The sequence below is a fragment of the Enhydra lutris genome, unplaced genomic scaffold (assembly GCF_002288905.1).
Source record: "Enhydra lutris kenyoni isolate GAN:26980312 unplaced genomic scaffold, ASM228890v2 scaffoldscaffold97, whole genome shotgun sequence".
NCBI classification, from domain to species: domain Eukaryota; kingdom Metazoa; phylum Chordata; class Mammalia; order Carnivora; family Mustelidae; genus Enhydra; species Enhydra lutris.
The window spans coordinates 753,839-825,927 of record NW_019154181.1 but is presented as its reverse complement, the minus strand read 5'-3'; the positions used below and the strand labels follow the sequence as shown (position 1 = coordinate 825,927).

The window sequence follows — 72,089 nt, the reverse complement described above, 5'->3', positions numbered from 1 at the left end:
CATCACTAAAGTGGCTCCTGGATCCACTGCAGCACCTCACACAGGGTTGTGTGACTGGCCAAATCCAGATCACATGTAGATGCCTGTTTGCAAGGAACTCTGAGAAACGCATTTCTCTCTTACCACATGGGATATTCTCCCAACCTAAGAAGGATGTCAAAAGTGCTGGTCAGCCAAAAAGTATGACCAGTGTTGACCAGACACAGGCAGATGCGAGTTCTGTTTGGGTCATGTGAGACACATAGTGGAGGTCTCAGTAATTCTGGCTACAAACTCTGGCTGGAGCTCATGGGGAGGTCTGGGCCATGTCATTTAAACCACTTTCCCCTCAGAGATGTTAAGCAAACTTGAAGTGTTATTTACAAATTGCATGATGAGTTTTAACCCTTGCTCAAGTTATGGTTTAAAAATGTTGCTGATACTCAGGATCTATGGATTTAAGAAATCGTGTTTTCAGTTGTAGCCTAATTGATATATTGATCTGTTTACTTTAAAAAATGTCAAGATTCACTAATATCTGCATTTAGGTTGGGCTGGACAAATCTGAGTCTTGAATTTGAATTTGGGAGTCACAGAATTTTTCATCTGGAAAGAGCTTCGTAGGGTTACACTCATAGGCACAGGTTTGCCCCCATCAGGTCTGGATCAATGCAGAAGGGGGCACAGCTCAGTCCTTAGTCAGACCCTACCTCAGACCTGGCTCCACCTTCGAGGTTCAGTGTAAAATGGGGAAAAGAGTCATGTGTCCGAGGGCTGCTGAGGAGCAAGTGGGAAAATATGGACAGTACTTGGCTTGGGGCCTACCTGCACATACCAGGGAAATATCAGTGACCAGCTCTCTGCTGCACATAAAAACTCTTCAGGTATTTGCAGGGAAGTATCCAATGGAGGAAAAAAAAAAAAAAACTATATCATTTATAACAGCATCAAAAACAACAAAAAAAATCCTGTATGACTAAATCTAATGAAAGATATGTAAGACCTCTACACTAAAATTTATGAAACATTATTGAGAGAAATGTTTTTAAATAAATAGGGAAATAGGGGTGCCTGGGTGTCTCAGTGGGTTAAGCCTCTGCCTTCAGCTTGGGTCATGGTCCCAGGGTCCTGGGATCGAGCCCCGCATCGGGCTCTCTGCTCAGCGGGGAGCCTGCTTCTCCATCTCTCTCTGCCTGCCTCTCTGCCTACTTGTGATCTCTCTCTCTATCAAATAAATAAATAAAATCTTTTAAAAAAAAATAAATAAATAGGGAAATATACTATATTGTTGGAATGGAAGAGTCACTGTTGTAAAGATGTCAGATCTACTCAAATTGATCTGTAAACTCAACACAAACCCAATCAAAACCTAAACAGGTCTTTTTTTTTTTTCTTTTAGAAACTGAAAAGCAATTATAAATTTTTATAAAAATACAAGGAGCCAAGAACAATCAAAGCAATATTAAAAAAGAAGAACAGAACAGGAGCACTTAGATAAACTATCAATCAAGACTTGCTGTAGAGACTGAGTCCAAGATGGTGGAGGAATAGGAGACCTTAGTTTCATCTGGTCCCAGGAATTCAGCTAGATCGCTATCAAATTATTCTGAACACCAGTGAACTCAACCAGAGAACTAAGAAAAGAATAGATACAACTCAACAAAGAGAAAAATGACTACTTTCTGCAAGAATGACAAGACAGAAAAACTCACCTCAAGAAAGAGAACAAGAGGCAATACAGACTGCCAGGGACCTAATCAGTATGGATATAAGTAAGATGTCATAACTAGAGTTCAGAATAACAATTATGAAGATACTAGCTGGGCTTAAAAAAAAAATAGAAGACACTAAAGAATCCCTTTCTGGAGAAATAGAAGAACTAAAATCCAATCAAATCAAAATAAAAAAGGCTATTAATGAGATGCAATTAAAAATGGAGTCTCTGACTGCTAGGATAAATGAGTCAGAAGAGAGAATTAGTGATATAGAAGATGCAATGTGGTGAATAAAGAAGCTGAGAAAAAGAGAGATAAACAACTACTGGCTCATGAGGGAAGAATTCTAAAGAGAGGTGATACTATAAAGTGAAACAATATTAGAATAATTGGGATCCCAGAAGAAGAGGAAAGAGAGAGGGGGCAGAAGGTATATTGGAGCAAATTATAGTAGACAACTTCCCTAATCTGGGGAAGGAAACAGACATTCAAGTCCAGAAGACATAGAGACTAACCCCCTCAAAATCAATAAAAATAGGTCAACACCCTGACATATAATGTGAAACTTGCAAACCTCAGAGACAAAGAGAAAATCCTGAAAGCAGCTTGGGACAAGAGGTCTGTAACCTAGTAGAAACATTAGACTGGCAGCAGATCTATGCACAGAGACCTAGCAGGCCAGAAAGGACTGGCATGATATATTCAGGGCTATATTAGAAAAATATGCAGTCAAGAATACTTTATCCAGCTAAGCTATCATTCAAAATAGAAGGAGCAACAAAAATCTTCTAGGATAAATCTAAACTAAAATATCTGTGGCCACTAAACCAGGTCTGCAAGAAATATTAAAACGGATCCATTAAGTGAAGAGAGAACCCAAAAGTAACATAAGCCAGAAAGGAACAGAGACAATATATACAAACAGTGACTTTATAGATAATACAATGACACTAACTTCATATCTTTCAACAGTTACTCTGAATGTAAATGGGCTACATGTCCCAATTAAAAGACACAGGGTATCAGATCAGATAATAAAGCAAGACCCAGGGGCGCCTGGGTGGCTCAGTGGGTTGGGCCGCTGCCTTCGGCTCGGGTCGTGATCTCGGGGTCCTGGGATCGAGTCCCGCATCGGGCTCTCTGCTCAGCGGGGAGCCTGCTTCCCTCTCTCTCTCTCTCTGCCTGCCTCTCCATCTGCTTGTGATCTCTCTCTGTCAGATAAATAAATAAAATCTTTAAAAAAAATAAAAATAAATAAAAAATAAATAAAGCAAGACCCATCAATATGTTGTCTGCAAGAGACTCATTTTAGACCCAAAGACACCTCCAGATTGAAAGTGAAGGGGTTGAAAACCATTTATCATGCTAATGGACATCAAAATAAAGCTGGGTCATGATCCTTATATTAAACAAATTAGATTTAACCCAAAATCTGCACTAAGAGATGAGAAAGGACACTATATCATAATTAAAATTTCTATCCAACAAGAAGATCTTACAAGGGGCACCTGGGTGGCTCAGTGGGTTAAAGCCTCTGCCTTCGGCTCAGGTCATGATCTCAGGGTCTTGGGATCGAGCCCCGCATTGGGCTCTCTGCTCAGTGGGGAGCCTGCTTCCTCCTCTCTCTGCCTGCCTGCCTCTCTGCCTACTTGTGATCTCTCTGTGTCAAATAAATAAATAAAATCTTTAGGAAAAAAAAAAGGAAGATCTTACAATTGTAAATATTTACATCCTTAACATGGGAGCAACCAATTATATAAACCAATTAATAACAAAATTAAAGAAACACATTGATAATACTACAATAATTGTAGGGGATCTTAACACCCCACTCACCGCAATGGACAGATCATCTAAGCAGAAGATCAACAAGCAAACAAGGGCTTTGAATGACACACTGGACCAGATGCACTTCACAGATATATTCAGAACATTCCATCCTAAAACAATAGAATACACATTCTTCTCTAGTGTACATGGCATATTCTCCAGAATAGACTGGATACTTGGTTGCAAATCAGGTCTTCACTGATACCAAAAAACTGGGATCATTCCCTGCATATTTTCAGGCCACAATGCTTTGAAACTAGAACTCAACCACAAGAAGAAAGTTGGAAAGAACTCAAATACATGGAGGCTAAAAGCATCCTACTAAAGAACAAATGGGTCAACCAGGAAATTAAAGAAGATTTTTTTTTTAATTATAAACACAAATGAAAATGAAAGCACAATTGTTCAAAACTTTTGGGATGCAGCAAAGGCAGTCCTAAGAGGGAAGTGTATAGCAACACAAGTCTTTCTCAAGAAACAAGAAAGGTCTCAAATACACAACCTAACATTATACCTAAAGGAGCTGGAGAAAGAACAGCAAATAAAGCCTAAACCTAGCAGGAGAAGAGAACTAATAAAGATTAGAGCAGAAATCAATGAACTAGAAACCAAAAGAACAGAACACATCAACAAAACTAGGAGCTGGTTCTTTGAAAGAATTATTAAGATTGATAAACCCCCTGGCCAGACTTATCAAAAAGAAAGGAGAAAGGACCCAAATAAATAAAATCATGAATGAAAGAGGAGAGATCACAACCAACACTGAAGAAATACAAACAATTATAAGAACATATTATGAGCAACAATATGCCAACAAATTAGACAATCTGAAAGAAATGGATGCATTCCTAGAGACATATAAACTACCAAAATGGAACCAGGAAGAAATAGAAAACCTGAACAGATCCATAACCAGCAAGGAAAGTGAAGCAGTCATCAAAAATCTCCAACAAACAAGAACCAGGGCCAGATGGCTTCCCAGGGGCATTTTACCAAACTTTTTAAAAAAGATTTTATTTATTTATTTGACAGAGAGAGACAGTGAGAGAGGGAATACAAGCAGGGGGAGTGTGAGAGGGAGAAGCAGGCTTCCCTCAGAGCAGGGAGCCTGATGCGGGGCTCGATCCCAGGACCCCAGGATCATGAACTGAGTCGAAGGCAGATGCTTAATGACTGAGCCACCCAGGCATCCCTCTACCAAACATTTAAAGAAAAATTAATAACTATTCTTCTGAAACTATTTCAAAAAATAAAAATGGAAGGAAAACTTCCAAACTCTTTCTATGAGGCCAGCATTACCTTGATCCCAAAACCAGACAAAGACCCTACCAAAAAGGAGAATTACAGACCAATGTCCCTGATGAACATGGATGCAAAAATTCTCACCAAGATACTAGCCAATAGGATCCAACAGTACATTAAAAAGATTATTCTCCACAACCAAATGGGATTTATTCCTAGGCTGCAAGTGTGGTTCAACATTCAAAAAATCAATCAATGTGATATACTACATAAATAAAAGAAAGAACAAGAACCCTATGATCTTCTCAATAGATGCAGAAAAATCATTTGACAAAGTACAGCATCCTCTCTTGATTAAAACTCTTCACAGTGTAGGGATAAAGGGTACATACCTCAACATCATAAAATCCATATATGAAAAGCCCACAGCAAATATCATTCACAATGGTGAAAAACTGAGACCTTATTCCCTAAGGTCAGGACAGCAGGAATGTCCACTATCACCACTGTTGTTCAATATAATACTAGAAGTCCTAACGTCAGTAATCAGACAACAAAAAGAGATAAAATGCGTCTGAATTGGCAAAGAAGTAAAGATGAAGTTGCAAGAAGTCACAGATGATGTGATACTCTGTGGAAAACCCAAAAGACTCCACCCCAAAATTGCTAGAACTCATATAGGAATTCAGGAAAGTGGCAGGATATAAAAGCAATGCACAGAAATCAGTTGCATTTCTATATATGAACAATGAGACAGGAAAAAGAGAAATTAAGGAGTTGATCCCATTTACAATTGCACCAAAACCCATAAGAAACCTATGAATAAACCTTACCAAAGAGGCAATAGATCTATACCTAGAAAACTATAAAACACTCATGAAAGAAATTGAAAAAGACACAAAGAAATGGAAAAACGTCCCATGCTCTTGGTTTAAAATAACAAATATTGTGAAAATGTCTATGCTACCTAGAACAATCTAGGTAGCATAGAACATAGTCAATGCAATCCCTATCAAAATACCATCAACTTTTTTCACAGAGCTGGAACAAACAATCCTAAAATTTGTATGGAACCAGAAAAGACCTCAAATAGCCAAAGGAATGTTGAAAAAGAAAACCAAAGCTTGTGGCATCATAATTCTGGACTTTAAGCTCTATCACAAAGCTGTAATCATCAAGACAGTATAGTACTGGCATAAAAACAGATGCATATAATGGAACAGAATAGAGAACACAGAAATGGACCCTCAACTCTACGGTCAACTAATCTTTGACAAAACAGGAAAACACCTGGAAGGCTCAGTCAATTAAACGTCCAATTCTTGATCTCAAGGTCATGAGTTCAAGGCCTGCATTGAGCTCCACACTGGGCATGCAGCCTACTTTAAAAAAAAAAAAAAGCAGGAAAGACTATCCAATGGAAAAAAGACAGTCCCTTCAACAAATGGCACTGGGAAAATTGGACAGTCACATGAAGAAGAATGAAACCAGACTATTTCCCTACACCATTCCTACACACAAAAATAGACAAAAATAGACTCAAAATGAATGAAAGACCTAAATGGGGGACACGAATTCTTCTAAATCCAAGAGGAGAATACAGGCAACAATCTCTGTGAGCTTGGCCGCAGCAACTTCTTGCCAGACACGTCCCCAATGGCAAGGAAAACAAAGGCAAAAATGAACACTAGGACTTCATAAAGATAAAAAGATTTTGCACAGCAAAGGAAACAGTCGACAAAACCAAAAGACATGAGATGCTTGGGTGGCTCAGTCAGTTAAGCATCTGCCTTTGGCTTAAGTCATGGTCCCAGGGTTCTGGGATTGAGTCCTTCATTGAGCTCCTTACTCAGCAGGAAGCCTGCCTCTCCCTCTGCCTCTGCCTGCCACTCTCCTGCTTGTTCTCTCTCTCTTTCTGACAAATAAGTAAATAAAACTTTATTTTAAAAAAAGACAATGGACAGAATGGGAAAAGATATATTCAAATGACAAATCAGATAAAATGATGGTATCCAAAATCTATTAAGAACTTATCAAACTCAAAACCCAAAGAACAAATAATCCAATCAAGAAATGGGCAGAAGACATGAACAGACATTTCTCCAAAGAAGACATACAAATGACACATGAAAAAATGTTCAACATCACTTGGTATCAGGGAAATGCAGATCAAAACCACAATGAGATAGCATCTCACACAGGTCAGAATGGCTAAAATTAACAAGTCAGAAAATGACAGATATTGGCAAAGATGCAGAGAAAGGGGAATCCTCTTACACTGTTGGTGGGAATGCAAGCTGGTGCAGTCACTCTGGAAAACAGTATGGCAGTTCCTCAAGAAGTTGAAAATAGAGATACCCTATGACCCAGCAATTGCACTACTAGGTATCTACCCCAAAGGTACAAATGTAGTGATCTGAAGGGGCACCTGCACCCCAATGTTTATAGCAGCAATGTCCACAATAGCCAAACTGTGGAAAGAGCCCAGATGTCCATGAGCAGATGAATGGATAAAGAGGATGTGGTATGTATACACATTGGAACACTACTCAGCTATAAAAAAGAAATCTTGATACTTGCAAGGATGTGGCTGGAACTAGAGGTTATTATCCTAAGTGAAATAAGTCAATCAGAGAAAGGCAAATGTCATATGATCTCACTCACTCACTTAAATGTGGAATTTAAGAAACAAAACAGAGGATCACAGGGGAAGAGAGGAAAAAATAAAACAAGACAAAATCAGAAAGGGAGACAAACCATTAGAGACTCTTAATCATAGGAAACAAACGGGATGGGTAACTAGGTAATGGACATTAAGGAGGGTACGTGATGTAATGAGCACTGGGTATTATATATTATATATATATTATATATATATGAGCACTGGGTTATATAAGACTGATGAATCACTGACCTCTACCTCTGAAACTAATAATGCAGTATATGTTAATTAATTGAATTTAAATTAAAAATAAAAAAAAGACTTGCTGTAAATTTCTATTCAGTGAGATGGTGTGGGCTTGACACAAGGATGGCCAAAAACACTGAAAGAATAGAATTGAGTCCAAAAACCAAAACAAACAACAATAACAAAAAAGAATTGAGCCAGAAACAAATACACATACAGGTTCCCTAAATTGTGATGAAGTGCAATGGGAAAAGGTGGTCTTTTCAGTAAATGGTGCTAAGTCAATCAGATATCCTTATAGAAGAAATATTATCTTGAGTCTGACCTCATACCAGATTCAAAAGACAGGCTCCAGATGGACTACAGATACAGACAGAAAGTAAAACATTAAACCTGTAAAAAGAAACCATGGGAAACATATGCCCATGCAGGAATTTTTACATAAATGTTCAAACCAGCACTATTTATAGTAGACAAAATGTGAAAGCAACCCAAGTGTCCATCGAAGGATGAATGGGTAAACAAAATGTGGCATACGCATGCAATGGAATATTATTTGGCAACAAAAACGAATGAAATTCTGACTCGCGTTACCGCATGGATGAACACTGAAGGCATTATATGAAGTGAAAGAAGCCAGATACAAAAGCTCACATATTATATGATTCCATTTACATGAATCATGCAAAATAGGGAAATCTATTGAGACAGGAAGTAGAACGGCCACTTAGGCCTGAGAGTGAGGGAGGGATGAGGTGTGATAGTTTAAGGATTTAGGATTTCTTTTTCAGGTAATGCAAATTTTAAATGGACTGTGATGATGGTTGCACTACTCTGTGAATATCTTACAAGTCACTGAATTATACACTTTAGATAGATGGATTGTATGGTATGTGAACTATTTCTCAATAAAGCCAACTTTCTTAGGGGTACCTGGGTGGCTCAGTTGCTTAAGCATTCTGCCCTTGCCTCAGGTCATGGTCTCAGTGTGCTGGGATCAAGCCCCACATCGAGCTTCTTGCTCAACGGGAAGTCTGCTTCTCCCTTTCACTCTCCTTCTGTGTTCTCCCCACCCTCTCTCTCTCTCTCAAATAAAATCTTAAAAAGGTAAAAATAAAAATTTTTTTAAATGGAGAGTATTTTCATGATCTTGGAGAAGGTAGTGGTTTCTTAGGACACCAAAACTGCTAACCATAAAGAGAAAAGTGATAAATTGAACTAAGCTAAATTAAGAATGTTTGTTGATCAAAGGCACTATTCTGAGAATAAACTGGCAACCCGTAGCCTGGAAGAATATACTGCAACTCATATCCAGAATATATAACATCTCCCATTTTTAGGCTAATTTTTTTAAAGGATTGTATTTATTTATTTGAGAGAGAGAGAGAGAGAGTGAGAGAGAGCATGAGAGGGAAGAAAGTCAGAGGGAGAAGACGACTCCCCATGGAGCTTGGAGCCTGGTGTGGGATTTGGTCCTGGGACTCCAGGATCATGACCTGAGTTGAAAGCAGTCGCCCAACCAACTGAGCCACCCAGGCACCCCTAGGCTAATTTTTAAGTCCCTTTGCCTATTCTGTGTATGTCTTGATTTTGAATCCCTTCACCAACCTGGTTGTGTAGACACTGCTGATGGCTATGCTAAAACCTACCAGCAGTCCTTCTTTCTTTGCAACTTCTTACAATAGAGCCTGGGAAGCCCCCAATTCACTTCCCCAGTCTTCCTTCCAGTTAGTGTGATCATCTTATCTCATTTTCCCAGGACTTGTCCAGTCTTAGCACCAAAAGTCCCTGGATCTCCCTCAGTCCCAGGCATATCGAGATGGTTTGACTACCTACCTACAAGTTCAAGTACCCATATAACTCAGTTCTGGACCAAGACCTAAATGAAATCCCTTCAGAAGCATCTGGAAAGGCTCCTGCACCCAATAAGAAGGATGATGTGGGAAGGGAGCCTACAGGTTTGATCTGTTCCCCATCCCCATGCTTGAACGTAGGTATTATTTCTGAGGCTATGGCAGTCATCAAGCAATGAAAGAATAAAGGTGACCACACCAAGAGTGGAGACGCAAGAGTACAGATGGAGCCTGGCTCCTTGGGGGAACATTGCTGGACAGTTCAATTGTGCTAGCCACTGGGAGATCCTAGGCTTCTATCTATTTTATTCACTGTTGGTTGCATTTGCTGTGACTTGCAGCCAAAAGCATTTCTAACATCTATACCAATTTTTTTTTCATTTGTTGTGATATCTCTTAAAATTTAGCACTCAGAATTGATCTCAACATCCATTTCCCTCCCCTTCCTCTCCAATAATCCCCAGTTGCAATTGGGATACATATGGTTCTGGCTCCACACCTGGATCCTAGGGTAAAACTAATTATAGGACTCAGTCTATGCTAATTAGAACATTCCATCCCCCGCCAGTGTCAAGCTGGTCCACCTGGAATCACTTCTTCCTGGGAACAGTCCTTCTGAAACTGAGCATGGGAACTGCCAGCACCCATCATAGGGCCAGGAGGAGCTCCTCCTCCTCCCTAGGACAGGTCTCTACACAGAAAGGAGGGCAGAGAGACAGGGAGTAGGACCTCGGAGACCTCACTGAGCTTGGAGCATGCCCTACCTGAAACAATCTCTTTTTTGTTACTTGAAAGTAACATAACAGACACAGCAGCCCCACCAATCTCTTTAATAGAGGTAAAATACCTAGAATACCTAGCTATGGTCACGTTAGACTTTTAGGAGTTGTGTCCTTATTGAATTATCTCCTAGAACTTCACCCACTTGGGACTCCCATTTCCTCCCATGTGAAGTTAAGAAGCCTGGATTAATCCTTCCCCTCCAGGGTGGGTCACCAGGGCCCCAAGCCCCACGAGTGATCAGGGAAGCCTACTTTCCTCTGGATTGCCCCTCTCCTGGGTCCTGCTACCGGTCATAGCACATCACCCCAGGACAGCCCTCACTCTCCTCCAGGCTTTATCTCTGCAGTGCCACTGCCTGTAAACCCCTCTCCACCCTGCCCTCCTGGGAGGTCCGGCTCAAAAGAAGCCTTCAGTCCCTCTGTGTGCAAGTATTTACTCCCCACTCTGGCTTCCTATGACATTTTGTTTAACCTCTCCTAAGACCACATTCATCGATACATTATATTATAAATGTGTCACAGGTGTAAGTTTTCCCACAACACCATGGGCTCATATGTCACCTTGTTATTCTTGTCTTGTGAATTTTACATATACATTTTCACTATGGTAAAATACACATAAATATTTTACTATTTTAACCATTTTTCACCTGTTCCATTTCTGACCTGGGTAGATTCAGCTCTCCTTGCACAACCTATGGCTTCTGGACTCAAGTGACCCTCCTGCCCCAGCCTCTCGGATTGCTGGGACTACAGGTATGCAGCACTGGGCCTGGCTTAACTAATTTTAAGTGTGTAGTTCAGTAGAGTTAAGCACATTCACATTTTTGTGCAACCATCTTTATCACCCATCACCAGAAGTTTTTTATCTTCCCAAACTGAAACTCTGTCTCCATTAAAAACTAACTCTTCATCCCCTTTTCTCTAGCCCCTGGCCACCACTATTTTACTTTTTGTCTCAGGTATCTCAGGTAAGTGGAATCACACAGTATTTCTTTCTTTCTTTCTTTCTTTCTTTTTTTTTTTTACTCAGTATAATGTCTTCAAGGTTCAGTCATGTTGTAGCAGGTGTTAGAATTTCTTCCTTTTTTAAGGCTGAATAATACACAGTTGGATTGTAGACCCTATTTTGTTTATTCATTTCTCTATCAATGGACACTTGCATCATTCCCACATTTTGGCTATTGTGAATAATGCCTCTGTGTACAAAAACCTGTCTGAGGGCCTGCATGTAATTCTTGTGGGTTTTTTCCCCTTTGTTCTGTGAATGTGGTATATTATTTTGATAGATGTTTGTGTATTGAACCATCCTTGTATTCCTGGGATAAATCCCATTTGGTCATGGTATATAATCCTTTCAATATGCTGCTGTATTTGGTTTGTTAGTATTTTTCTAAGGATTCTTGCATCAATATTCATAAAGGATATTGGTCTGTAGCTTTCTTTTCTTGTACCTTTTCTTTTCTTTCCTTGTAGTTTCTTTGCCTGGCTTTGGTTTCAGGGTAATGCTGGCCTCACAGAATGAGTTAGAAAGTGTTCCCTTCTCTCCAATTTTTTGGAAATATTCAAGGAAGGTTGGTGCTGGTTCTTTAAATGTTTGGTAGTATTCACCAGTGAGGCCATCAAGTTCAGGGCTTCTCTTTGACAGGAGGGTTTTGGGGTTTTTTTTAAGATTTTATTTATTTATTTGACAGAGAGAGACACAGCGAGAGGGAACACAAGCAGGGAGCCCGAGGCAGGGCTCGAACCCAGGACCCTGTGATCATGACCTGAGCCAAAGGCAGACACTTAATGACTCAGCCACCCAGGCGCCTCTGACAGGAGGTTTTTGAGTACTGATTCAATCACCTATTCAGATTTTCTATCTCTTTGTGATTCAGTATTAATAGGTTGCATGTTTCTAGACATTTATCCATTTCATATGGGTTATCCAATTCATTGTTGTAAAGTTTTTCATGGTTCACAGTACTCTCTTATAATCAGTTTTATTTCCCTAGAATCAGTCCTAATGTCCTCACTTTCATTTCTGATTTTAATAACTTGAGTCCCCCTACTCGGTCTCTCTCAGTCCACTTAGCTATTGTCTTGTCAATTTTTAAAATTTTCTTATGTTTTAAAGAACCCAGTTTGGTTTTACTTATTTTCTCCCTTTTTTCTTATTTCTTATTTCTATTTTATTTATCTATTTCTATTTCTATTTATCTATTTCTATTTTATTTTCTATTTTATTTATTTATTCTATTTCTTTCTATTTCTATTTATTTATTTATTCTATTTCTTTCTATTTCTATTTCTATTTATTCTATTTCTTTCTATTTCTATTTTATTTATTTATTCTATTTCTATTTATTTATTTATTTCTATCTGTTTTATTTATTTATATCTAATCATGTTTCCTTCTTTCTGCTAGCTTTGGGCTTAGTTTATTCTTTTTCTAGTTCCTTAAGTTGTGAAGTTCGGTTGATGACTTGAGATCTTCCTTCTTTTTTAAGGTAGTCATTTACAGCTATAAACTTCCCAATTAGTCCTGCTTTTGCTGCATCCCACAAGTTTTGGTCCGTTGTGGTTTTGTTTACATGCATACGTCTTCAAAGTCGTTTTAAATCCTATTTCAGCAGTCAGTTGCCCATAGATGAGAGGAAGTCAGAACCAATTAATGCTGGGATCTCTTCACTCCCAGATGTGGAGAACAAACAAGAACTTGGCTGCTCCAGGACCATGGGCAGGTCCTGACTCTCAGGTGAAGGGTTCCCCAGGCAGCATCACCCCATGCTCAGGCCACACTGAATGTCTGGTGTCCTCCAGTTCTCCCACTTTCCAAGTGCCCAACGGCCCAGTCTGGTTCAGTCAGGTGCCCGTGGGCGATGGGCAGCAGAGAGGCAGAAAGATGAAAGGTGTCATAGGTGTTGGCACCGGGCAGGAGTGAGGCTTGGCGACTGGGGCCCAGCCGATGTGCAAGGGGCTCACTCGCATGGCACATGGTCACAGTCACTCTGGCAGGTGCATGCCAGACAGTCCTTTCCCACCCGGCTCTCCGTGTTGGACCCAGGGCCTGTCCTGGTGTGCACTTCTCCCACCTGGGGGGCCGGCGATCCAGGCCAGTCCAGAAGTTAGGGGGTCGGGGTTGAGCTCCGGTCTGCGGCACCCACCCCCGGAGCCACACCTCCTGGCTGTGAAGGCAGATGCTTCCCCTGCACCCGCATCCTACTTCTCCACTCTAGCCCCTGGGCCCTACGCCCCCCACCACCCAGCAGCCCTTGGCTAAAGAACAATGAGCGCTGAGGGGCAAATTCCCAGCTCCCTCACTTCAGGGTTGGACAACTTGATGCACGCTGAGCAGTCTCCCAGAGGTCCCGGGAAGAACTGAACCCCAACTGCACACAGCAGTAACTGGCTAGTGCCTACACACTATAACTGAACCCCCCCTTTCTTCCCCATCTCATTTCCACTCCCCTATCCATGCTCCTTGGAATCACTTTCCAGATACACTTCTTGCATTCAGATCTTTGTCCCAGCATGTGCTTTGGGGAAATCCACCCAAGATAGGCAACTGGTATTTTAGTAAGAGCTAGCATTTAATTGAATGCCCACAATGACTCAGACTCTCAACAATACCGTGAGAAACCTTTATTATTGTTGGTTTTTATCAGTGCATCAGTCAAGATAGTTACTTCATGCTTCAGTAACAAACCACCCCCACATCTCAATGGCTTCATACCACAAAGGTTGGGCTTAGTGGGAAGGATCTCTCTCCTTATAGAACTTCACAGAGTAAGAGGTGTTTGGTGTCTTGTGACACCAACTTCGTAACATGAGTCCAAGTCAGAGACCATGGAGGACCACACGTGGGCTTTTCCTCAAGGATGTGTCAGCCGTTGCTTTTGCTTTGGTTTCCCTGGTCAAGTCACGTGGCCATACCTCCTCTAGGGAGCGAGGTGGGGGAGGGATGGAAGTTCAGGTGAGCACCAGTAACGGTGATCACAACCATCATCTTGCCATCACTCCCTTGACTGAAGAGGTTCCCGGAGCCCCAGAGAAGCCAGCTCAGCAAGGGGTCCACAGCTACCCAATGTCAAAGCCACCAAGGAATTGGAAACCTCATTGCCTTTTTTGTCCTAAGCTTCAGGTTGCTTTGCATATTCTATTGCCCCTAAGCGAGTTCACGTTCACCCAGATTCAAGGGAAAAGTTGAGGTCACTTTGCAGAGAACATGTGGGAGAGAGATATTGCTGTGGCCACCACATCCTGCAAAGGAAGACGTCATCGGGGTGAGCCCTCATCCCATCCTGGCGACTCCACCCCCACAAGGGGAACTGAGAGGAACCACTCCTCCTCACCAGGATGACCTCAGAAATCACCTTGCCCAGGTAGCTGCCCCCACCCTGAGTGTCAACTCTCACGAATTTTTCGGTACCTGAAGTGCTCCGTTGGTATCTGGACTAGAGTACATGAAATTTGGTGGCATTGAAGGGACCCTCAGTCTCATCAACTACATACATTTTTTGTGACACTGGAGTCCCACCACTACTATGTAAGGTAAGCAGGGTAGGCATTGTTATTCCCCCCCTTTATGACAGATATGGAAACAGACCCAAAAGTTTGCAAGGTCAATACTAGGACTTGGGAGTGCCGATCTCTGTCCCCCAGCGTCCCAACCCACCACAAGGGTCTTGGCGGGACCTCTCTACCAGGGTAAAAAGTGAAGCTTTTTTAGGGGAATTAGTCAATGGGATGGAGAAGGACGGGATGTTGAAACAGAGAAAGGAAGCTGCCTCCCCATCACATCTGTCTCCTGCAGGGAAAAATTTCTTAAATCACCCAAATTTAAACAAGAATCAACTTGTCCAAACTTCTTTTTATTACATAATGGAAACTGAGGTACAGGACAGGAAGGGGCTTGGCTAAGGTCACACAGAGGGTGCGTGGCAAAGTAGGTGTTTGAACCAGGTTTCTGAAGCCCCTGGGCCCTTAGAGTGGGGGATTGGGGGCAGGGATAGCGTCCCCTCCCATGAGACAGAACACAGATGTCAACCTGCTTTCCAAACAGAACAGCTGGCAACCTGATTTCTAAATTTTTTAATTTTTGTGTCTTTTTAAATGTTTTCGTCAGCCATCCCCTGGACTGTAGAAATAGAGCTGCACAGACGCAGGCAGGGTTGAGCCAGGAGCCAGCCTGAATATTCAACTGAGGGGTGCAGAGCTTCAGAAAGCAGCAAAGCCCGATGAATTAACCAGTGTCCCTGAGTAAGGCGACTGCCTTGTTCCCACTTCCTGTTGCTCCCTCCCAGGCCACAGACCAGAGGAGAGTAGCCCCTGCCAGAAAGCGAATGGGCTGGGTCTCTGGGTTGAAGGGAGAGTGGGTCAGAAGCCCAGTGGGGCAAGAGGAGCCAGCTACATTGGGATCGTCTCCTCCAGGGACCCTCCAAGTTTTCAAGAAGGTGTTTCCTGTGAAACCTGATTTCTCTTTCTCCCTATCTGGCTCATTCATTCATTCATTCATTCATCTTTAAAGATTTTATTTATTTATTTGGGAAAGAGAGAGAGAGAGACAGAGTGAGAGAGCATGAGAGGGGAGGTCAGAGGGGGAAGCAGACTCCCCATGGAGCTGGGAGCTCAATGCGGGACTTGATCCCAGGACTCTGGGATCATGACCTGAGCCGAAGGCAGTTGTTTAACCAACGGAGCCACTCAGGCACCCCCTGTCTGGCTCCTTTAAACACTCTCTTTGGCATCTGGAAGCTCCACCCAGGGGGCTGCCCTATCCATTCCAGGAATTCAGGGTTATAGCAGGGACACGGGTCCCTCAACCTCACCTAATCCTGGTTTTTATCTCTCTGTGAGATTGGATGGTTCATTCGAATATCTATTTATTTATGGGTCCTGTAGACAATCACCAGGCGCCAACCAGTCCCTGTGTCGGGTACAGATGAGGCTAAGAAGGACAGGCTGACCTGGAAGACACTTACAGTCACCCAGGGGGATAGGGTGTGGGCAGGTCACTGTACTAAGCTGGCTGATAGCTAAAGGTGCCATAACAAGCTAGGGACCAGGTAGGGACACAGCGGAGGCTCTGGCTACCCCTGCCTCTTCCTCCACCTGTTTCCTGTCCCTGTCTATACTAGTCGCTATACGGGCCTTGTTTCAGTGCCCCAGCCACCAAGGTCATGTCCCTCCTGCCCCGGCGTCTTCACACATCATCCCTTTCCCATCCCCGCGACCACCTCCTCTGCCGGGATAACTCCTTCTCCTCCTTCTTGTCCCAGTTCATATGTCTGTCCCTCCCTCCCTTTCTCCCTCATTCCCTCTCATGGAACCCACAAAGCAGTGGGTGCCCATCAAGGTCTCCACCATCAGGAACTTGATCATCAGGTTCCTGGATCCAGAAACCATTTTCCAGAGGCTCCAGTGGGGAGGAGTTTCCGGGGCCTGGAACCTGGGAGATCACCGTATCCACAGGAGAGCTGAGGTCCCCCAGCCAACTGGATGGCTCAGGTTCAAGGTCCTGGTGTCCACTCAGTGCTGGCATATTTGCTCTGGGGTTCTGGGGCCTCTTGAGCATCCTCGATGGCCACCCCTACTTGGAATCCATACAGGGGAGAGAGTGGGGTTCCTCATGACCCACCACCACCTTCTCCTTTGCTTGTGTGGCCTATGCCCAGGAAGGCAGGGTTGGGGTCTGTCTTCCTCCACATGATCCTGCACCTAGGACAGGGCTCAGCATACTGAAGACCTCTTTTTTGCCTTCCGCCTACAGGGATCAGCTAGAACCTGAACCAGAGCCCAGGCTGAGAAGAGAGCATGAGTCCTGGCTCAAGTCTAATGCAGCCACAGACGAATGCCAAGCCTTCCTACCAAGAAAGAGGAGGAGGCCCACCAAGAGGCCAGTCACTGCCCCAGGAGGCTGGTTCTTCATCTGGAGGAAGGGCTTGTGGAACGGCCACCAGCTGGGTGTTTGTGTTGTGTTCAGGCCCCAGCACATGGACACGTAGGTATGTAGGCACCCTCTCCCACCTCCATGCACCACCTGGGTCCTTGATGGGGCTGTTGGGGTGTATCCTTTCACTCGCAGCCTGCCAGTAGGGATACAAACCATCTCACCAAGAAATCGCATGTTGTGTACCAGTCACACTGGAGCAAAATCATAATCTCAGCTATCTATCAACTCCCCCCAGGCTCAGCAGACCCTTGAGGGCCACAGTAGCCAGGAAATATGGGATCTGATGACAGCTGGCCTGAGAGGACCCTCACTCTGACCTCACCACCCCCCATCCACCCAGAGAGAGACACTTCTCTCAAAAGCCACCATCTCTCCAGTATCTGTCTGCTCTGGAGCCCAGGTCCTAATCTCTGACCTTTTTTTCTGAAAATCAGAGGGATTTTCTGTTGTTCCCAGGAGCTCAGTGATCTGTCTTAATCCCTGAGGAGACAGACTGCCTGTTTCAAGCCCACACTCCACCCCTTACTATCTGTGTGGTCTTGGGCAAGTGGCTGAACCTCTTTGAGCCTTGGTTTCCACATTCACAAATGGGGACAATACTAGTACCTGCATCAGGCCTTGCTGTGACGACAAGTGGGACAATATGCATAGTTAGACCAGCAGCACACAGTAGGTTACCATCCTTACCCTCATGACCTGTGGCCCAGGGGCCAGCCTGAGGCGGGGGCTTGTCACCTGCTGGGACCCATGCTGCAGCAACACTGAATGTCAGAGAAAAGAGGCAAGCACAGTTGGAGAAGATTTGAGAAAGACAATATATTTGGGAGGTCCGAGGGGTCATGCAGGCCCCAGAGGTGGGTCCGGAGCCCAGGAGAGCAGGTGGGGCTGCTGGGGGCAGGAGGGGGAGCTGTCCAGGAAGAGGGTGCTGAACGCAGAGAGGAAGGGCCAGGAAAAATCTGGTCTGTTGTGGACTTCAGTTTGGTGGTTCCTCAACAAGTTAAGCATAGAGTTACCATATGACTCAGGAATTTTGCTCCCGGGTATATGCCCAAAAGAACTGAGAGCAGGTGTTCAAACAAAATCTTGTACATCAGTGTTCATAACAGCACTAGTCACCATCGCCAGAAGATGGAAACAACCCAGGTGTCCTTCAACAGAAGAATGGTAAACATTAAAATGTAATCTATCCACACAATGGAATATTATTAGGTCATAAAACAGAATGAAGTCCTGGTGCGTGCATAGCATGGATGAACCTTGGAAATATGCTAAGTGAAAGAAGACAGACATGGAAGGCCATTGTTGGATTCTATTCACATGAAATCTCCAGAATAGGCAAATGAGCATACAGAAAATAGGTTGGTGGTTTCCAGGGGCTGAGGGAGGGAAGCATGAAAAGTGACAGCAAATGGGTTTGGAGCAATGAAAAAGTTCTGGAACTAGATGGTGGTGCTGGCTGCACAGCATGGCAAATGTACTTAATGCTACAGAATTGTGCATTTTTTAATGGTTAAAATGGTAAATTTTATGTTATATGTATTTTACCACAATTTTTAAAAATCAACCCATTTGGCCACAGGATGACCTATTCTTCTGGTCCCTTTGCTGCCTCACAGGTTCCCTGTAGAACTGGATTCTTCCTTCAGCCCTGGATATCACATCATGGGAGGAGAGGCTGGACCATCGAGATCATGGCAGTGAGATGGGAGGGTCCTGACCACTCAGCTGTTGTGACCATCAGCCACCAACCAGCTGTAGGACCATGGGTGACTGGGGCACCTTCTCTGAGCTTCAGAGGCCTTACCTGTGATGGCAGGGTTGGACTAGAGAGAGACTCTCAGAGAGTCTGTCTCTCCTTTCTCTGAGAGCTTAAATGGAACCATATGTTCTGTCCTGACCCGTGAGAGCATGAGAACGGGCAGCACAGTCTATCCCAGGACCTTTTGCCAGGCTTACAGTGGCCCCAAGGGCTGTGAGGCCAGCACCCTCCCCCTGCCAGGCTCTCAGAGTTCCTCCTTTCAAATTCTGGAAAGTAGCCCAACATGGGAATCGGGGATTCTTAATATTTCCTGGATCATAGACTTCTTTGAAAGTCGGATAAACCCAACAGACACTCTCCCTAGAAGGGTACACAGAGCAGGGTTAAAAGCACCTGTTTATGGTGCTTATATTCTTCATATGGTTTAGAGATTAAGAGCAGTGTTGGTATAAGATGGACCGAGTCCAAATCCCAACCCTGCTATGATTCATTATCCCTGTGTACATCCTGGGGTTTCCATCTGCAAAATGGGTGTATTAATAGTACCCACCCAAAGATTAGATAATTCATATATACCACTTGGGAGATGCTTGGCACTCACTAACCATCAGCAAGTCCAGATTCATCTGCTCTGCGCCTTCCCTCTACTTAGGAGACAATCCCTCCCAGCTCTCACCTCCTCAGCCAGAAAAGGCTTCCCTTTGTCCTCTTGTCCTCACCGTCCCAGCCCCCTTTCCCTGCTTCCCATATGTCATCTCTCATAATCATCCTGCTTTTTCCCTTTCCCACTGCCAGGGAATCGGTTCTCGCATGTGGTCTTACAATCCAACAACTCTGCCATTGGCTCTTTCTCCCTTTTCTAAGGAGAAATGTTGTCTAAAAAATATTGTCTAAAAAATAATTTGCTTTATGTCTTCTTTTTCAAGACTTCAATTTCATGCCCAGTCATTCCATGTATATTTGAAAATAGTGTAATTTCTTTTTTAATTCTCTATATAAATATATGTATAATATACATGTTCCTTATTTTTGCCTCTTTGATCTGTCAGTTTCTGAGAAAAATGTATTCAAGTTTCCTGCTCTGATTGTGAAATTTCCAATTTCTGGTAGATTGTCTCTTTAGCAACATGAATCCAACTTTGTCCCCTTTTAATGTTCTTCTTTGAATTTTGTTTCATCTGATATTGATGTACACTCACCGATAACCCTTTGTTAGGACTCATGTAGTATGTCTATTATCCTATACAGAAACTTCCTGAGTCATTACCATTTATATGTGTCTCTTGAAGGGAGGATTGTATTTTTTTAGAGTTAAAAAAAGAGTTTTATTAACATGTAATGTATTATTAGCCCCAGGGGTACAGCTCTGTGAATTGTCAGGCTTACACACTTCACAGGACCCACCATAGCACATACCCTCCCCAATGTCCATAACCCAACCACCCTCTCCCTAACCAGGATTGTATTTTTTATGTGGAGATTCTTCTTCAAATGTTAATCCATTCACATTTATTGCAAATATTGAAATGTTTGAAATTATTCCTGATATTTTTTCTAGTTATGTTTTCGTTTTTTTTTTTTCCTCTCAGTTGGTAATATTGTGATCTTAGCTCCAGATTGTGATTAATTCCTACACAATCAACACTTACTTAAATTTAATAACTTTTATTGGTTCTTGGTTAATCATTGTTTCTTATACTTAATTGCTTGGATTAATTTTTCTTCTTGCTAGAGCACATCAATTCGCATTCTTTTTAAAAGGGAGTTTTTTCTTACATTTAGCTGGGTATAGAATTCTGAGTTTGAAATTATTTTCCTTTAGATTTTGAAGATAATTACTTCATTTTCTTCTTTTTTCTAACATTATGTTGCTTACAAGTAGCCTGGTTTTTATCTAGAAATATTTAGAATTTGTTATCCTCAGCGTTCTAAAATTTCAATACTCTGTCCAATAGTCAATCTCGTTTCATTCATCCTGCCTGGCACTGGTGACCTATTTTAGTCAGAATTCTAGGACACTGTCAAGCCTCAACCCTGGACAATTTCTCCCCCACATTCTTGTCTCCTTTTGGACTAGGAAACAAAATCTCATTCTTTGTATCTCCTTTTATTTTGTACCTTCCTTCTCTTTGTCCTTTTAGTGTTGCATTGTAAGAGTCCTCAGCTTAATCTTCCAACTCACTATTTGCTATTCGGCTATGTCCACTCTGCTATTCAACCTATTTATTGAGGTTTTTTCCCATGACTAGATTTTAGTTTTCTAAATTCATTAATTGACCTTTTTGAGGGTCCAGTATTCTACAACATCTCTCTAAGGACATTGACCACACCTGTTCCAAATTGTTGTTCTGGTTACATAACTCCCCTTCCTTGGGTCTCAATTCTCTTGTTGAGGAGTGTGATGCCATCATTCATGGACTCATCTTTGTATCTGAATTTCACTCTAGCTGGAGGCACCCCATCGGCTTCCCACAGCCTGCCTTCACTCATTTGGGGGGAATGGAATGTACCATTATGTGATCCCTAGTGTTCTGTGTTGGGGGGGTCTCCATTCTCCCTGGGTGTCACCAGCTTTCTGGGACACGCCTAACTCTTCAGCTACAGCACCACACTTGCCCCTCCTCACTTCCCCAAAACACAGGTCCTGGAGTTCTCTGTTTGGCCCAGTTGTGTGCATGTGTGCATGTGTGTGTGCATGTGTGCGTGTGTGTGAGAGAGAGAGAGAGAGACAAGCATGTGGGTAGTAGGCAAGAGGGTTCAACTCACCTGGTGGCTCCCGCTGAGGTACCCTAAACAGTTAAATAGTTATTCTGCCAGGAGCACAGGGCCTTCTTGATTCCCCAGATCCCCCCTCCAGGACCTCTGGCCACCCCTCTCCCAAGGCTCCTTCCTTCCACAACGCCCAGCCACCTTCCACCTTTGAGGTGTTAGGCATGTCTGTTTCACCAGCAGCACCATTCTTGTTTTTCACATCGTTGGGATTTGGGACCGTGCTGGGAGGCTTCGGTGTGAGTCAGCTGCCACTTGACTCTCCACTTGTGTGTGCCTGTGGGTGTTTTCCTTTCTACTCAGAGCAGCGGCTCTGGATAGCAGGAATGGTATGGCCTTCGGAGTTGGACAGAACCCAGGCTCCACTTTCACAGCTTCAATTTTCACAAAATTAAAACCAGATTATCCTGGTCTGACTTCGTAGTCATGTGGGAAGATTAATGACGTGATAAAGCATCTGGAGTACACTCAGTAAATGTGGGGTCCTTTCCCTCCTCCCGACTCTCTCATCCGCTAGACAGGAAACGCCTCACTAGAGATTAAGTTTGAAGCTAGTGGTTCAGGCGGTTAGTGCTGAGGGGGTCAGAAGAGGGAGATGTCCCTGCGGGGCTAGGGCAGTCTGCGAGAACTTTCTCGCGGGGGGGTGGCAGAGGCAAGCAGGGGTGAACTGAGTGGAGAGGAAAAGGGGGGAGTTGCAGGCTGTGGGGGTTGAGGGGAATAGGACAAGGTCAAGAGTGGGAATGTTGGGCAAACAATGGTAAGCCTTGTTTAGGGTCAGAGCCCAGGGGCTCAACTGCCACCAGGGGCCAGGAGATGACTTAAATGTGTGGACAGGCCTGGGTCATGGAGGGAGTGGAGACAAATCCTCCAGGACACACAGGCGTGAGCCCGTTCACCCAGCATCTCTGCCCAGCACTGCCCAACCAGGACAGTCGCCAGCTGTCCCCGGCCAGGCTCCGGGCCCTTGAGTGGGAGGGTATAAAAGCTCCCCTGAAAAAACACCGTTAGCCAATAACACGTGCCTCAAGACTCCAGCTTGTGCCTCAGGTTTGTGTGAGGCGCCCTGTGAAGGAGAGAATGCAGCAAGCTAGGATGGGATCCCACAGCAATGCCATCTCCGCGGGAAGAGGGGCCCATAAGGTCTCTCAGCGCCGGCGTTCTCCCCTAGCCAGGCCTGCCCGGGACTACAGTCCCCCACCTGCTCTCTCCCTGGAGCTTGAACTGCTCCCACTGACTCTGCTCTCTTAGGTCAAGGTTAGAGCAGATGCCATTGACCCATCTACTCAGTAATCAGTAGCTGAGGTCCCCTCCGTGCACAGCCCAGGCTCAGCCCACAGGAGTTTCCAGAGCGTACAGGGGGTCAGAAAGAGAGGCTGGTGGCTGGGAATACCCGTATGGGACCAGAATATGGGAAAGTCTGGTCCAGGAGGCCAACGTCTCTCTTGGGACTCCAGGGAGGCACAGAGCTGTCGGAGCTGGTCCTCTGGCTCCATCCTGTGGCCATCTGTGTGAACTGCAGCTCCTGCTTTCCAGCCGGTCTGAGCCCGAGAGGATCCCAGCCAGGGAGGACGCTGCAGAACCTGGTAGAACACTGAACGCATCACAGGCTTGGTCTCCTCAGCCCTGCTTCTGCCCTGGCCTCTAAATTTTAAGTACCCTGATGATGTCTGCCCTTTTTAAGACTCCAGCCTATGCTTCTGAACCAGCTTCGTGGAATCTAACCCAGGATTTTAAAAAATGTATCCAAATTGCCAACAGGGCTGAGGTGTTCACTGGACAGGTGATTTGGTTCCTATTGCTATGAATTTCTATACTAAAGAGTCATTTTGTCACAGTCCCAACCTCATCCTTGGAGGGCTGCCACTCTGGGGCTTGGGCTGACACCTTTGTCTCCGAGGCCTGGCCCCCGGGCCTGGGCAGCTTTGGGTAAAGACCTGCAAATGTGGGGGTTCCTGGGTGGCTCAGTCAGTTAAGCATCTGACTCTTGATTTCAGCTCAGGTCATGATCTCAGGCTCATGAGATCGAGCCCCGCTTTGGGCTCCACAATGAGCATGGAGCCTGCTTAACATTCTCGCTCTCCCTCGCCCTCTACCCACTGCTCACAGTCCCCTCTCTATCTCTCTCACACACACACACACCCTGCAACTGCAGCCACCAGCTCAATCCAACCCTTCATTCCCGCAGATGGTGCAGGGCCGGGAGAGATGGCAGCCTGCCTCCCCACCATGAGGTGGGAGGTCAGGGTTGGCCCAGAAACCCTCCAGCAAAAGGCAGCAAACAGCATGTGTGAAGACACAGATAAGATGCATTCCAGGAGCTGCAGGGGTCCAGGTATCTGAGAGATGCAGGCAGAGGTAGGTGGGGAAGGGTCTTCCTTGAGCTCCGAGGAGTCTCCCCTGTACCCTCAGGGAGCCGAAGCTGACTTGGAATCTGCACAAGCTCCTGATTCGGAAGTAAGATGACTTTTCTCTTTGGGCCCGCTGAAGTTCTTGAGGGTGGCTAGTGTTTGAGGTTTGTGACCTGAGGGTATCCTGCCCACCAGCCAGGCTGGACAAGGGTCCTCGGCCTGACACCCAGGGCTCCACCTTGTCCACAACAGCCCAGGAGGAAGGGGCAAGAAGAGATGGTCCAGGAGGGATCAGGGAGTTTAGGGAATCTGGCCCTTCCTTCTTTCCCCGCAATGGCCTGTGTACTCACTAACCGCTAGCGACCCGTCCCCGCCCCGCCACCAAACCCCCAACAATTCCAAGAGTGGGCTGTGCTGCCACCTGGTGGTCAAGCCAGGATACGCGCCCCTGGATCCCATCAGTGTCCAGAGCCCACCCCTCCACCCCAAGGTGCGCTCCCCGCTACACACTACCTTGTTTCACCGAGCAAGTCAGTTTCCTCCAGGGAGCAGAAGCATCGTGGAATAAACGTCTCTATTTCCTGCAACCCTTTCTCATGCAATCATGGAAGTTGACCAACTCTGGAACAGGCTGGGAGAGACGTGGCTTTGCAGAGCTCCCACAGCAAGCGGGTGGCAAACCCACGCTCCAGATTCCCTGTTCCCAGGCCCTCCCGCTGCCAGGCTACCCTCTGGTTCTTTCCTGCAGGCTCTGGGAGCTGCCTTCAGAGCCCATCTCTGCCCACTGGGTGGCCCAGGGCTTATCAATTAACCTCTCTGAGCCCGGCTTCCTGGGCAGGTTGTGGGAAAAACCAAATAAACGTAGGCTAAAACCCTATAGATAAGCAGACACATATTTGTTATTAACTATAACTGATAACCATTTTTTTAATTGCCAACTAGAACTAACTCAGCCTCTTTCCACCTTAAATGGCCTTCTTTGGTGTCATCTAACTCAAAAAAGTCCTCATTCCTCGGAGGGGCTGATATCCCTCCGGCTTTTCAGAGGGTCTCCCTTGTTTCTGTCCTGGCCAAGAGGACGTCTGGATCCAGAAGCTGGCTTCTGTGTGGGGCACAGGTGAGGTCTCACGTCTGGTTTCAGTTCGTGAACCTCACCCTACCTTTTGGCCCTCCTGAGTCCCTCCTTCAGGGGTAATGAGGGTCTGCTCTTGGCCCCAGCCAGATTGCGGGGGTCCCCCTGCAGCCCTCAGCCCCGGGGCCACTTGGTCCCTCCTTGGTGGCCGCCTAATGAGCTCCCAGCCAGGGTCCTCCTCCATCTTCTGTATAGGCATGCGGGGACCCTGAATTCATTCCTTTCTGGGCCACAGGGAGAGCCAGGATCTTGGGGGCCACCTTGGCCTCACCAGCTCAATGGCTCCCCTGCTTGTGAGACTGTCCTCCTCAACCAGCTGGGTTGGCTGCTGGAATTGCTAACATGTCTCTCCCACACCTGACACACACTTGCTAGAGGTTGGGGGGCCCCTTTCCAGGAACCCTGCTCATTCTTGCTCTAGCTGTGGTCACTTTCTCCAGCAGGTCACTTTCTCTCTAGTGGGGCTGACCCAGGCCATCTCCTCCTTCTTGCTCACATCATGCATTTCCTGATCTAGACAACCCGTGCCTGACTTCCCTTGGGACAGTGGGACTCCAGGCATTGCCTGAATGCCAGGAGTGTAGGGGACGACCATGGGCAAATCGGGCCCACAGGTCATGTACCAAGCGTCACGCATGCTATGTTACATTCGTCCTTCTGCCTGGCTTGCAGGGGAATCAGTGAGCTTCCCCCCCACCAACCCTCCCCTTCCTCTTCTTCCTTTTCTTTCTACCGCTTCCTCTTCTCCCCTCCCCAGCACCCCTTTCCTTGGGCTTGTGACTGAGGGCCAACTTGGCCAACTCTTCTGACTTCTAGGCAATGCACAGGTCTGGCCTGATCCTTTCCCACCTGCCATCATCAGGTCTACTCACCTTCAGATAGAGGCCCATCCCTGGGCCATGGACACAGCTTTCCCATGGACAGCTGAGCCCTTAGAGAATTCTGGATTGGAGTATGGTGTTATGTAGAGGTCACAAGCCCCAGAGCACCGTCACCTGGGCTACAATCCTGGCGGCACCAGTGACTCGGCACAGCCTCAGTCAGGACCCTGGACTCTGCTGAGACTACAGCCCATCAGTTAAGTGGGAGTGACCCCAAGGCTTATGAGGCCACAGAACATGCCCATCAGCTTCTGAACGGGGTCAGTGCTGAGGAAATGATCGTTACAACAGTTATGATAGTGGAATGTGTCCCAGTGGGGATAGTGTGACCCAGAAGAGTGAAGGAGCTGTACTGAGTTTTTTTTGCCTAAAACCCCTGGCTGACCCAGAGGTCGTCACTCCTTCCAGGGGCTCTGGTCCTAGGACCCAGACCATTTTCAATATTTTCAAAGGGGTAAATCTCCACTTCTGACCAGGGCCACCTCATCTCAGGGCAGCACAAGCTGGCTTTCCTACTGGGAGGGCGGACTTCCTTCCTTGTAGGCCATGCAATGGTTCAAAAGCAAAACATATGCCTCTCAGGCTTTGAAGAAAGTCACCTTCATTCCAGTTGTGTGTCTCCGTTCAGCAGCAAGAACAAAATCACGACGCCGTGCAGTCCTGGTGTATGTCGTTGGCTGTTGCAGGTGTCCCCCGCCCCTCCTAGCATCGTGAGGGCGGCGGCCGGCGCCATGGCAGAATGAGTGCCACCGGGTGGGCAGCCGTCCGCGCTGGTTTCAGCCCAGGTTCCACCTCCCACCTCCCCTTTCTCTTCTCCAGCTCCCCGTTCTGGGGATTCCTCCCTCCTATACTCACTCCTGCTCTTTGGCCACACTCTCCAGCCCCAGGACCTCTGCACGGCCTTCCCTCAGGCCAGGGGGCTCTAACCTCGGCTACCCAGACCCCAGCAGTGCCCCCTGCCGGAAGGGGCCTCTCCGGGACGTCAGGCAGACCAGGGCCCCACTCTGCTTGACCCCGCACAATGCCCAGGCCTCTCTCCTGGAGTGCTGCCTCTAATTACAGTGAGTTCTGGATGGCCTGGTGGTGGGGGGCACATTCCCAAGCACTGACTACAGCAACTTTGCCCCGCAATTATTTTTTCTTCTTTAAACGAATGAGGCATCTGAAGTGGTGAGTGTTACCCCAGGGCGAGTGAGCCTCGAGGAGCAAAGAATGGATTCAGCCGTGTGTAGCTCTGGAGTTTTTAGACTGGCCTTTAAAGCTCCTGGTGCCCAACAGCTGAAGAGGGAAGGCTCTGGAAGACTCGGAGCACTGCGCCCTTGCCGTAGCTCCATGAGGAGCAGACCTAGAATCAGGCCCCCCACGGGCTGGGAGCGGACAGCAGGGGCTGGCAGGTGCAGGGGAGGGAGACCCTGAGAGGAGGCTCTGTGACCTGGACTCCCACCCCACCCCACCCCTCCTCAAGCCCATGGCCCTAGATCTCTCTCTAGGAGCCAGGAGCAGGGGGAGGAAAAGCTGCAGGAGGTGAGCAGGCAAAGGGGTCTCCCTGCCCCCAGTAGGGTACAGTCGGGGCAACTGTCTCCCTGTGACCGAGGTGGCCCATCCCCCAGACACGGGGCCCTAAAGCTGACTTCGGGGAGACAGGCGATGCCAGCAGCGCCAGCACCCATGGGTCCATTGACACCAGAACGAGGATGAGGAGGGGGTTCCCTTCACCATTGCCATCACTACACCGAGAAAAGTGCCCCCACATCCAAACACGCCCACCACTCTATGCTGGGGCCACTCCCCGGAGAATCTCCGATGTGCTTGAGAAAAGCCTGATGGGATTACATTTCCGTCCGTTCAGCAGAACGAGGCCCCAGGACAGAAATGAGCAAGTGGCTTTTTTGTTTTGAGGGCACTGGGCTGGCTGGGTCTGGTCCACTGCAGTGGCCTTGAGCTAGCCCAACGCCACGAGCAGCAGGTGCTCTGCGGGTCCTCCTCCCAGCCAGAAGGTCAAGTCCAGGGAGACGGTGGTTCTTGCCAAGCCGGCAGCTGTGATGCCCTGCCAGTCCCGGGCCGCAGAATCCCTGGGGGGTCTCTGCCCGACCACCAAGCAGGGGAGAATCTTAGGAGAGGGCACGAAGGCTCAGCGGGCAGGCCTCTGCCCTCGACTGGGGCTGGAGGCCACAAGCCACAGGCACAGGCAGAAAGTACAATATGCAGGTGACACCGTCTCGCAGCTCTTAGACAGTGGTCTGGTCCTCGAGTGAGCAGCAACGGAGGGTCTCCAGGGAGCAGCTGGGAGCCAGCCCTCCGGGTCTAAGCTCTTCCCAGAGCCTCAGGCTGGCCAAGACCCCCCGACCCACCCCAGACGCTGCCCAGCTTGGTCAGATGACGCAACCCCAAATACACTCCTCGTAGGTGGGGACCTGTAGAGCCCCTCGCCACGCCGGAGGGATACAGCCCACGTGGGACCAAGGTGGGGCCGCGCCACGGAAGACTGCTTTTGACCCAGCAGATGGTGCTTCCTCCCCATCAGGATGGCCAGGCTGGCCCGAGAGCCACAGAGCCAAGACGGTCAGCCAGCCCGAGCCTCGGAGACTTTCTCTTGACGTCACCAGAGATGCCACCTGCTGGGGCAGCCCAAGAGTGCCCGTGATGGGACAGTTAGGGGTTCTCTGCAGGGCAGTGATGGGGAGGATAGCAAGGGAGCAGCAGGGGGGTGGCAGTGCGAAGGCCTGAAAGCCTGGGGAGGTGAGGATGGGTTCGAGTTGCCACTTCCCAGTGGGCCTAGAAGAGAGGCCGGAAAGAACAAAAGGAAGAGAATAACATCACCCAGCCCCCTCCCCACACAGCTCCTGGGATCTCAGGAGGAACTTGGTATAGGAGGGGAGCACAGAGTGGGGGCCCTGCTCTGAACCAGGCAGGGCAGGAGGGGCTGGAGGCTGGAGGGCGGGGCAAGCATGGGAAGGAGGCATGTTGAGGGGGGGCAGGTCAGCGTGGTGGGGGGCCTACCCAGGGGACCACCATGGCCGCCAGCTCCTCCTTCAGCCACTTCCTCCTCGGTCCCCAGCAGCACCCGTGGCGAAGCGGGCAGTGAGGCCGCACCTTGCTCAGCCCCCTCAGGGGTGCAGGGGGCCACCCAAGTACTTACAAGATGTGCAGCGCAGTGCCCGGGGGCCAGATGCCAGAGGATGTCAGGGCAGGGACTAGAGGGGGCCACGTTATGGGGCAACACTTGAAACCCATTTATTTTGCCAGCTTTTGACAAATGTTCAAGGCTGCTGACTGCTGGGCCCAGAGCAGGGCCCCCGGGACACGGGTACAAGAAACTTCTGAGTGGGTCCAAGGCCGGGCAGCCTATGGTGCCAGCACAGAGCCTGGCATGCCCTAGAACTCAGGGAGTGTTTGCTGAATCCATGGTGGGTCCCCGGGGGGAACGGAGACCGGGTGGGAGGGCAGGGGAGGAAGGGGCTGCGGCCCAGAATGTGAGGGCTCGTCCCATCTGCTCCTGCTTGTAGCCCTCTCACCCCGGAAGCACCTCACTGCTGGCTCCCTGGCCGAGGGGCCACAGATGGGGGGACTTCCCTGAGGGACAGGGGGAGGCCTGCCGGCCCTCCGCTCCTTGAGGTCTGGAGCCCCTAGTCCCAGCCTGGCCATGGCCTGAGGTCGGCCTGAGCTGCCTGGCTGGACGTGTCTTGTCCAGGGCCTTTGGGCGAGCCAGCCCTGCCCCGATATCAGTTTAAGGCCTGGCAGGGCTGGGGAGAGCGGGGAGACATGCAGTGGGCCTGAGCCATGTGAAAGGGAGCCCCCCGCCACCCCGGGGCCAGAGTCCTAGGTGCCCCCCACCTCCACTGGGGCCCTGAGCTGGGAGATCTGAGGTACAGGGCCCCCTGGAGAAGCCAGAGCACAGTCCAGCTCAGCGGGGCCGCTTGCTGTCCAGAATGGCCTTCCAGTCGTCTGCCCACGAGTGCAGCCTGCGGCCGGGGGGCTGCAGCTGCACATGCCGGTTGTGGCAGGCCGTGAAGAGGATGTGCTCCCAGCTGGGGTTTGGCTCGGCCCCTGTGGGTGGGAAAGCAGCGCTTCAGTCCCCCGAGTACCAAACATGTCCTCTTCCCCATCATGAAAGTGGTGACTGAGCTGGCAGGTGTCCCGGAGTATGGGAGCTGGTCCATGGGAAGCACGGGGGGTGGGGGAGGGCTGTACCCAGCAGAGGCACAGCGCATGGGGACCTCTGTGCCGGCCACCACGGCCGCCGTGGTGGCCGGCACAGAGGCTGAGCCCCGCTAATGTCTGGCCCGTCCCCTCTGGCGGGCTCAGCCTTCCCGCCCCAGCCAGGGCCAGCTCCCGCAGCTTCCCGGCTCTTGGCCATGAGCCCCACAAGCCCCCCTAAGCTCCCATCCCTCATGTCCACCTGTCTACACTGGCAAGCCGGTGCTGCTCCTGCACCTCTCGTTCTGGCCTGACCTCCCGCCCCCATCCCCGCCCCCATCCCACTCCCTGTGGCTGGACATGGAAGCGGCTCAGGGCCCTGTACCCGCCATGTGCTCTGACTCTCCTTGTGAAACCACGTGGTTTGGGAGGTCACAAGAGGGCACACCCATGAGTTCTCCCCTCTGGACACTGTGACTAGTGCAGAGATGGACACGCTTCCAAAAGCCATTAGGGAAGCAATATTCTGGAATCTTCCACTGAGGTGTCCAAAAGAATAGGATTTACCCCCAAAACTGCTGATGGCTGCCGAGAGGAGAGAGCTGGCCTGTGTACAAAGAAACCAGAGCAGACTTGGGAGACAAAGAAACTGAATTTGCACTGATGTTGTTTGAGCCCCTAGATTCATCGTGCCCAAAGCCTTCCTACCTCACCTTGCCAGGTAGGTGTGCTGATAAATTTCCCCTCTCCTTTCTAAGTCAGTTTAAGTTTTGTTTGTTTGTTTGTTTGTTTGTTGGGAAGGAGTCACCTATAAGCAAAACAGATAAATACAATTCCAAAACCACCTTCAACTAAAGAAATGATGCTTTGGGGCGCCTGGGTGGCTCAGTGGGTTAAGCCTCTGCCTTCAGCTCAGGTCATGAGCCCAGGGTCCTGGGATCGAGCCCCACATCAGGCTCTCTGCTCAGCGGGGAGCCTGCTTCCCTTCCTCTCTCTCTGCCTGCCTCTCTGCCTACTTGTGATCTCTGTCAAATAAATAAATAAAATCTTTTAAAATTTTTTTTAAAAAATTATGCTTTGCATTTCCATTTTATACAGTAGGTTCACTCCAAATTGCTCTTGGGGGGAAAATGGATTTGAGGCTAAAATCAAACGTTTGGAAGCCAGTCTGGCCCTCATTTTACATAAGAAGGGCAAGGCCTAGTGATATAAAGGGACTCATCCCAGGCCACCCAATGAGTTACCCCAGGAGCTACGACCTGCTTCTCCTGACTCCTAGGAGAACCCCTTCCAAGGCTGGATGCTGAGAACAGCCTTGTCTTCCTGGTAGGGAAGGTGGTCAGTGCTGGGCTGGAGGCTGGAGGCCCACTACGCTGCTGGTAACCAAGTGGGGACCACCCAGGATGGGGCCATGAGGCCAGCCCCATGTGCTGTTTGTCCTGGCGACTCTCAGCTCCACGCTCGCTCCTCACCTGCCGCAGGCCACTTGCCTGTGATGTCTGGCCGGTCGTCTATGAGAAGGTCGGCAGAGACCACGGTCTTGTCTGCGGCCAGCACGACGTGATCCAGAAAGTCAGGGCCAAAGTGCTTCTCCACCCAGGCATACTGGAACACAAACAGGTAGGGGGAGAAGAGAGTGCCATCAGACCTGGACACAAAGGGAGCGGGGGCCCAACCAGGCTTTCTCCAGGAAGAAGGGCCGCTGTCTAGGATCTGTGATGATCCCACTGGCAGCAGAGCAAACGGACACTCTGGAGATGCTGTGACTTGTCCATGTCCCCACAGCTCCAGTCCTACATGGCACCATCTGCCCAGGCCTGGTCTACACAATCCAACACTCATGCCAGGAGTGCCTCCTCCATTCCCCATGTGTATGCACTCTGTTGGGCTCCAAGGACAGAGGCAAGGGGGGACAGAGCTCGAAGACACATTGAAGCAGTTCATCAGATGACACAAAGGCGTGGGACAGCATGGTGGGAGGCAGTCATGGCCTGGGGTCCATGTTTCCAGCATACCTACTCCGCAAACACTCACCACCCATCACCGTATCTAAGCGTCACACAGCCAACACAGCAGGCAGCGCTCTCTGCATTCCATTCTTATGCACTAGTGCCTACTGGGCATCCACTTGGACATGGGAGCCCATGGTGTGTGGGAGAGATGCTCTCACACAGTATGTGCTCTAAATGCAGGAGACACGGCACAGAAACAGGCAACCAAGTTCAGGTGGGATGAGGGCTCCGAAGGAATACAGCTAGGAGCTCTGACAGAGGGAGGCCACAGGAGGCCTCTCTAAGAAGGGACACCTGCCATTGACTGGGCATGACACAGCGGAGACTGGGTATTAAAGGTCTAGAAAGTTCCACAAAGAGAGAATAACAAATGCAAACGGTGCAGGGCAGGAACACACTTTGGTGTTTATCTGAGTGGCTGGAGTGCAGAGAACAGAGGAGCAGGAGGAAAGAGAGAGGTGGGGGGCAGGCCAGGTCCCGTGGGGCCTCGCAGGCCTTGTGGAGAGAGACCCCTTGTTCTAAGTCAGCCTGGTTATCTATTAGAGCTCCGTTTCACAAACTGCCTATGGCCAAGGACTGGCTGTTTTCTTAATTCCCAATTTCTTGTGGACCCCTTTGTCTGTGAGATATGAAACCCATGTCTTCTGCCCATTTCTTGATTGGATTTTTTGGTTTTTTGGGTGCTGACTTTGATAAGGTCTTTTCTTCAAAGAAGACACACAAATGGTCAACAAACACATGAGAAAATGTTCCACATCACTCGATCAGGGAAATACAAATCAAAACCACAATGAGATACCAATTCACACCAGTCAGAATGGCTAAAATTAACAAGTCGGGAAACAAGAGATACTGGCGAGGATGCAGAGAAAGGGGAACCCCCCCTAACACTGCTGGTGGGAATGCAAGCTGGTGCAGCCACTCTGGAAAACCATATGAAGGAGGTTCCTCAAAAGGTTAAAAATAGAGCTACCCTAGGACCCAGAAATTGCACAACTAGGTATTTATCCAAAGGATTCAAACATAGTGATCCGAGGGGGCACTTGCTCCCCAGCGTTTATAGCAGTGATGTCCACAAGAGCTAAAATATGGAAAGAGTCCAGATGTCAATCGACAGATGAATGGAAAAAGAAGATATAGGGTGTGTGTGTGTGTGTGTGTGTGTGTGTGTGTGTGTGGCTGGATACAATGTCAACACACAATAACCACTTATATTTCTATGCATTTGGATATAGAGATGGGGGAAATAATACCTTTTATAATAGCACCAAAAATATGAAATAGGATGATTACACACTTAGAAACAGTTCAGATGATACATTCCATGTTATATGCACTTCGCCGCAATCATCATTTATTTTTTTTTTGGAGATTTTATTTATTTATTATAGAGAGAAAGAGAGTGTGAGCGGGGGAGGAGCAGAGGGAGAGGGAGAGGGAGAGGGAGATAATTTCCTGCACACTCTGGGGTGAGCGCTGAGCCCGATGTGGAGCTGGATCCCCTGACCCTGAGATCATGATCAGAGCTGAAACCAAGAGTTGGATGCTTAACCGACTTAGGTGCCCTGACAATTTTTTAAATTAGAATAAAGCTGGAGAATTCACACTGTTTTCAAGAGTCGCTATAAAGGGGCACCTGGGTGGCTCAGATGGGTAAGTGTCTGCCTTTGGATCAGGTTAGGTCCTGGAGTCCCAGGATCAAGCTCGGGAATCTGGCTCTCTGCTCAGCGGGGAGTCTGTTTCTCCATCTTCCCCTGCTCCTCCCCCCACTGCCCCGCTTCTGCTGTCTATCACTCTCTCTCAAATAAACAGGTAAAATCTTTTTAGAAAGTCACTATAAAACTACAGTAACCGAGAAAGAGTGGTTCTCACAAAAAGATAGGCATTTAGATCAAAGGAACAGAATATATTTAAGAAACAGACCCAAAGATGTCAAGATAATTCAACAGAGAAAGGGAAGGCTTTCCAACAGAAGAACAGTTGGGTACCCCTGGGCAAAAAAAAATAAAAAAACAAAACATAAAACCACACACATTAAAACGTCTATTTTTAACTCCTACCATGTATAAAAATTAACTCAAAATGGACCATAACCTAAATACAAAACCCAAAATTATAAATGCTGCTCTTCAAAGGCCATGGATAAGAAAATGAAAAGACAAGCCACAAAAAAACCATCATCTGACAAAGGACTTGTATCTAGAATAAAGATTTCCCCCCACTGAAACTAAGACAAACAGCCTAGTGAAAAATCGGTCAAAAATGTGAACCCTTTGGGGCACCTGGGTGGCTCAGTGGGTTAAGCCTCTGCCTTCAGCTCAGGTCATGATCCCAGGGTCCTGGTATCGAGCCCCACATAGGGCTCTCTGCTCAGTGGGGAGCCTGCTTCCCCCTCTCTCTTTGCCTGCCTCTCTGCCTACTTGTGATCTCTCTCTCTCACTCTGTCAAATAAATAAATAAAATCTTTTTTATAAAAATGTGAACCCTTTATCAAAAAGGACAAATAAGCCCATAAGAGATGATCAACATCGCTAGTCGTTAGGGAAACACAAATCAAAACCACAGTGAAATATCATGAGGAACCCACTAAAACAGCTGCAGTAAAGAAGACTGATAATACTAAGTGCACATAAGAATGAGAAGCAGCAGGTGCCTGGGTGGCTCAGTCAGTTAAGCCGCTGAGGTCATGGTCATGATCCCAGGGTCAGGGATCAAGTCCCGCATCAGGCTCCGTTCTCGGCAGAGAGCCTGCTTCTCCCTCTCCCTCTGCCTGCTGCTCTACCTACTTGTGCTATCTCTGTCAAAAAAATAAATAAAATCTTTTTAAAAAATGTGAAGCAGCTAGACATCCCATGCCCTGCTGGTGGGCATGCAAGATGGGACAGTTTCTTTTAACAACAGCTTGACAGTTACTTTAAAAACTAAACACACATCTATCATCTATCATCTATCAAGCCAGCCAATCCCACTCTATCTGCCCTAGAGAAATGAAAGCATACATCCACCCAAAGACGTGGACCTGAATGTTTATAGGAACTTTATTCATAAAAGCCAAAAGCAGGGAACACCCCCAAATGTCCATCCACTAGCAGATAAATAAATGATGATGTGGTCATACAGTAGAATTATATTCAGCAATAAAAAGGAATGTGCTACTGATATATGCAGCAACAATGAATGAATCTCAAAAATATTATGTCTTTAAATGAAAGCCAGGGACAGACTGTATGAGTCCATACTATATGACACTTTGTAAAAGGCAAAACTATAGCAATGGAGAACACATCAGTAGCTCACTCATACCAACAATACCCAGAAAGGGAAGGTACAGGGAAAAAGACTGATTGAAAAAGACACAAACACACATTATTTTTTAAATTTTATTTTTTAGAGCGGTTTCAGGTTCACAGCAACTGAGCACAAAGTACAGAGAGTTCCCATATAATTCTTATCCCCAAATATATACAACTTCCCCCTTACTGACATCCAACAACAGGGTGGGGCATTTGTTACACTCAAGGAACCTACACTGACACATTGTTATCACACAAAGTCCATAATTCATATGAGGGTTCCCTCTCAGTGTTGTACATTCTTTGGGTTTGGACAGAGGTAAAAGGACATGCATCCGCCATGAATAATTTCACTAATTGGGAAATCCTCTGCTCTCCATTTATTCATCCCTCCCTCCCCACTAGTCTCTGGCAACCACTGATCTTTTTACTGCCTCCATAGTTTTGCATTTTCCAGAATGTCATATAACTGGAATCATACAGTATTATAGCTTCTTCAGATGGGCTTCTTTCATTTAGTAATATACATTTAGGTTCCTCCATGTCTTTTAATGGCTTGAGGGTGCATTTCTTTTTAGTGTTGAAAATAGTTCACTACCTGGGCGTACCACAGTTAATTTACCCATGCCGGATATCTTGGTTGCTTCCAAGTCTTGGCAATCATGGATAAAGCTTCTATACACATCTGTATACAGGGTTTTGAGTGGACACACATTTTCAACTTAACTGGATAAATACCAAGGAGTGTGATTAGCAGATCATACAGTTAAGAGCAGGTTTAGTCTTGCAAGGATGTGCCAAACTATCTTCCCAAGTGGCTCCACCATTTTGCATTCCCACCAGCAATGAGGGACAGTTCCTGTTGTTCCACATCCTCTCCAGCATTTGGTGTTGTCAGTGTCCTGGATTTTGGCCATTCTAATAAGTGCACAGTAGCATCTCACTGTTGTTTTCATTTGCAATTACCTAAGACATAGGATATTGAACACTGTTATGTGTGTTTCTTTACCATCTGTAAATCCTCTTTGATAAGGTGACTGTTTAGGTCTTAAGACCACTTTTTCATTAGGGGTCTTAAGACCACTTTTTCATCAGGCTGTCCATTGCCTTGTCATTTTCAGAACGCTTTGTATATCTTAGGTAACAGTTGCCTGTCAGTTGTCTCTTGCCAATGTTTTCTCCCAGTCTGTGACCTGTCTTCTCATTCTCTTGACATCATATTTGGCAAAGCAGAGGTTTTTCATTTTAATGAAGCTCATCTTATCGATGACTTATTTCATAACTTGTTCCTTTGGTGTTGTATCTAAAAAGCCATCATCATGTCCAAGGTCATCCAGACTTTGCTATACATTGTCCACTAAGCACTGCTTTCACTGCACCCCACGAACTTTGATAAGTTGTTTTCATTTTCACTTAGTTCTAGATACTTGTCTTATTTTCTATTGAGCTCCTTCTTTGAACCATGTGTTATTTTTAAGTGTGTTGTTTAATCTCCAGGAATTTTTGGATTTTCCAGCTATCTTTCTATTACTGGTGTCTCGTTTGAGAACACATGTATGATTTCTATTATTTAAATTTGTAAGGTGTGTTTTGTGGCTCAGAATGTAGTCAACCTTGATGGATGATGGTGCCATGTGAGCTTGAGAAGACAATGTGTTCTACTGTTGTTAGATAAAGTAGTCTATATATGTCAATCATATCTAGTTTATTGATGGCATTATTGAATCCAACCATATCTTTACTGATTTTCTACCTTCTGGATCTGTCCATTTCTGATAAAGGGATGTTGAAGTCTACAACTATAATAGTAAATTCATCGAATTCTCCTGAAGTTCTATCAGTTTTTGCCTCACCTATTTTGACACTGTTGTTAAATGGATACACTTTACACTTTAAGGATTAGCATGTCTTCTTGGAGAAGTAACACCTTTATCATTATATAATGCCTTTATTTATCCATAATAATTTTCTTTGGCCTGAACTCTGTTCTGTCTCAAGTTCATATAGCTACTCTCACTTTCTTTTGACAGTGTTAGCATGATATCTCTTTCTCTATCTATATAATTTCAATCTGTCTATGTCTATATATTTAAACTGTGTTTCTTGCAGACAGCATAAATGTGGGTCTTGGTTTTTTGATCCACTATCAAAATCTTTTAATTTAGACCATTTAGACCATGGATGTTTAAAATGATTATTGATATAGTTGGATTAATATCTGCTGTATTTGTTACCATTTTTGACTCTGCCTTTCTGTCTTCCAGTCTTTTCTGACTTTTATGATTTTAACTGAGTATTTTATATGATTCCACTTTCTACCCTTTCTTTGCATATCAAGAATCATGTACTGTTTCTTTTTTTACTTTTCTGAGTGGTTGGCCCAGAGTTTGCAGTATACATTTACAACTAACCCAAGGCCATTTTCAAAAACACAGTGTGCTGCTTCACAGACAGTGAAAGTACATTAAAATAGCAACAGATTCCTAGTTTCTCCCTCCCATCCCATGTATATATCATTGCTGCAATTCATTTCACTTGCACAGAAGTTATAATCATCAAATACATTGTTGCTAATGCTATTCTGAAAAAACTGTTAGATGAACTAAAAATGAAAATGTTTATTTTACCTTCATTTATTCTCTAGTGCTCTTTCTTCCTTGATGTAGATTTGAGCTTTTGACATATCATTTCTCTTCTCTCTGAAGAATTTCTTTTAAATTTCATGCAAGACAGGTCTATGGACAACAATTTATTTTTGAAAGTCCAAGAACATCTTTATTTCTCCTTCACTTAAAAAAAAACATTTTATTTATTTATTTAACAGATACACAGCAAGAGAAGGAACACAAGCAGGGGGAGTGGGAGAGGGAGAAGCAGACTCCCCGCTAAGCAGGGAGCCCCTGGGCTCAATCCCAGGACCCCAGGATCATGACATGAGCTGAAAGCAGATGCTCAATGACTGAGCCACCCAGGCGCCCCTCTATTTCACTTTTGAAAGAGGATTTTCCTGGAGAAAGAACTATAGGTTGGTTGGGTTTTTTCCTCTCAATGCTTTAAATATTTCACTCTACTCTCTTCTTGTTTGCATGATTTCTGAGCAGAACTCAGATAAAATTCTTAATTTGTTCCTCTACAACTAAGGATTTTTATTCCTCTGGCTTCTTTCAAGGTTTTGTCTTCATCTTTGATTTCTGTAGTTTGAATATGATATGCTTAGGTATGGGTTGTTTTGTTTTGCTTTTCCTATTCATCCTGCTGGGTGTTCTCTAAGTTTTCTGGATCTGTGCTTTGGTATCTGATACTCATTTGGTGAAAAATTCTGTCTTATTGCTTCAAGTATTCTGTTCCTGTCTCTTTTTCTTCTCCTTCTGGTATTCCTATTACATGTATGTTATACCTTCCCATGGTTCTTGGATACTCTGGAGTTTTAGTTTTGGTTTCTTATCCTCCTTTCCCCATTTGCTTTTCAGTTACAAAGTTTCTACCAGGATATCCTCCAGCTCAGAGATTCTTTCCTCAGCTGTGTCCAGTCTATTTAACAAGAACATCAAAGGCATTCTTCATTTGTTACAGTGTTTCCATCTCCAGCATTTCTTTTTTATTCTTTCTTAGACTTGTTTGCTCTCTCTACAAACTCTGTTCTTTGCCTTTTAGTATGCCTTGTAACTTTTCCTGAAAGCCACACAGGATGTACTACGTAGAAGGAACTGTAGTGAACAGACCTTTAGCAATGTGGTGGTGAGATGTGGGGAAAGGGGCAGTGTTCTCCAATCCTGTGAGGAGGCCTCAGTCTGTCCATGAGCCCATGCCCCTGGATTCTGAGGTTCACCTGTGTTTCACAATACTTCCCTCTTAAGTGGGATAGGATAGCTAAATGGGGTGGATGAAAGGTCAGGTAAGTTCTGATGAAATTGCAGCAATTTAGACTTTTTTAAAAGTTTTTCTTGCAGGCAGGCCTTGTTAAGAAGAACAGAATATCCTGGCATGTTGCAAAATAGTTACTTTTTCTTCCCCCTGCCGGAAGCACAAGGGAATTTGTTTTTCTCTGAGCTTTACTGTGAGAACCTGGCAAACCTCCTAAAAGCAAAACTCACAACAGTGTGGGTCCCCCTATGACTGGGGCCCGAGAGGAAGCATTTTGGTGTGCTGGGCGTTTTCTCTATCTTGACTGTGGTGGTGATTACCCTTTAAGGAAGTAAATTTGTTGAGTTTCAATTATATCTTAATAAACAATGCAAAAAATACAGCAATAAAGGCAAATGTTAAGGCATTTGAGATCTCTGCTAAATTGCCACCCAGAAAGGTTTTATATTTACTTCTATCAGCCATATCTGAAAATGCAAACATTTACCTAATACTAATTATTATAATTTTTAAACAATTATCCCTAATAGCAAAGAAAAAAAAAAAGCACTTGAAGTGTAATTTCTTTCTTAATAAAGTTAAGGGCTCTATGTATGTGTAAGTTCACTGTAGGTTTTTGCTTTCAGGGAGCTTTCTATTCACCTCCACAGCCCATGTGTCTCTAGGGTGTTCACTGTTTCCCATGGGTGTAAGAAGCCTCTCAAGTCATCCCCACGGTAACAGTTAAGCCTGTGTGGGTCATTGTCACTGTCTTGGCTTGGGTCCTCCTTATAGCCCATCTGGGTCACTGCAGCAAGTTCTATGTGGCTTCATCGATGAACCCCCTATACCACTGCAGTGAGTGTTCAAAGACACCCATTACAACAGCTTTGCATAAATATCCTTCAAAAGCCTCTCAGATCCTGTGGCCTGAAGTACAAACTCTTGATTACCAAAGGCCCTGACTCTTAGTCTCATTTCTAGCCTCTCCCCTCTCAACCCAACTGCCCACCCCCGCCAGCACCATCTCCTTCCCATCCTTCTCTGTCCTTAACCCTGCACACCCCATACCCACACCAAGATCCCTGGAATTCCTCTTTGCCTTTTTGCATGCTGTTCCCACCACTCAGAGCTTGCTCTCCCACTTCTTTGTCTTCTCATCTCCATGACTCAACTTAATTCTTCTTTTCCCCAAGAAGCTGACCCTAGCCTCCTCCTCTTGGGTGACCACAGAACCTGTGAAGCAGTGATAACCACCTATCTTCCTAAAGCAGCAATGGGGCATTTTGTAAGCACTGTAGCAGATTGCTCAGTAAATGTTTGCTGAATGAATGCCAACCAAAAAAGCATTTACATTTTTATTGCAAAAGTAATGGCTTATCAAAGAAAACTGGGAAAATCAAGAAACATTAGAGAGAGAAACATCTATAGCTGGCTGCACTTCCTTCCTTCTTAGTATTTATTATTTTAAAAACACAGTTGTAATCAAACTGTATAGACAACTGTATAGACAACAGGCAACTATATACAGAACTTGGATCCAAGAATGCAGAAAAACTAATCAACCATAAAATTGTCCAGACTTTCTGGTTTGAGAGATGTGTGTTGAAGTGCATTCTTTCTTTACTGCTGGGCAGGGGCATTTGGGGACAAACAGAAACAAGGGGATGACACCTATTGCTATAAAGCATAGTGCTAGGTGGTTTGTGCAAATTTCTTCTTCAGCTTTGTTTTTTAAATTTACATTTATTGAGATATGATTGGCATGTAACACTGTACAAGTGTAAAGTATATAATGTATTGACTTGATATATTTATAAAATGCAATTTGATTTCCAGTCAATTTTCTTTAATAATGCCCATGAAGATATTACTACAACTGTGCTGACAAAGAAGCCAAGTCCCAGAGAGGTGAGTTGAGCAGCTCACAGGTAGGTCCACAGACCCAAAAGTGAAAGTGTGATGCTCAGGTTCAGCCAGGGTTCAGCAGGGTCAGGTGTCTGAGGGACACCTCTAAGGGCAAGTCAAGGCTTGGGCAAGCATCTTTCATTACATTTATTAGCTGCTGTTTTGGAAGAGAGGCATTGTTCATTATTCACCTGATTACAACTTCAGTTCCTAAAAATACTTGGGGGATAAAATAGTTCAGCCCAGATGAATGTAGAGCTATCCAAGTATAAAATAGTGTTGCCATTCCTAAATCAGAATCTGTCAAAATGACTGAAACTGAATCCAAACTACATGTTAGCAAAAGAATCACCAGAAGGACTCTCACAGGAGATGATCTCTCAAGACATAGGTTATGAGCAGCAAGTTCATAAAACTGGCCACTGCAGGAGTGAAGAATTCAGTGTGAAGATGATAAAGGGGGGTGTATGGGTGGTGATGAGGCTGGTGCTGAGAAAGGACAGGGGGCAGAACATCCAGGGCAGTGACAGGGCCTGGAACAGCTCCCTGACACCTCCTCAAAGCTCTCTCAGAGCCATGTGGGTCCCCATGGCTCAGAAATGAAGATATCAAAGTAAGACATGGTCTTGCTCTTCAAATGTTGGGTGGACTTCTCCCAAAGTCCTCCTCTGCTCAGATGAGCAGATCCCAAAACGAGCCTCAAATGAGGGAAGGGATGCAAATCCTGGGAGATGGTGGGGACATGCCATTACCCAATGACAGGTGTCATCATTACCAGTCTACTTCACTTAGTGGAAGATGTGGAAAATGGTGCCATTAAGCCCAAGATTTTCAGGGTAATTGGCTTGACCCAGGATCCTGCACAGGTTATCACGCACTTCTGTCCACAAACCCAATTAAGATGATAAAATAACCACATCGAAGCAGAAGAATAGAGTTGGTTTTGGAACTATCAGCCATTTGAATGGCCAAATTTCTTTAGATATAATTCATATACCATAAAATCTACTTATTTAAAGTATATAATTCAAGGGCTTTTCGCATATCTGTTATACCGAAACACGGCTTATCTTGCTAAAGGTTCTGTGTGCACTGGACTAGAACAGGTATCTACTGTTGTTGTGTGAGATGTTATATAAATGCCAACTTGGTCAAGCTGGTTGCCAATGCTTGTTCAAGGCTTCTACATCCCAACTGATTTTTTGGGGTGGGGGATGTCTGCGTACTCCATCACCTATTAAAACAGGCATATTAAAGTCTCTGTAAGAATTATGAATTTATCTATTTCCCTTTGCAGTTCTATTATATTTTTAAATTTTTATTTAATTAAAATAAAACAAACAGTTCACCCATTTCTCCCACCCCTCACCTCCAACCTCCAACAACTGCCAATCTGTTCTCTGCATTTATAAGTTTGGGTTTTTTTTCTTTTGTTTTATTGTTTGTTTTTATTATCTTTTTTTTTTAAAGATTTTATTTGTTCATTTGAGAGAGAGATAGAGAGAGCACAGGCCGGAGAGAGACAGAAGGAGTGGGAGAAGCAGACTCCCCACTGAGCGGAGAGCCCAGCATGAGGCTTGATCCTAGGACCTGGAGATCATGACCTGAGCTGAAGGCAGATGTTTGACCCTCTGAGCCACCCAGGAACCCGTTTATTTGTTTGTTTTCAGATTCCACATATAAGACATCATACAGTATTTGTCTTTCTCCGTTTGTCATTTCACTCAGCATAATACCCTCGAGGTCCATCCATGTTGTCACAAATGGCAAGATTCCATTCTTTTTTATGGATGAAATCACATTCCTCTGCAGATAATAACAAAATTTCTTTATCCATTCATCCATCTTAGGTTGTTTCCATAGCTTGGCTATTGTAGATAATGCTGTAGTACACATAGAGGTGCATATATCTTTTCAAATTAGTGTTTTTGTTTTCTTTGAATAAGTACCCAGAAGCAAAATTGCAGGATCATATGGTAGTTTTATTTTTAATAAGTTGAGGAAACTTCATTCTGTTTTCCACAGTGGCTACATCAACTTATATTCCCACCAACAGTGCACAATAGTTCCTTTTCCTCCTTATCCTCACCAACACTTGTTACTGCTTGCCTTTCTGAAAACAGCCAAACTAACAGGCGTGAGGTGGCACCTCATTGTGGTTTTGATTTGCATTCCCCTGATAATTAGTGATGTTGAGCTTCTTTTCATGTACCTGTTAGCCTCTGTATACCTTCTTTGGAAAATGTCTATTCAGATCCTTTGCCCAGGTTTTACTCAGATTGTTTGGTTTTGGGGTTGTGTGGTTTTTGCTATTGAGTTGTATGAGTTCTTTATATATTTTGGATATAAGCCCCTTATCAGATATAGGATATGTAATTATTTTCTCTCATTGAGGAGGTTGCCTTTTCATTTTGTTGATGGTTTCCTTTGCTGTGCAGAAGATGTTTAGTTTGATGTGGTCCCATTAGTTTGTTTTTGCTTTTGTTGCTTTTGTTTTGGTGTCAGGTTCAAACCACTGCCAAGAGCTATGTCAAGGAGCTTACCACCTATTCTTCTTCTAGGAGTTTTATGGTTTCAGGTCTTATATTCAAGTCTTTAATCCATTTCAAGTTAATTTTGCACATGGTATAAGATAGAGGTTTCATTCTTTTGCATGTGGCTGTCCAATTTTCCCATCATCATTTCTTGAAGAGAATGTCCATTCTCCATTGTATATTCTTGGCTCCTTTGTCATAAACTGACCATATACATGGGTTTATTTCTGGACTCTCTATTAGTTCCATTATCTATGTGACTGTTTTATTCCAATACTATACTGTTTTGATTACCATAGCTTTGTAATATAGTTTGACATCAGGGAGTGTGACACCTCCAGCTTTATACTTCTTTCTCAAAATTACTTTGGCTATTGGGATCTTTTGTGCTTCCAAGTTTTAGGGTTGCTTGCTCTAGGTCTGTAAAAGTTACTATTGAAATTTTCATAGTGATTGCACTGAATCTGTGGATTGTTTTTGGGTAGTATGAATATTTTAACGAATGAATCCATGAGTACAAAATATTTTATGTTTATTTCTGTCTTCTTTAATTTCTTTCATTAATGTCTTATAATTTTTAGTATACAGGTCTTTCACCTCCTGGGATAAATTTATTCCTCAATATCTTATCCTTTTTGATGCAATTGTGAATGGAATTATTTTCTTGACTTCTCTCACAGTTCATTATTAATATAAATAAATACAACAGATATTTGTGTATGGTTTTGTATCCTGTAACTGTACTGAATTTATTAGTTCTAACAGTTTTTTGATGGAGTCATTAGATTTTTCTATATATAATATTATGTCATCTACAAATAGTGCTAGCTTTACTTCTTCCTTGCCAATTTGGATGCTTTTTATTTTTTTTTTCTTGCCTAATTGCTGTGGCTAGGACATCCAATATTATACTGAATAAAAGTGGCAAGAGTGGACATCCTTGTCTTGTTCCTGATCTTAGAGGAAAAGCTTTCAGTTGTTCCCATTAAATATAATATTAGTTGTGCATTTATCATGTATGACCTTTATTAAGTTGAGGGACGTTCCCTCTGTATCTGCTTTGTTGAGAGTTTTTTAATTAAAATGGATGTTCAGGGGCACCTGGGTGGCTCAACTGCTTGAGCGACTGACTCTTGGTTTCAGATCAGGTCATGATCTCAAGATTGTGGGACTGACCTCCATGTCGGATTCTGAACTCAATCTGGAGCCTGCTCGAGGTTCTCTCTCCATCTGCTTTTGCTTGCCCCCCTGCTCACACTCTCTCTCTCTCTCTCTCTCAAAAAAAAAATCTTTTAAAATAAACAAACAAATAAATAATAAAATGGATGTTGAACTTTGTCAAATGCTTTTTCTGCACCCATTGAAATAATCATATAATTTTATCTGTTTTGTTAATGTAATTTATCACATTAATTGATTTGCAGGTGTTGAACCATCCTTGCATTCCTGGAACAAATCCCACTGATTATGGTGTATGATCCTTTTAAAGTATTGTTGAATTCACTTTGCTAATATTTTGTTCAGGAATTTTGCATCTTTGTTTGTCAGGGATATTGGCCTTGAATTATCTTTTTTGTGGCATTCTTGTCTGGTTTGGGTATCATGGTAATGCTTCATAAATGTGTTTGGAAGAGTCCCTCCAGCCCCCTTCTATTTTTTGGAAGAGTTTGAGGAGGAAAGGGATTAATTCTTCTTTGAATGTTTGGCAGAATTCGCCAGTGAAGTAATCTGGTCATGGATTTTTACTCGTTGGGAAGTTTTTGATTCCTGACTCCATAACCTAGGTAGTAACTGGTCTGTTCAGATCTTCTATTTCACCATGATTCAGTCCTAGAAAGTTGTGTTTCTAGGATGTATCCACTTCTTCTACAATGTCCAATTTGTTGGCATATAATTATTCTTAGTAGCCTCTTATGATCCTTTGTATTTCTGTGGTATCAACCACAGTTGCATTAACTCTCTCATTTCTGGTTTTATTTGAGATCTCTTTTTTTTTAGTGTATCAGTTTTCTATACTATAAAAGGCTGTTTCCTTTTATTTCACTTTATAGTCATTTTTGTATATAATTTACATACCATAAAATTCAGCAATTTAGAGTTCACATTTCAGTGTTTTTTTTTAAGTAATCCCCTATGTTGTACAACGATTGCCTATCTAATCCCCAGAAGTTTCCATCATCTTACAAAAAAACCCTATGCCAATTACCATGAACTGCCAATTATTTTATAAATAGTAGTTTGAGCCAAAACATAGCATGACCCCCAGTTTTAGACACTGGGTAGCACACAAAGTGGGAGGTACCACCAGAGGAATTTCCTGGAAGGCTGGAGTGTGGCTCTCACTGCTCCTAAAAGTATCTATGGTTTCTGCTGGTGGCAAGAGAAAGTGATGCACCTTTTAGTGTACGTCTTAAAAGAGGTTCAAGTTTTGGGAGCAGTTGGACAAATTGGTGTGAAAGGTGTGATGAAATTTAATTCATTATCTACATTTTTTTACTTGAGTTTAAGTGAAGAGGCTTGATGATGTGGTAGAAATGTTTAACATTTATTCTTCAATCCAAACACAGCATCTGGAAGACATCATCAGGAGACCAGACTTCAAATGAAAAGAACATGTCCCACTGTTACATCCAAGCGTCTTGTTTAATCCCACTTGTGATCACTCACCTTGTGGAATGAGGGAAAGGAACAGTAAAATGTTATGCTCAAGTATGGAGAATTTAACATGGATTTTTAAAAAATCTCTTGGGGGGATAAACTAGTAATATTGTGCTAAGTTCTGAGTGAGGTGGAATCAGAAAAGGGGGTCAGCATAGCACAGAGGTGCAGAGCACAAGCTCTGGAGCCAGACTGCCCAACCCTGACTCACCATGTCTTGCTGCCAACCTTGGGTAAGTGACTTAACTTCTCTGTGCCTCAGTTCCCTCATCTGTAGAATGGGGATAATAATAGCACCTACTTCAAAGGGCTATTATGAAGGCTAATGGATCACTACAGGTGAAGCCCTTGCATATATTACTAACTCATGAGTTAGCTACTACCGAGCCAGTTTGGCTTTAAAATGTCAGCAAGCTCCAGCCAGAAAGAAGGTTCTGATAAACTGAATAGCACTTAAGTCTGACTCCTTAGGTATAATAAAGAAGCTGAACTCTTAGCAATTAGGTTCCCTCCTTTGACTGGGTCTCGAGAGGAATCAACTAAGGAGAAAAACTCCCACTTCGGCTGCCCGAGGCTGATGCTGCTCTGGGGGGCAGGAGCAGAGGGAAGAACTCTGTGAGAGGTCTGGTCTTGTGCCCCCACTGAGACCACCATGAGAGCAAAACATCCATCCTCAGTTGATGTCCTGAGAACCAGCCCCAATTCTCCCCCACCACAGGTACCAGGCAAAACAATCGTCAGCCCCCATCTACATCCAGCCCCAACTAGCCAAGGACACGATGTCTACTAGGGATGGGAGGGTGCGTGGATGGTGGGAGAAGAGGTGGCTGGGGCTATTTTCATCTCTTCACAAGACACCCTCCGTCTGTCTTCTCCACTGACTTAGTTCCAATGTATGTGGGTTGGGGGAGGTGAAAACATGGCTGGGAGAGACACTTGCAACCCAAACTGATCCCAACTCCACAGGCTCTAGGGCCACCAGCCAACACAATTCACCCAAAGTTCCTCAAACATACTCTGCATTTTGCTGTCTTCATGTCTTTGTTCAGTGTCCCACTTCCTCCACTGACTGACCTGGTGGCCGGTCTGGCCCCTGAGTGGGGAGGGTGCTCGGCCGGCCACCAGCACAGTGACAACAGTATATGCCCCTCCCTGCAGAGTGTCACGATGTGCCTTCCTTGTGGGAGCCAGGAATTCTATCTCCTGGAATCTGTCCTATGGACATAATCACACGAAGATGTTGGTACAAGATGACTTCAGCTCTTAGCAATCAAGTTTTTGAAGAATATTTGGGGACAGAAAAAAGACTAAAACTCCATTAAGGAGAAAATGGTTGCTAAGCTACATGAGTTTCAAGTTTTGTTAAAATATATGTATTATATTTAATATGCATCAAAGAAAAACTAGAAAGAAACACCTCAAAATGCCAACAGCGTTTCTAACGCTAAGTGGTAGGTCTGTAGCTGGGGTTCTGTTGTTTTTCCCCCCGCCTTCGGTCAGGGCATCCACCATCCACTATCACTGCGCCCCTTCCTCTGATTTCAGCCCCTTGATTTTTCTCTGCAAAGATCCCTGTCCTTAATAGGATGTCAGTCAGGATGCCCACCCTCCCCTGGCCAAGGGCTGGGAGTGTGACCTGAGCTCAGCTGGTAAGCCTCCCTCCTGGGAACGTGAATCCCAGGCAGAGACACCTGAAGATGGAGAATGAACTAGGCTGTGGTCTTCTGCGAGCACATATGCTTGGGGAGACCGCCTACCAGCTCTGGCTCCCAACCTCCTTGTCAAGAGGCTGCTCCCTCAGATTCTCCTGTGATTCTCTGGGCAAGCCAACAGCGTCCTCATAAACTCTACTTTTGTTCAAGTTGGCGGGATGCCATTCCTGTTGCCGCATCTTAGGAGTCCCAAGTGATATCCTCTTCCCACGTGTTCACTGGACTCCAAACCCTTGGCAGTGAGCATGCGCGGCTCGTGGGAGGGGCACAGGGCGCAGGCTCGGGGATGCATGCGTCAGGACGAAGCCCCACCACCTGTAGATCACTAGACCCAGGAGACCAGCTGCCTTGCCCTTCACAGCCTCCTTCCTCCTCCATCATACCAGAGGGGTACCGTTTCACAGGGAACTGCTGTACTGATCAGAAAAGTATAAAGCTTGGCACATCAAAGGCATTGGATAAATGGCAAACATTCTTACTAAGGTATGTTTGATAAGTCTCTGTTGAGCTAATTAATCTATTCATTTGACAGCATGCCCGGCACCGGGACCAACAAGACAGACATGCTCGCTGCCTTCGTGGGGGTTGCAGTCCACTGGGGAGACAGGTAACAGGACAGAGACAGAGATGCAAACCCATTTCAAGTGTTTATACAGGAAACAAGGGCTGATGGATGGAACAGCAAGGCTGTAAGCTTTAAGATATGGTCAGGAAATGGGGCTGGGGCAGCTGAGTGAGGCCGGAGGGATGAGGAGGAAGGAGGTACACAGAGGGCCCCACAGGTTTAGGGGTACAAAGCATGTTCAAGAAACAGGAACATGGAACATCATGAAGGCTGAATCAGGAACTCCGATGATGCAAGAGGTGGCTGGGAGGGGCTTTGCAGGTTTTGGCGAGGAGTTTGTGTGTGTGTATGTATATGTTTTAAAATTCCATTTTAAGTGCAATGGGTAACTGTTAAAAGGTTTTCTAGTAGGGGGCTGACATGATCTACTTTAGGAAAGACCTTCACTGGCTCTGGGGGGAAATGAGATGAACAGGCAGTGTAGAAGGCTCTCTTAGTGGTTCTGGGAAGAAATGCAAAGGTGGTGTGATGGAGAGAAAGTAGGCAGACACCACGTACTCTGAGCAGGACACACAACTTGCTGATGCACTGGGTGTGAGGGGTAGGAAGGGTGTCACCAGGGTGGCTCCCTGGCTTTCAGCCTCAGAGGCTGGTGTACAATGCCAGTCTACCGAGAGGGAAGGGACGGACGTGGGACCAGGACGTCAGGAGCCCAGTGACAGACGCATCGGGTTCAAGTTGTCTGGAGCTCAGAGAGCAGCCCCGGGCTGAACTGCACGTGTGGGATTGTGGGCAGAAAGATGGAACCTGGATCCTCAGAAATGCATGGATGACAACCAGCGTATCCCTCTTCCCCCAACAAGCACTGGCCCCACTACAACCACAGCAGAAGCAGGTGCTCCAGCTCGACAATCACTCACACTCAAGGGTGCACCTGTGGGACTTGTTAAAACACACCGGGCAGCTCAGACGTTCTCAGGAGGGTTTAGAGAACGTTCATTTCTATCAAGTGTCTGGGGGACATGGATCCCACTGGTCTGGGGACCTGAGTTCAGATCACTGCTCTAGTAGAAACCTAGGACCAGGGAGGACCAAGCCTCAGTCCTCACTCCACACTTATTGATGGTAAGTCGTTAACTCCCCTAAGTTTAGCTAACTCCCGTGACAAGACACAGGAAATGGGCGCGGGAGCATGCGATGACTCAGAGGCCGCCAAGCACCTCTCCAAACTCCGCTTTTAACTACTGAGTAAGAGGGAGTCCCCGTTCCAGTCAACGCACACCAAAGGCATTAAACGTTGGCAGACTGTGCATTTTGTGGAGTTGGAGAGAGAGAGATCATGTGAACACACTTGAGAAAACTCGTGCCTAAAGGTCTATGCTGAGAGAGCTCTGCCCAACCCACCCCCAGCCCAGAGCAGAGGGGTTGTGGGGCCCCCAGTCCTGCCTTCCTGGACTGGGAAGGCTGCTCCCACTTCCCTTGAACCCACCTCTGGTGCAAATGCCCATCTCCTGGACAACACACCTTTCCTGTGGGCTTGGCAACCAAGGAATTTATGGAATTGGTTCCCAATTTCCACAAAAGCCTCAGTTTTACGTAATTCTATTTCTTTTCAATGAAGATGAGGGCATGAGTGTGAAGCCAAATGCAATGTAACCATTACACCTTTGTTAAGACTTTTGCATAAATAAATTCACACATAACGTCTGGGTTTGGCTTTGGGTGGCTTCCGGCGCCTCCTGCCACACGTTTTCTCCTTGCCTCGCCCTTCGCAGATGATCGCTCACTACCGTGGCCATGGTCACCTTCCAGAGAACCTGGCATCCTCACCAGGCTCCCTGCAGAGAACATGCTGGAATGTCAGACTGGTGCTAGCGAAGGTCTTTGGGAGAGGAGAGTCGGGCACAGACAGGAGGGACGGACGGGAGAAGAGGCAGCAATGAAGCCACCCCCGCTGCCGCAGGCGGTGCTGTGAGGGTCCACACCCCTCCCCCCAGGGTGTGCTGAGCGCCAGCACCCCTTACCCGCAACACATGGGGTCAAGGTGAGAGGATGCTGCACATCTTACCTTTTCGTAGGGACAATACTTGTATGTCCTCATGGGGCTCGTGCAGATGAAGACATCGGTGCTGTGAGAGAGAGGAAGGAGAGTCAGACTGAGCCCCCACGTCTGCTCAGCCTTCGCCACCCTTGCTCCCCTGCCCTCCTGCCCCCCTGCTCTGCGGGCATCAGGCCCTCCGGGTGTGTGCCCATTACTGGAACAGGAAAACCCACTGCCCCACACTGCTCTCCCAGCCAGACACATCCTGTACCCCAGCCCTGAGCAGCCACGTGTGACCTCTCCTCTGGCCCAGTGAGCAGCTCAGGGACAGGCATCCATGCCTGGCAATTTTGCATGGCCGGAGCCCGAGCTTAGCTGGGCGAAGCACCCGTGCTCTCTGGAATCTGAACGGGGAAATATGGAAAGAAAGGAGCATCTGCCATAAGAGAGGCATGAAAGGGGTGCACAGCAAGTCACTTGTGGGCCTCGTGCATCGCAAAGCAAAGAACCCCATGAGGGACAGTCTTCTGGTCAAGTGTGCCTGCTCAGCCCTCTGGCAGAGGGGGAGGGAGGAGGAGCCCCCTCCTCTCGGCCAGGCTCAGCTCCCTCACAACAGGCAAGGGCTCTGCTGAGGAGCGCCCCCTCCCACAGTCTGGCGACAGCGGGGGAGCTGACTGCGAGGGCCCCAGGCCCCAGAACCTCACCAACAGAGCCCTCTGGTCCCCAACACCCGCAGAAAGCCACCATGGACGGCTCCGCGCACTCGGCCTGTGGAAGGCTAGATTTTCCAGGCTTCTTTGCTCTTTGGCAAATTAGTCCCCTGAGAGTCCTGCCTACGTCAGACTGCCAGGTCCCTCGGCGGAGAGCACGGGCCTCCTAGTTACCCCGAGTCTCGGCTCTCTCTGCCTCTGCCAACTCACTGTCCCCTCCCGCGGCCGGTCCCCTAGGTCCTCAGCCTCTCCTCCCTGTTCTCTTGCTTCCTGCCCGCGCTGAAAGCCGGCCCCACACGAGGAAGCCGCCTCCCCTGTGCGCCTTGGAGACGAAGCTGTGTTTCCCCCACGCCCCACCTGCTGCAGACACACAAGGTGTGGAGGGTCTCCCTCGCCCTCCCTTGTCACTTCCAGACCATTCCTCCCGTTAGAGTGGGTGGTCAGTTAGGACTTAATGGGATGCCTGGAGGCCGGCCGAGAGGACGTCATGGTCAGCTAGGAGGAAGGTCAGAGGCCTGTCCAGGCAGCACTCCAAAACAAAACCACGAGAAACCGGATCCAACCAGACAGGCTCCAGACGGCTGACAAAGCATCATTCCTTCATCATGCTACATAAACATAGCCTATGAAGCCTTTCTCCAGAGACCAAGAGCCTCCAACGACATTGTTTGGTCGGGCCACCTCGGCCCCCAAGTCCATCCAGCAAGTCCTTCAAAATCCCTGACTCGGTGAAGCCCGTGCCCCGTGACCATCTGCATGTGGCCATTCCCTCTGCTGTCACCACCCTGCCACCTGCCGTCATCCCGCCAAGGCTCAGCATGCCTCCGTCCTCCCTGGGGCCCCTGGGGCCCCGCTGTCATCCCCCTGCTGGTTTTCCTCTCCTTCCCCTGGGAACAGAAAGAACCTGACTCTCCAGCTTCTTCGACCTGCACCCAAGCAACCAAAAATGTTGCTGGAGGAAAAAAACAAAAACAAAACCAAACCAAAAAAACCCCCTCACATCAACAGTTTGGCCATTTTCACCTTAAATTCATAACCACAACCCCAAGGCAAGGGTGCCATCACCAGGCAGCCTGTCCCCAGGGCCCTGGGGTATGATTGCCTTACTCGTCTCCAGCATAGCCCGCCATGCACCACACCCGTGACCGCCACCTTCTCGGCTCTGAGACTCCCTGGCTTCTCATGGTGGAATCTAGAACCACGTCCGTGTCTGATCTTCCTTCTCCCTTTCCGCTGCACGGAGGAATAGCCATCCCTCTCAGCTGTCAAGGCAAGCCCTTCATTCGTGCGCTGGAGTCCATCCCCCCATCTTCACAAGGAGGAGTTACCCTGCCGCATTCCCTTTTCTGGGACTGCCCTTCCCCGCAACTCATTCAAACGTGTGCTGCTCTCTTGCATCTCACAATATACATATACACACACACACACACACACGACCTTGACCTCATACCCGCTCCCGTGACCTCCCATCTCTCTGCTCCCAAGACATCTACCAAGTGCCCTGCACCTGCTGACCCCACTTCCTCACCTCCTGTGTGGGCTTCGATCCACCCCAACCTGGGGTCCATCCCCTCCACTCCCCAGAAAGTGCCTGTTGTCACCAAGGACCCTCATGTCACTGTAGCCAGTGCATACCGCCCTCTCCTTCTCTGGCTCACCAGCACTCAAGTCGCCTGCCCTCTGTGCAAGCTCCTGTCCTGGCATGCCTGCCCGTCGTCTGCCACCCCAGCATGATCTCCTGGCCTCCCTGGTGATTCTTAAGAACCACTCAGGGGTTCTTCATCTACACTCCCTGCTCTGTGGTGTCATCCAAGGTTTTACACAAGGCGCCCCCCCAACTTTACCTTCACTATTCAGCCCTATACCAAAGGGCCAGCCTTACGTCCTTAATATCCTGCCGAATATCTCTGCGAGGGCATTTCACCAACCCTTGGTTTTTCCAAAATGGCACACGACGTTCTCCCTACTCCCTAAACCTGCTCCTTCCCCTGTTGATGGCACTATTACATAGAGCCAGCTGCTCAAGGAAAAAACCTAAAGATCACCGCTTTTCTTACCCTTCCCCCAACTCCCAGTATCCATCCCCAGATCTATGGGTTCTTCCTCAATGTGTGTTTCATTCCATCAACTTCCCTCCATGGTTGCTACCCCAGTCTTAAGGACCGCCACCTTTCATGGTTCCTCTCCTTCCAATTCTGCCCCCCCCAAGCCTTTCTCCACCCAGCATCCAGACTGATGATTTTTTTTTTTTGAGATTTTCTTTTTATTTATTCGAGAGAGAGAGAGAGAGAGACCTCGTGAGCAGGGAGAGAGGGAGGCAGAGCGGGGAGAGGAGGAGGCAGAAAGAGAGAGAATCTGAAGTAGACTCAGTGCTGAGCAGAGTCCGAAGCAGGGCTTGATCTCACAACCCTGAGACCATGCCCTGAGCCAAAACCCAAGAGTCAGACGCTCAACTGACTGAGCCACTGGGGCCCCTGGACGGATTATTTTTAAACAGCTTCTCTGAGGTGTGATTGACATGCAGTAAACTACACAGGTAGAATGTGATAAGTTGCATAGGAAACACGGATCTCCACAATCAAGGTAATAAATAGCTCCCTACATTTTCCAGGCCCCCTCCTGTCTTCTCTCCACCTGCCCCTCCTTGTCCCTACCCCACGCCCGGGCCACAGGGAACCACTGATCTGCTCTCTGTCACCACAGATCAGACTGTATTTCCTAGAATCTTATATAAATGGAAACACAGAGTATGTGCTCTTTTTGTCTGGCTTCCTCCATCCAGTAAAGGTATTTCTGGGAGTCACTTATGTTATTAAATGCATCCATAATTGGCTGTTTTTGTTTTCTTTCATTTTTGAGCAGACTCATTAAAAAAACAAAACAAAACAAAACAAAAAACAGCTTCATGGGGCACCTGGGTGGCTCAATCAGTTAAGTGGCTGCCTTCAGCTCGGGTCGTGGTCCCAGGATCCTGGGATCGAGCCCCGAGTCAGGCTCCTTGCTCAGTGGGGAGCCTGCTTCTCCCTTGCCTGCAGCTCCCCCTGCTTGTGCACGCTGTCTGTCTGTGTCTCTCTCTCTTGTTTTTTCTCTGTGTCAAATAAATAAATAAAATCTTAAAAAAAAAAAGTGAAAAACAGGGGCGCCTGGGTGGCTCAGTGGGTTAAGCCTCTGCCTTTGGCTCGGGTCGTGATATCAGGGTCCTGGGATCGAGCCCTGCGTCGGACTCTCTGCTCAGTGGGGAGCCTGCTTCCCCCTCTCTCTCTGCCTGCCTTTCTGCCTACTTGTAATCTCTCTCTATCAAATAAATAAATAAAAATCTTTTTTAAAAAGTTGAGGGGCACCTGGGTGGCTCAGTGGGTTAAAGCCTCTGCCTTCGGCTCAGGTGGTGATCCCAGGGTCCTGGGATGGAGCCCCGCATCGGGCTCTCTGCTTGGCAGGGAACTTGCTTCCTCCTCTCTCTGCCTGCCTCTCCTGCCTACCTATGACCTCTGTCTGTCCAATAAATCAATAAAATCTTTAAATAAATAAATAAATAAGTTGGGGGGAAAAAAAGTAAAAATCAGCTTCATGGAGATTTAATTCCTAAACCGTAAGAACCGCCCATTTTCAGTTTGTAATCCAATGGATATTACATTTGCAGACTTGACAATAATGACCAGAACATTTTCACAGCCCCAAAAGGAACCTTGCGTCCATTAGCAGTTACTCTGCGTTCTGCCCTTGGCCTTAGGAGAACACAAACCTACTTCCTATCTCCGTTCCGGTTATTTCACATACATGGAATCCGATAGTGCACGGTCTTTGCTGCTGGCCTCCTTCATTCAGGAAAAGGTTTCCAAGGGTGACCCACACTGTAGAATGTACCTGGGCTTCACCCCTTTTAATTGCTGAGTAATATCCCAGTGCATGTGAATGGATGGACCTCATTTGTTCACACACGTATCAGCCGATGGGCGCGTGGGTTGTTTTCACCTTTTGGCTATTACGAACAATGCTGCTAGCAACATTCATGCACAAGTTTTTGTGTGGACGCGTGTTTTCATTTCTCTCAAGCATACGCCCAGCAGTGCGACTGCGGGCTCATATGGTAACTCTGTATTTACCATTTGGAGGAAATGTTTTCCCAAGTGTTTGCCACAGCAGCCGCACCATTTTTCCAATCCCACCAGTGATGATAAGGAGTGCAAATGTTCTCCATCCTTGGTAACACAATTGTCCTTTTTTTTTTTTTTAAGATTTTATTTATTTTTTTGACACAGAGAGAGAGACAGTGAGAGAGGGAACACAAGCAGGGGGAGTGGGAGAGGGAGAAGCAGGCTTCCCGTGGAGCTGGGAGCCCATGTTGTGGTCCCGGGGGGGCTTGATCCCAGGACCCCGGGATCATGACCTGAGCCAAAGGCAGACTGTTAACGACTGAGCCACCCAAGTGCCTACCCACCCCGCTTAAAGATTTTATTTATTTATTACAGAGAGAGAAAGAGAAAGTATGAGGGGGGGAGGGTCGTGAGCAGGGAGCCCAATGTGGGACTGGATCCCAGGACCCCAGGATCATGGCCTGAGCCAAAAGCAGATGCCTAATTGACTGAGCCACCCAGGTGCTCCCCCTTTTTTTTCATTATTGTCATTCTAGTGGGTGTGAAGTGGTATCTCATTGTGGTTTTGATTTGCATTTCACAACAGACTAATGATGTTCGGGCCAATTTTCATGCATTCATTGGCCATTTGGTTATCTTTTTTGGAGAAATACCTGTCCAAACTTATCACCCCAAGCCCATATTGTTTTTAAAACCTAAGTTAAGCGGCGCCTGGGTGGCTCAGTCGTTGTCTGCCTTCAGCTCAGGTCATGATCCCAGGCTCCTGGGACTGAGACCCACATTGGGCTCCCTGCTCAGTGGGAAGCCTGCTTCTCCCTCTCCCACATTCCCTGCTTGTGTTCCCTCTCTCGGTGTGCCTCTGTCAAATGAATAAATAAAATCTTAAAAAAAAAAAAAAAAAACTAAGTTAAATCACATCATTGTCTCTTCAGTCCACCAGGGCACTGTCCCTCCCATCCCTGTCAAGCTCACTGAATTCTAGTCATACTGGTCTCCTCCAAAATATTACTCAAGTAAGCAAAATCCTTGCCCATCTGAGGACCTCTGCACCCTCGCTTCTTACTAACTAGGTCGTCTTAACATTATTTTCTGAAGTCCCCTGTCACCTCCTCAGAGACACCTTTCCACCCCACCCAAAGTAGCCCTTTCCCCCATTTAATTTCAAACACATCGCCTGTCTATTTCTTTCACCAAGCTTGCTGCAAACTAAAATTATTTTTCTTCTTACTTGCCATCCCCCCCCTACTTTAACAAAAACTCCTCAAGACCTGAGACCTTAGGCTGGGTGTCTTATTTACAAATAGATCCCCAGGACTAGCATAGTGGCAGGGACATAGTAAGTGACACAAAACAGATCTGTCTAGTGGGTGAATGAATGCATCGCCTCCTACGCCAGGCTCCTCAACTGCAGGCGGGTTGACAACACTGACTCCATCTTGTCCCTGTCCACATAATGACCTCCCTTGGGGGTACGTGTTCCAGGCCTCTGGGAGGTTCACATGTGCCCTGACTGGAATGCGGGAAGGCTTTTTCTGATCTCCCTGAAGTTGTTTAGATAACTAGAAGAGGTAACATAGTTTCTTCCCCACCTTCTTTTGGCACACAGATGGCACCACGAGATCTGTTAAGTGTTTGACCTCACGATCCCCTCTGTATATCCCCTTGCTCTATAAAATCTATGGCTTAAGATCAGGACTTTGCAGAGAACAGCTACACAGCCCAGGATCCTCAGCCACCTGATCCCCCGTCAGTGTTACCCTGAATGAAACTAGTAAACTGTATGGAGTCCCCAGTGTCAAAATACTTGCTCAGGGCACCCAGGGGGCTCAGTCGGTTAAGCATCCACCTCTCGCTTTCCGCTGTCATGATCTCAGGGTCGTGAGATCAACACCCTCATCAGGCTCTGATCAGCTGGGAGTCTGCTTGGGGAGTCTCTCCCTTGGTCCCTTCCCCCACTCGTGTGCACGTGCTCGCTCACTCTCAAATAAATAAATATTTAAAATAAAAGACTACATTTATGGGAATGAGCCTGAGTAACGTATACAATTGTGGACTATATGGCCCACCTGAAACTAAGAGAACTCATGTGTTAATTATACCTTGACAAAAATTATTTTTAAATGCATAGGCCTTTGGGGACGCCTGGGTGGCTCAGTTGGTTAAGCAGCTGCCTTCGGCTCAGGTCATGATCCCAGCATCCTGGGATCGAGTCCCACATCGGGCTCCTTGCTCATCGGGGAGCCTGCTTCTCCCTCTGCCTCTGCCTTCCATTCTGTCTGCCTGTGCTTGCTCTCTCTCCCTCTCTCTCTCTGACAAATAAATAAATAAAATCTTTAAAAAAAATAAAATAATAAAAAAAAAATAAATGCATAGGCCTTTGATTCGGCTAGCCCACTGTTGCACAGAAACACTTGCACACATACGTCCATGCTCCCTGCAGCTCTGATGCACAGGAAGGAGTAAGAACCGACTTCAATGTCTCTGCGGAAATCATTACCTTACACAGTACACGGTATACAATAAGATGCTACGCAGTAGTTACAAAGAATAAAATAATTTGGTAGTATTGTTATGGAAGGATAGCGAACACATATTGTTAAGTAAAAGAGAGAAAGCAGTGTCATCCTATAGATGAGAGCAATCCTATTTTATAAGCAACAACTATGATGCCGTGATGTGAATGTCTCTTCAGCAGATGCCTGAGTGTGTGCCACGTGCCAGGCAGCACTCTAGGGACCAAGATAATCCCTCAGGGAGCTGACATTTGACAGAGGAAGGGACAAACACACACACACACAACTTTGGCTTAGCCGGGGGGAGGGGTGTTGAGGGGGGCACGGCAGAATGACTAGCTGGGGACAGCAGCGCCTTTAGCTACAGCAGGATGGCCTCTCTGAGATGGTGACACACAAGGTGTTCAGAACGGAAGTATTAAAAACAATGTGGCCACGTGCCAAATACTCCCGGAGAAACATTCCAAGAGGGTGTGTCAGGAACAAAGGCTGTGAGATCAGAAACGAGCATGGCACATCCACAGGCAGAAACTCAGCCAGCGTGGCTGGAACAGGTGCAAAGAGGTCAGAGGGTAGCACAACCAGGTCGCAGACCACCTTGCAAGCCTGGCTGAGTTTGGGTTTTATTGGAGTGTAAAAAAGAAGCCAAGAGAGAGTTTTAAGAGGGGACACACACATCAACAGAATTCCGTTTAGAAATACTGCTCTGGCTGCCTGGTAGAACGGATAAGTTTACAAACCTACATACAAATATCTACGTAAATGCATTTGAGAAGGTCTGGAAGCACGCACCCCGCATTGTTCACCAGGACAGGAAGAGCAGGATCGGGGGAGATGTACATGGGGAGAGAGGGACAAAATGGGCAACTCACATTTTTTTCACATATGTTCCTACTGTTGGAGTTTTTCGTACGAATACACTCATATATCCTGAATAAAGGGTAGTCGCCCCTGAAGATGTTCCAAGGAAGCTCTTGAACATGCGATGACTCCCAGGGAGGCACAGCCTTGCACTCAGTGCTCCCAGAGCCGGTCCACAGCCTGCCAGGGAGGCGGTTCTAGGACAGCGGGCAGATAAGGTGTTTGCTCACTGTTCCCCTCCTACCAGAAACCCCTTTGCCTTCTCCACCTGGCAGATCTCTTTCCATTGTTCAGCACAAGGGCTCCAGGGTCCCTGCCTGCCCACCCTGGGGAGCTGCCCTGCCTATCTCCATCCGCATACATCTACCACATCTCTTTCGGATCTATGTTCTAGTCCTTGGTTTCCTAGAGAACTCCTCGAAGGCCAGAACTGTCTCTTACCTACTTCTGTATCTGCGGCATCTGGTAGAGGGTCCCGCCCATAGCAGCTGCCTTACAAATACGCCTTCAGTAACATTTTAAATCTTGGTTTCTGGCTACGTCAGCACCAGACACAAAGCTATCCACTTAGTTCCGGACTAGACCGCTGTCTCTATCCACACTTTGGGCGTGAACTGACCTTGGGAAGCTACCCTGTTAAGAGCCAAAATGGAGGTAAGAGACCGCTGGTATGGTCTAGACTTGCATTTTCACAAAAGGCTTCACAGGGAAGCTGTGGGAAAGAGAGTTCTGGACTAGAATACATGTGAATAAAAGCTTCATCCTCCACTTGTGAAGAATCACAAAGCATACTAGCAAACCTGAAGCCCTTTGAAGTCCTGTGGTAAAGAAACCTTCTAATCCAATGTCCCCCACACTGTTATACTTAAAGAACGCTTTTTTGTTCCATACCTATTAAATCTTGCAGAATACTAACAACTGCGGCTAATGTTTACTGAGCACCTACTATGTGCCAGGCGCTATAGTGAGGCTTTTTTCATTCCCCTCATTTCACAATTGGAGAAACTGAGGCCCAGAAAACTTAATAATGTGCCCAACGTCTGAGGATTAGGTTCTAGAAAAGCCCGGGCTTGAGCCTGGACAGTCTCACTCCAGTTGGGACATAACCTCAACTGCTATGCCATCTAGCGCCCCAGGATACAGTTGGCTGAATGTGGTCCGGGAAATGCTAATCCAGACACAAACAGGGTTTTGAAAAGCTTCAGTACAAATACACTGCTTTGCCTCTCTGGGCTCTTCCTGCGGCTGTAAAAAGTTATACAAAAATACTCCACTATAAATCAAGGTCAAATCCTAAACCAGAATGAAACAGACTACTCTGCACGGCCTGACTCAAGTCTAAAAATAAATTACTGAATGAGTCCATAATTCAACTCAAACTCTAAGCATCTTGTGTCCCTCTGATGCCAATTTATCAGGTCAGAACTTTGAACGCTGATGATTTTTGGAGGCATTTATATGACACAGTAAAGACCGAGCCATACCTTTTGTTTCGTTGGTGTTTCAGGTTGGTAAATTCAAGCAAAACTGTGACCAATAAAAGTATATACAGGCCTAGAAATAAATTCTAACATTGATGGTCAGTCCATGTTTGCCAAGGAAACCAAAACAATTCAGTGGGTGGGGTGGGGGTGGGGAAGAGTCTTTTCAAGAAATGGTACTGAAAAGCGGGTCTCTACATGCAAAAGAATGAGGTAGGATGCCTTCCTGACACCATATTAAAAAATTAACTCAAAACAGATCAAAGACCTGAATGTGAGAGCTAAAACCATAAAACTTATACAAGAAAACATAGGAGCAAGTCTTTGTAACTTTGGATTAGGCAAACAATCCTTAGATATGAAACAAAAAATACAAATGACCCAAGGAAAAAAAACAAACAGGGGTACCTGGGTGGCTCAGTCAGTTCAGGGTCTGCCTTTGGCTCAGGTCATGATCCCAAGGTCCTGGAATCATGCCCCGTGTCAGGCTCCCTGCTCAGTGGGGAGTCTGTTTCTCCCTCTCCCTCTGCCTCTGCCCCGCTCATGCTCTCTTTCTCAAATAAATAAATAAATAAATAAATAAAATGTTTAAAAAAAAAAAGAAAAGAAAGAAAGAAAAAAAAAGAGAGAGAGAATGCCTGCGTGGCTCAGTTGGTTAAGCATCTGCCTTCTGCTCAGGTCATGACCCCAGGGTCCTTGGATTGAATCCCGCATCGGGCTCCCTGCTCAACAGGGAGTCTGCTTCTCCCTCTGATACTCCCCCCACTCATGTTCTTTCTCTCTATGTAATAAATAAATAAAATCTTCAAAAAAGAAAAAAGAAAAAAAAAACACGTAAATTTAACATCCACATAAAAACTTTGGTTTTCAAAGGACACCACAAAGAGATTAAAACAACAATCCACAGAATGAGAGAATATATTTGCAAGTCATCTATCTGATAAGGGACTTATCATCTAAAATATGTAAAGAATTCTTCGTGTGCCTGGGTGGCTCAGTCAGTTAGGTGTCTGCCTTCAGTTCAGGTCATGACCCGGGGGTCCTGGGATCAAGTACTTCATCAGGCTCCCTGCTCCCCAAAGAGTCTGCTTCTCCCTCTGCCCCTCCCCCTACTCATTCTCTCTCTCTCTCAAATAAACAAACCTTCTTAAAAAATAAAATATATAAAGAACTCTTAAAAATTAGCAATAAAAATATAAATAAACCAATTGAAAAAAATAGCAAAAAAAGATAATTCTCCAAAAAACAAAAACAAATGGCCAAAAACACAGAAGAAGATGCTCAAATCATTAGCCATCAGAGAAATGCAGATCAAAACCATGATGAGATACCCCTTCACACCCACTAGGATGGCTAGAATAAAAAGGACCACAAGTGTTGGCAAGGGTGTGAAGTTGGAAACCTCACACATTGCTAATGAGAATGTCAGATGGTACTGTCACTTTGGAAAACAGCTTGGCAGTCCCCAAAATGTTAAACAGGAATTTACCGCATGACCCAGTAATTCTTCTCCTAGGTTTATACAACCTATACATGAAAACGGACATTCATAAAAAAAAAACCTCATACATGAGTGCTCACAGCAGTATTATTCTTAATACCTAAGAAGCAGAAACAAACGAAGTGTCTACCAACTGATGAACAGATAGACAAAAATGTGTCATGTGCATACAGCAGAATATTACTCAGCCATGAAAGGGAATGAAGTACTGATTTGTGCTATAAAAGAGATGACCCAGAAAACACAATGTTGCATAAAAGAAGCCAATCACAAAAGACCACATAGAGTACTATGTGAAATGTACGTGAAATATACACAAAATGTTCAGCACAGGCAAATCTACAGAGCTCTAAAGAAGACAGCAGCTGCCTAGGCAGCAGGGGAAGGAGAGGGAAGGGGTAGTGACTGCTCATGGGTACAGGGTTTCTTTTGGGGCTGTTGAAAGGTTTTGGAAATTGACTACAACTCTGGGCACAGACTTAAAAACCACTGAATTGTACACTTTAAATGGGTGGAGGGTATGTGAATTATATCTCAATATGGCTGTTGTTTTTTACATCGTCCTCGGGGAAGCACATCATCTGTAACTGCTAATGGGTTTTAGTGAACGGTTATGGAACTGGGGCTTCAGTTCCCAGAAGCAGCGACTTCACTAGAACGAAACAGAAATACCTCACACACTGCTCCTTTGGCTGCGTCCTCACCATGTGTTGTTAGGTCTTCTGTTAGACCTCATTGTACTCCTTCCTCTGTTCCTTTTCAGCACTTATAACAATCCGTGCTTATCTTTGCTTGTGAGATTCTTTGTTTAATGTCTACTCTGTGAGCTCCATGAGGGCAGGACCACTTTGGTCATCTCTGTATCACTTACGTCCTGTAGCATCCAACAGTCGGTTCTCAGTTATTTGCTGAATAAATGCATGTCTGGCACCCAGTCAACCAGGTCTGGTTAGACTCAATATTTTCTCCTGTTACCAGGAGACTCATTGTGTGATGCCTCACTAGCTTACCAGCTGAGTCTGTTTCACTCGGGGTTTTACCAGGTTGAGCACCAAAGGAACAAGCATGGACCTGTGCAGGGGTGAAGAGAGAGGAGGGAGGGATGTGGTGGGGGGGGCCAGAAGCAGAAGAGTAGGGTAGGCGCTGACAAGAGGAAGGCACAAATGCACAGGCAGGAAGACAAACTTACTTTTCTAGGTTGACCATCTGCTTCACAGCTTCCACAGCCCCTGGGAGAGGCTCCAGGTCAAGAAAAAAATTTTCTGATTCCCATATGCTAATGGCCTTCTCCTAAGAAGACGAGAGAGAAGTGGGTGACCTCAGGGGATTCAGCACATTGCCTCACCACAGAGACGATGGCACAGCTGGGAAGAGCTGTTGACAAGAAGAGTGTGAGCCTTCCACATTTCCCCCCCCCCCTGCAAACACACACACACACCCAAGGTCATATCCTGGGGGGAGCACATGTGTGTTCCAGCCCCTCTCCAGGGGGTCTGACTTCTGCAAGGATCCAGCAGAGACCAGCTAAGGGATCAGGAGCTATGGATTCCAAAGCCTATTCCTTGAGGCACGGCTAGAGCTGTCTGGGACCAAAAGCAAGTCATTGTGAATCGTGTGCTTGCTTGATTCTCATGGCCAGAGGCATCTCAGGGCCTCTGAGGTGGACCAGGTCTTGCCATGGCACTAGAGTCCTTAAGTTCAAGAGCTGGAGAAACTCAGAGATTCTTAAGAGCTCCGTTGTGCTATGTGGGGTAAGGGGGCCCAGGAGCCGAGTGGAAGGCCAGATGAGCAGAACTCCAGGTTCCTTCCCCACGTCAACTGGAACAGCTCTTATATCTGTTTTCCGCATTGGCATATCATCATTGGTATATCATTAAGTACTTTGTTTAAAAAGCACTCTACTGCTTTTAAAGTCTGAAAGCCAAAAACCCAGACCCTCATTGTTCATATGAGAAAATCAAGGCTCTGAATGGGGAAGGGATTTACTCAATGCCACAGAGCAAAACATCGCTGAGAGCTGAACACCATCTCCCAGCTACAAAGCTACAAGGTTCTGCCTTATGTCACTGGGCTAAAATCGAGTTTGCAGAATGTTACACTTTTCCAGGCCCAGGACAAGGGGAGGGAAGACAGACCCCCAGATTCCGAGGAACGGGACCTAAATCCTATGTGGGCAGCTGCGGGTGTCTCTGCCAGGCCAGAAACCGCACACTCTGGAACAAGCACCACCACCATGTCCCCCTTAGAGGCGGAGTGCCCTGAGATCACACTGGCATTATGTCTGCGAGCTATGTGGGCTGAAGCAAATGAGCGGTGATTGCTAATAGACGGTCTCTCTTGTTTGGCCGTCACCTCCCACAAGGGGCAAGAATCGCTATCCCATTTTACTGATAAGGAAAGAGGCTTACAGAGGATTGTTTACAAGGCCACTTATGGGTGATACTGTCAGAACTTGACTCAGGGCTTCTGACTCACAGGAAGGCAGTGGGGCCCAGGGGAAAGCATACATGACACGGGATTAAGTCAAGTACTGCATGGCCCCAGCTGCATGACCTTGGCCTCACTGTCTTTCCTCAATAATCAGCATCCCAGCATCCCCTCCCTCCCTCCATCACTAACTTGGCTCTGAAACCCTGCTCAAGGCACTTCCTCCCTCTGGGCTGAGTTCCTCAACTGTCTTAACACTGCGGGATTCTAAGTCGGTTAAAATGAGCTTTGCCTTCCATCTCTGCTCTCATTACCTCTCCGAGCCCTGACAAGATCAAAGGGATACCAATAGAGTGGTATTTTGTAAAGCAGAAATGCCTTCATAATTAAGGTGGGTTGGTGCATCAGTTGTTTTTAACTCTAGGTGCTGGGCCAGCTCAGCCAAGGGGAGACCCAGGGATGTCTACTGGGAGCTTTGCTGGGAACCAAGGGGATGTGTTCATCTATGAAAATCTTGCAATGTTCCCAGGAGCAGAACTGCCTCCTTCATGTCCCAGAAGAAGAACACTGCCTCCTTCGTGTCCCAGGAGCCCCTTTCCTTTGCCTCGCCCTTAGAAAATGGTAAATTGATCTTCTTAGATGTGGAGTCTGCATGTCTGTGCAAAGGACTACAAAGGCTTCTGTCCTTTTCAGAGTTGGGGTGGGCTTTATGTCCTCACCTCAGTATACTCCTGGGAGGGAATGAGGTGCCTGGACTGCAGTACTGTGTACTGTTTATACACCAACACCCACATGGAGCAGGGGAGTCTGTTACTGAGGCTACAGAAACCACGAGGGTATTCTCTCCAGCTTGAAGTTGGTAATTGGGTGTTAGAGCTTGGAGAAGCGAGCACACAGAGCTCTGGGAAAGTCACCTTCCTCAAGTACCTGGTGGTGAGGAAGAGCCGTGGCACTTGATTTTCTTTTTCACGCTTGCCTCCCAATTATGGTTAAGTTACCTTTTTTAAGTCAAAAGAAATGCCACTTGTTAGAGCAGGACAGAGAAGAGGACTTTGCGGGTGGGGAAGCCTAAATGTGCTGGGGCAGGCAGGCAGACTTGGGTTGGAATCCTAGCTACGGGGCTTGGGACTAGTTTCCTCATCTGCATAATGAAGATAACAATGTCTGCCTCACACAGGAGACAATGCAGTCAACCTGTGGTACAAATTAGGCTCGAATATCATCATCATCAAGTTTCTGGTGGTGACCCTGGGTAGGCAAGCAAAGGATGCCGGAAAACACCCGCCTCTTTAAGTTTGTGCAAGGTGAGGGGGCCTGGGTGGCTCAGTGGGTTAAGCCGCTGCCTTCAGCTCAGGTCATGATCTCAGGGTCCTGGGATCGAGCCCCGCATCGGGCTCTCTGCTCAGCGGGGAGCCTGCTTCCTCCTCTCTCTCTGCCTGCCTCTCTGCCTACTTGTGATCTCTGTCTGTCAAATAAATAAATAAAATCTTAAAAAAAAAAAAAAGTTTGTGCAAGGTGAAATCCCGTTCCTTTCCCGAAATAGTTTCAACTCAAAAACTAAGCCATCTGTCTAGAAACAAGCCTGTATATTTCCCCTCCATCCATCCTGGACTCAGCAAAGCACAGCAGGAGTCAGGGGGATGTGGTGGGCTCAGGTTCAGCAGGGCCACCCAAGCAAGGGGGTAAACCAAGGAGTTGAACCCTCCCCATCTTGACCACTGACTCATTGTGTGACGTCCAGAAAGTCACTCAACGTCTCTGGGCCTCAAATACCACTGGGAGCTATGCATTCATGGAAAAAGGACAAAAAAGAACGGCAAAGACATCAAATTCGTGAGGATGAAGAAACGGGCGTGTGACTGTGGCCGGGGTCAAAGAGGACTTTACTTGTAACGTTTATTTCATTTAAAGAATTTCAGGACTTGCGGCCAAAAATTAAAAAGTCAGCTAAAGACAGAGTTCGTATTTTACGCTTCGCATTCTCCTGACTTTTGAGAAGCCCTCGATGACAGCCAACAGTTCCCGCGCGCGGGGCTGCGCAGGGCTGCGCGGGGCGCAGCGCCCTGAGTCCTCCCCGGACCCCTCCCCAGGCCCCCCTGTCTTGCGAGAGGACCACCCCCGAGGCTCGAAGAGGTGACCCACCCAAGGTCACGCGGGCTCCCGGCCCAGGACCGGGAAGGAGGGCCGCAGTCCCGCCGGGCTCGACTGGGCTCGGGGCCCCGGAGCGAGAACAGCGGCTCCGCCGCGGGTGACGAGCGGGGCCGGGGCGGGGGATGCTCACGCTCAGGCCGGGCTGCAGGCGGCCGTACTGCTCGGACAACCAGAAGCCGCGCCGGTCCTCCAGCGCGATGAAGGGCTGGTCGGGGAAGCGCGCGCGGAACTTCCTGAGGAAGCCGCCCTCGAAGTCGGCCAGCACGCCGTCCATGTCCACCAGCACCCGCAGGGCGCGGCCGCCCGCCCGGCCCGCCGGTCCGCCGGACCCACAGCGCCGCCCCGCCGGGCACGCCGCGCCGTGGGGCCGCCGCGCACACCAGCCGCCGAGACGGATCATGGCCCCTGGCGGTCGCTCGCCGCGGGCGCCGGAGCCTGGGCCGCGCCACCCCGCCGCGCCGAGCCCGGAGACATGACAGCGGTGGGGGAGGAGGGGAAGAAACCCCCGCCGGCCCGGGCGCGCGGGGAGCGCGAGGAGCGCGGGGGGCGCGGGGCGCTCGGGGCGCGAGCGCGCAGGCTCTGGCCCCAGATCGAGGCTGCGGCACGCGCCCGGGCGGAGGCGGGGCTCGGGGGCGTGGCTTTGGGGACTGTCCACAGTCCCAGACTCTCCACTAGCATCTTCTGCCTGGACCGTGGGCCTGGGCGCCCTCATCCCACTGCAGCAGCGAGGCTGCGGGAGCCGTGCCCGCTGATGGAGCAAGGCTGTGTCGCTGAGCACTTACCGTATGGGGCTGCGGACAAAACGGACAAGGTTCCTGCCATCCTGGAAAGTCCCTCTTAGAAGAGGAGACAGGCGAGAAGCAACCAAGCGTACAAAACAGGCAAAAAAGATGACAGTAGTATGAAGGAACGAAAACAAGGACGAGGTTCACTCGGAGAGCCTCCCTGCTTTATAGTGAACATCTGGGGAGAGACTGATACTAATAGGACAAATAAATACCTTGCAAACATCATGAAGCCCCAATAAAACTGGTGATTTTCAAATAAATCTATAAACATATATTGTTTAGTATTGATTGCTTTGAGTGCCTTCTTTTTTTTTTTAACAGAAAAGAAAAAAAAAAACAAAAAGCAGGATGACATGACGTTGGAGAGGTGGGGAGACAGGCAGGGCGCTCAGGGACGGCCTCTTGCAGGAGGGGATGCTGGAGCAAAGACATAAATGGTGAGAAAAGAGGATGCAAGAACCAAAGAGACCTAGGGGTCCAGACAGCTTGAGCAGCAAGATCCAAGGCCTCAGAGAGTGGAGAGGCCAATGAAACCACAATTTTCATTCTTATATTTCTTTGGCGCAGTCTTGCTGAACATCTCCTATGTGCTCGGTAGTGGGTATCAAGCGGTGAACAAAGTCCCCACCCTCACGGACAGACAGTTTTGGATCTGTCCGAAACTATGGTGAAGGAAGGGTAGGGAAGTGCACTCTCAGGCCAAAGAGATAATGAAGGCCACAAGAAGCAGTGTGGCACAGTTTGAGAAGTATTTGGGGACGCCTGGGTGGCTCAGTGGGTTAAGCCTCTGCCTTCAGCTCAGGTCATGATTCCAGGGTCCTGTGATGGAGCCCCGCATCCGGCTCTCCGCTCAGCAGGGGGCCTGCTTCCTCCTCTCTCTGCCTGCCTCTCTGCCTACTTGTGATCTCTGTCTGTCAAATAAATAAATAAAATCTTAAAAAAAAAAAAGAAAAAAGTATTTGGGCTGTGGTGTCCCACGGACCCGTGCTCCAGCTGAAGCACACAGTAGGTCTTCAGCACCCTCGCACAATGGTTACTCTCATGGAACCAACTGGATTCAAGGGAAGAGACCAAGTGTGATTCATCCCTGCATCCTGAATGAATGAATGAATGAATGTGATTCTGGAAGGAACCTTTTCTGGTTATTCTCTGACCACCTAGCTAAGACTCCCCACTGTGTTTCTCCATCTTGATTTTATTCTTTAATTATGTCACCTTGTTTTTCTTCTTAATTGTATTATGAAAGTTTTCACACAGATGAGTTGAAAGACTTGTATGAGGAAGATATGTGTACCCACCACCTGGATTCTGCAGTGAACACTTTGCTGTATTTGCTTTACCATACATCAGTGCGTCTCCCAATCCCTCCATCAGCCCATCTTACTCCTGGAGGCATTTCAAAGTAAGCTGTAGACATCAGCATACTTTACCCCTAAGCACATCAGCCTCTATAGCTTAAAGCGAGTTCAATGTATTTTTTTAAAGATATTTTTAAAAGATTTTATTTATTTATTTGACAGACAGAGATCACAAGTAGGCAGAGAAGCAGGCAGAGAGAGAGGAGGAAGCAGGTTCCCCGCTGAGCGGAGAGCCCGACGTGGGGCTCAATCCCAGGACCCTGGGACCATGACCTGAGCCGAAGGCAGAGGCTTTAACCCACTGAGCCACCCAGGTGCCCAAGTTCAATGTATTTAAACATAAATTTTACAAGTGAAATGCACAAATCTTAACTTCGCCATTCTGTGACTTTTGACAACCATCTCCTGAGGGATGCATCCTGAGGAAGATGTGGAACAACGCTATCCAGATACAGTAGCCACTGGCCGTATGTGGCGGTTGAATAATTAAAAGGTGCCTACTGCAGCTATGGGACCAAGTTTTCCATTTTAGTTACCTTTAAATAATTTAAATAATCCACATGTCTGGTCAGCATGTCAAACAGTGAAGCTGTAGAACATCTCCATCTTCCCAGAAAGTTCCATCCCGCTTCTTCTCCTTCAACCCCATCTCCCACTGTTCTAATTTTTTTCACTGTGGATGAGTTTTGCCTCTTACTATGAGTGGCATCCTATGCTGTGTACTTTTTTGTGACTGACTTCTCCCACTCAGCATGTTTTTGAGTCACTCATGTTATTGTATCAGAAGTTTCTTTTATTGCTGAGTTCTATTTAAATGCGTGAATATATGTCAGCTTGCCCATTCTCCCATTGATGGGCATCGAGCCGTTCCTAGTTTTGGACTATCATGGATATAGCAGCTATGAATCATACAAGTCTTGGTGTGGATTTTTTTCTCTCTTGAGTAAATACCTAAAAGTGAGATCATTGAGTCCTAGAAAAAGGTATGTGTTTAGTTTTTATAAGAAACTGCCAGAGGGGCATCTGGCTGGCTCAGTCAGTGAAGGATACAACTCTTGATCTCGAGGTTGCGAGCTCGAGCCCCACATTGGGTATAGAGATTACTCAAAAAAAAAAAAATCTTAAAACAAACCTGCCAGATATTTTTCAAACCGGTTGCACCATTTTACACACCCACAAGGAATGTATGAGAGTTCTGTTTGTCCCATATACTCACCAACATTTGATGCTGTCAGTCTTTTTAGTCATTCTGGTGGGTGTGTTGGTGGTATTCCATTCCATTCTATTTTGCATACATCGCCATGTTTTTTATTTCTAAAGTGGTTTGCTTTAGGGGTGCCTGGGTGGCTCAGATTGTTAAGCGATTGCCTTCAGCTCAGGTCATGATCTCCAGATCCTGGGATCAAGCCCCACATTGGGCTTCTGGATCAGCAGGGAGTCTGCTTCTCCCTCTCTCCCTGCTCCTGCTCCCTCCCTCCCTCTCTCTCTCTCTGTCTCAAATGAATAAATAAAATCTTTTAAAAAATAAAATGATTTGCTTTATTGTTTACTTATGGGTTTTTATTTTTTGTCTCTCCTTTAGAATGTATGTTGCATGGGGATAATGTGTGTTGCATGGTGTGTTTGGTTATATGTCCCCAGTGCTTAGAAAAGGGCCTGGCATACAGTATGTGTTCAATAAATTCATTTGTGTAAGTATTCAACAAATAGTTTTTGTGTGCCTTGAACACAGCAGATATTGCTGATCTCATTTGATAGGTGACAACACTGGGACTAAGGGACAAGAGATACAGCCATGTTCGAATAGCTGATAATAAATGGTAATCAGAGCTAACATACAAATGCCTACCTACTCTTGTGTCAGGCACCATCTAGGCTCTTTGTGTGAATTGTCCGACTTAATCCCACAAAGTTGCCATGAAGAATACTAATATTAACCCATTTTAAAGGATGAAAGCGCTGAAGAACTGAGAGATTAATAATTGCCCCTTGGTGTGGTCATTTGAAACAAATGACTTCAATATTTCTTCCTTCAAGAAATGGAGCCGAATTCCTGTGCCCTTAGATATGGGCTGGATTTACTTCAGATCAATACTATGGTGGAAATGATGGTTTGTGACTTCCAAAAATAGGTCATATAAGACATTGTGACCTCTCTCTCTCCCATTTCTCTCCCTGCCATGCTTGTGGACACTCAAGCAGGCCCATGGTGAGGTCTTCATGTTAAGGAACTTGGACCACCTGCCAACATCCAGAGAGGAACGGAAGTTCCCCTGATGGTCATGTGAGCAAGCCATCTTAGAAACAGACCCTTCCGCCCCAGTCAAGCTTTCAGATGATGCAGCTTCAACTGGTATCTTGACTATACTCTCATGAGAGACCCTGAACCACCCACTTCATCTGCTCTCACTTTTGTAACTCAGAAATGGTGAAATAGCAAATGTTCATTGTTTCAAGCTTCTAAGTTTGGGGGTAATTTTTACACATCAATAGCTTGCAAATACACTAGGTCACCAGCAAGCATTAGAGCTGGGATTCAGTTCAGTCCAGTCAGACTCCAATTGACACAGTGGACATAATGACGTCTACCTTTAAATGAGTGTCACCCATGCACCAGGTTCCATGCAATGGTCTCTCTCTATTAGTGACTTTGATTGGAGCCTGGTGCCTGATGTTTGCACTGCAGTGCAGTGACTGGGGACTGCAGGCTCTGGACTTCAACCACCTGGGTTTTAATCATGATTCTGGCACTTACCAGTTATGACATTTTGACATGTCTTTAAACAGATTTCCTCATTTGCAAAACGGGAATAATAGTAGCACCTGTCTCCCAGGGTTCTTGTGGAATCACATGACTTTTTAAGCTTACAGCATTCACAACGGAGTCCTGTACAAAGTAGACACTCGGTGTCTATCAGTTGTGTTACCTTGAGAGTTGTTGATCTTGTGTTACCTGATACTTGATTTCTATCAAACGTGATGACCTACACACAGTGTACAAGCACTTTATTTTGTTGTATCTTCACGATGACCCTATGAGGTAGGCATCATCATTTCACAGGGTAGACATAGCCTCAGAGAGGTGATGTAACTTTTCCCAGGTCACACAGTTAGGAACTAACACATTTGACATGTGATTCAAGCCTGTATGACTTCAAACCAATCCTTCCCATCACATGATCTTCCAATCTCTGCATTAACCTAGATTTTCTGCTAACTGGTTAGGGTGGAACAGAGAACTGCCAAGGGTTCCTGGGTGGCTCAGTCAGTTAAGCGTCTGACTCTTGATTTCAGCTCAGGTCATGATCTCAGGGTCATGGGATTGAGCCCAACATGGGGTTCCGCACTCAGGAGAGAGTATGCTCGA

General features: G+C 46.6%; 1 protein-coding gene across 1 annotated transcript; it reads right to left on the bottom strand.

Annotated features, from left to right (window-relative positions):
* Positions 1-29,382: 29,382 nt before the first annotated feature.
* LOC111139273 (5',3'-nucleotidase, mitochondrial) lies at positions 29,383-67,004 on the bottom strand. Its single transcript, XM_022491511.1, has 5 exons — positions 66,707-67,004; positions 63,188-63,288; positions 50,866-50,926; positions 31,763-31,877; positions 29,383-30,182 (listed from the first exon to the last, which is right to left on the bottom strand). The coding sequence occupies exons 1-5, from the start codon at positions 66,974-66,976 to the stop codon at positions 30,040-30,042; spliced, it is 690 nt and encodes a 229-aa protein (XP_022347219.1). The 5' UTR covers positions 66,977-67,004; the 3' UTR covers positions 29,383-30,039.
* Positions 67,005-72,089: the final 5,085 nt, after the last annotated feature.

Bases quoted from the DNA above. Each gene is read 5' to 3' on its own strand.
- LOC111139273 (XM_022491511.1), bottom strand. From the start codon at position 66,976: ATGATCCGTCTCGGCGGCTGGTGTGCGCGGCGGCCCCACGGCGCGGCG. The intron at 50,927-63,187 runs GTAAGTTTGTCT...TCTCTCTCACAG, and splicing joins CAGATGGTCAACCTAGAAAA to CACCGATGTCTTCATCTGCA. The intron at 30,183-31,762 runs GCAAGTGGCCTG...TCCCACCCACAG, and splicing joins CGACCGGCCAGACATCACAG to GGGCCGAGCCAAACCCCAGC.